Genomic DNA, 72,089 nt, shown 5'->3' with positions numbered 1-72,089 from the left:
ATATAGACTGGATGATAATGAGATGTAGTATGTATGTATAAAGAAGAAAGAAAAAAAAACCACGGTTAGGTGGTATACAATTATGGACGGACTGCCGAGTGCCGACACAGAGGTAGCTACAGCCGTGGACTACCGTACTGTGTCTGCTGCTAATATAGACTGGTTGATAATGAGATGTAGTATGTATGTATAAAGAAGAAAGAAAAAAAAACCACGGGTAGGTGGTATACAATTATGGATGGACTGCCGAGTGCCGACACAGAGGTAGCTACAGCCGTGGACTACCGTACTGTGTCTGCTGCTAATATAGACTGGTTGATAAAGAGATGTAGTATGTATGTATAAAGAAGAAAGAAAAAAAAACCACGGGTAGGTGGTATACAATTATGGATGGACTGCCGAGTGCCGACACAGAGGTAGCTACAGCCGTGGACTACCGTACTGTGTCTGCTGCTAATATAGACTGGTTGATAAAGAGATGTAGTATGTATGTATAAAGAAGAAAGAAAAAAAAAACCACGGGTAGGTGGTATACAATTATGGACGGACTGCCGAGTGCCGACACAGAGGTAGCTACAGCCGTGGACTACCGTACTGTACTGTGTCTGCTGCTAATATAGACTGGATGATAATGAGATGTAGTATGTATGTATAAAGAAGAAAGAAAAAAAAACCACGGGTAGGTGGTATACAATTATGGACGGACTGCCGAGTGCCGACACAGAGGTAGCTACAGCCGTGGACTACCGTACTGTGTCTGCTGCTAATATAGACTGGTTGATAATGAGATGTAGTATGTATGTATAAAGAAGAAAGAAAAAAAAACCACGGGTAGGTGGTATACAATTATGGATGGACTGCCGAGTGCCGACACAGAGGTAGCTACAGCCGTGGACTACCGTACTGTGTCTGCTGCTAATATAGACTGGTTGATAATGAGATGTAGTATGTATGTATAAAGAAGAAAGAAAAAAAAAACACGGGTAGGTGGTATACAATTATGGATGGACTGCCGAGTGCCGACACAGAGGTAGCTACAGCCATGGACTACCGTACTGTGTCTGCTGCTAATATAGACTGGTTGATAAAGAGATGTAGTATGTATGTATAAAGAAGAAAGAAAAAAAAACCACGGGTAGGTGGTATACAATTATGGACGGACTGCCGAGTGCCGACACAGAGGTAGCTACAGCCGTGGACTACCGTACTGTGTCTGCTGCTAATATAGACTGGTTGATAAAGAGATGTAGTATGTATGTATAAAGAAGAAAGAAAAAAAAACACGGGTAGGTGGTATACAATTATGGATGGACTGCCGAGTGCCGACACAGAGGTAGCTACAGCCGTGGACTACCGTACTGTGTCTGCTGCTAATATAGACTGGTTGATAAAGAGATGTAGTATGTATGTATAAAGAAGAAAGAAAAAAAAACCACGGGTAGGTGGTATACAATTATGGATGGACTGCCGAGTGCCGACACAGAGGTAGCTACAGCCGTGGACTACCGTACTGTACTGTGTCTGCTGCTAATATAGACTGGATGATAATGAGATGTAGTATGTATAAAGAAGAAAGAAAAAAAAACCACGGGTAGGTGGTATACAATTATGGATGGACTGCCGAGTGCCGACACAGAGGTAGCTACAGCCGTGGACTACCGTACTGTGTCTGCTGCTAATATAGACTGGTTGATAATGAGATGTAGTATGTATAAAGAAGAAAGAAAAAAAAACCACGGGTAGGTGGTATACAATTATGGACGGACTGCCGAGTGCCGACACAGAGGTAGCTACAGCCGTGGACTACCGTACTGTACTGTGTCTGCTGCTAATATAGACTGGATGATAATGAGATGTAGTATGTATAATGAAGAAAGAAAAAAAAAACCACGGGTAGGTGGTATACAATTATGGATGGACTGCCGAGTGCCGACACAGAGGTAGCTACAGCCGTGAACTACCGTACTGTGTCTGCTGCGACTGGATGATAAATAATGATATAAAAAATATATATATATCACTACTGCTGCCGGACAGGTATATATTATATAATGACGGACCTGCTGGACACTGTCTGTCAGCAGAATGAGTTTTTTATTTTATAGAATAAAAAAACACCACACAAGTCACACGACGTGTGTTTAACTTTTACAGGCAGACATTCACAATACAATATAGTATACTATATACTGGTGGTCAGGTCACTGGTCAGTCACACTGGCAGTGGCACTCCTGCAGAAAAAAAGTGTGCACTGTTTAATTTTAATATGTACTCCTGGCTCCTGCTATAACCTAACTGCTCCCCAGTCTCCCCCACAATTAAGCTGTGTGAGCACAGTCAGATATTATACATAGATGATGCAGCAGCACACTGGGCTGAGCACAGATATGGTATGTGACTGAGTCACTGTGTATCGTTTTTTCAGGCAGAGAACGGATTATATTAAATAATATAAAACTGCACTGGTGGTCACTGGTCAGTCACTAGTATAACTAACTAATACTATCAGCAAAATTCTGCACTCTGTCTGAGTACTCCTCCTAAGCTCCAGTAAATGAAGTGTCACTGTCTCACTCTGTCACTAGTATAACTAACTAATACTATCAGCAAAATTCTGCACTCTCTGTCTGAGTACTCCTCCTAAGCTCCAGTAAATGAAGTGTCACTGTCTCACTCTCACTCTCCTATCTATTTCTTCTCTAAACGGAGAGGACGCCAGCCACGTCCTCTCACTATCAATCTCAATGCACGTGTAAAATGGCGGCGACGCGCGGCTCCTTATATAGAATCCGAGTCTCGCGATAGAATCCGAGCCTCGCGAGAATCCGACAGCGTCATGATGACGTTCGGGCGCGCTCGGGTTAACCGAGCAAGGCGGGAAGATCCGAGTCGCTCGGATCCGTGTAAAAAAAGCTGAAGTTCGGGCGGGTTCGGATTCCGAGGAACCGAACCCGCTCATCACTAGTGGCGATATACGCTGTTGCTATATATCCACTGCTGCAGTATAACAATTATAACAACCTGTTGGGCTGCAACAGACCAGTGGTAGTGTCCTGTGTCATCAGTAATTCCAGTGACAATATACGCTGCTGCTATATATATCCATGTCAGGCTCCGGAGCCTTACCTCCGGCGGGTGCTCCCGCGGGTTACCATCCCGCTGGTTGGCGCGGCTGTGGCGGCAAGGAGCTGCTGGCGGCGGGTCCTTCTGGATGGATGTGCGGCTGCCAAGGGCCGGGAGCCGAGGGTCTTGAGAGCTGGGCACTGCAGCGGGGATCGCTGCGGTAAGGTCCTCTAGTGGTGACACAGTATAGTGTGTCAGAGACAGAAGCTGGCTAAAGCTGTGTGCTAACAGCTAAGTATGTCTCCTGTGCTGGGGGCAGCCATGTTGGAGACCAGAGTATTACCAATGAAGTTCCCAATCTGTGTCCAGCCAATCCTGCATGTTCTCCCCTTACAAAAGGGGGCTGGCTCAGAGGGAGAGTGCCAGTGCTTCATGTTACCTCCTTGTGAAAGGTTCTCCAGCTCTGTGCTCCCAGGTTACTTCTGGTTCCCTGGTCCTGGTTGCTCTTATCCATAGGTTACCTAAAAGCTGTTGCAGTCCTGCTGTCTAAGTCCATTGCCACTCGGGGAAGCGCTCACAGGGTCCCAGGTTGTAGAGGAGCTCCAAGTGCTAACGGCGGTCCCCGCAGACGTCTTTATTTTTTCAAAGTCCAAGTTCTTCAGCCTCATCTTTCAATCACAAACCACAGTCTTCATTTCTTCAAAGTCCAAGTTCTTCAGCCTCGTCTTTTAATCATAAAACATAGTCTTCAGTTCTTCTTTACCGGAGTTCTTCAGCTTCACTCTTCAAGTCATTTAACCATAGACTCTAATTCTTCCAGTTTCTTCAATTGCTCCAATATTGGTGTACACCCTGATTATTCATTAAAACTACAGTTATCTTCCTACGAAGTCCTCCTTTACTTTACGCCCTCCGGCCAATGTTAACACTTAGTTTGGCTTCCACCCCATGAGGAGGAATTACATTCAGCCACCTCGTTTACTCTCCTCACAGATAGCTGTCCCTTCAGCCAAAACTCGGTTGTCGGAACCCCAATTTACGCAGAGCGTGACAATCCACTGCTGCAGTATAACAATTATAACAACCTGTTGGGCTGCATCAGACCAGTGATAGTGTCCTGTGTCATCAGTAATTCAAGTCATTCCTGTGACGCATATTGTCTCATATAACTCCAGAAAAATAATGGAGAACAAAAATTTTGAAGAGAAAATAGGGAAAGATCAAGAAGAACCACTTCTTCCTAGTGCTGAAGCTGCTTTCACTAGCCATGACATAGACAATGAAATGCCATCAACGTCATCTGCCAAGGCCGATGCCCAATGTGATAGTAGAGGGCGTGTAAAATCCAAAAAGCCAAAGTTCAGTAAAAAGACCCCCAAAATTTTTTTAAATTGTCTGAGGAGAAACGTAAACTTGCCAATATGCCATTTACGACACGGAGTGGCAAGGAACGGCTGAGGCCCTGGCCTATGTTCATGGCTAGTGGTTCAGCTTCACATGACGATGGAATCCCTCATCCTCCCGCTAGAAAAAATTAAAAGAGTTAAGCTGGAAAGAGCACAGAAAAGATCTGTGTGCTCTGAGATGGTATCACAAATCCCCAAGGAGAGTCCAAGTGTGTCGGCGGTTGCGATGCCTGACCTTCCCAACACTGGATGGGAAGAGGTGGCTCCTTCCACCATTTGCTCGCCCCCTGCAAGTGCTGGAAGGAGCATCCACATTCCAGTTCCTTATGTTGAAATTTAAGATGTCACTGTTGAAGTACACCAGGATGAGGATATGGGTGTTGCTGGCGCTGAGGAGGAAGTTGACGACGAGGATTATGATGGTGATGTGGTTTGTTTAAGTCACGCACCGGGGGAGATACCTGTTGTCCTTGGGATGAAGAAGCCCATTGTGATGCCTGGGCAAACTACCAAAAAAGCCACCTCTTCAGTGTGGAATTATTTCTCCACAAATCCGGACAACAGGTGTCAAGCCATCTGTTGTCTCTGTCAATCCGTAATAAGTAGGGGTAAGGATGTTAACCACCTAGGAACATCCTCCCTTATACGTCACCTGCTGCGCATTCATCAGAAGTCAGTGTCAAGTTCAGAAACTTTGGGTAAGAGCGTAAGCAGTCCACTGACACCTAAATCCCTTCTTCCTCCTGTACCCAAGCTCCTGCAAGCCACACCACCAACTCCCTCAACGTCAACTTCCTCCTCAGTCAGGAACATCCGTAGTCCTGCAGGCCATGTCGCTGTCAAGACTGAGAAGTCCTCTTCTAGCCAGGATTCCTCCGATGGATCCTTGAGTGGAACGCCTACTGCTGCTGTTGCTGCTGGCGCTGCTGTTGTTGCTGCTGGGAGTCGATCGTCATCCCAGAGGGGAAGTCGGAAGACCACTTGTACTACTTCCAGTAAGCAATTGACTGTTCAACTGTCCTTTGTGAGGAAGATGAAATATGACTGCAGTCATCTTTTTGCAAAGCGGATAACTGAGGTCTTGAAAGCTATGTTGGTGTTAGAGGTGCATCCGGTATCCACCATTAGTTCAGAGTCACTTAAAGATTTGATGGAGATAGTGTGTCCCGGTATCAAATACCATCTAGGTTCCACTTCTCTGGGCAGGTGATACCGAGAATGTACACAGACGTCAGAAAAAGAGTCACCAGTGTCCTAAAAAATGCGGTTGTATCCAGTGTCCACTTAACCACGGACATGTGGACAAGTTGAACAGGGCAGACTCAGGACTATATGACTGTAACAGCACACTGGGTAGATGTATGGCCTCCCGCAGCGGCACCAGTAGCAGCATCTTGCAAACGCCAATTCGTTCCTAGGCAGGCTATGCTATGTATCACCGCTTTCCATAAGAGGCACACAGCTGACAACCTCTTACGGAAACTGAGGAACATCATCGCAGAATGGCTTACCCCAATTGGACTCTCCTGGGAATTTGTGATATTGGACAACGCCACCAATATTGTGCGTGCATTACATCTGTGCAAACTTCAGCATGTCCCATGTTTTGCACATACAATTAATTTGGTGGTGCAGGTTTTTTTTTTAAATGACAGGGGTGTGCAGGAGATGCTGTTGGTGGCCTGAAAAATTTTGGGCCACTTTCGGCATTCTGCCATTGCGTGCCGGAGACTGCAGAGCCAGCAAACACTCCTGAACCTGCCCTGCCATCAACTCAAGCAAGAGGTGGTAACAAGGTGGAATTCAACACTCTATATGATTCAGAGGATGGAGGAGCAGCAAAAGGCCATTCAAGCTTATATATCCACCTATGATATAGACAAAGGAGGGGTAATACACCTGACTCAGGCACAGTGGAGAATGATTTTCGTCTTGTGCAAGGTTCTTCAACCCTTCGAACTTGCCACACGTGAAATCAGTTCAGACACTGCCAGCTTGAGTCAGGTCATTCCCCTCATCAGGCTTTTGCAGAAGCAGCTAGATAAATTGAAGGAGGAGTTAAGACGGAGCGATTCCGCAAAGTATGTGGGACTTGTGGATGGAGCCCTTCATTCGCTTTACCAGGATTCAAGGGTGGTCAATCTGTCGAAATCAGAGCACTACATTTTGGCCACCGTGCTCAATCCTAGGTTTAAAGCCTACGTTGTATCTCTCTTTCCAGCAGACACAAGTGTGCAGAGGTGCAAAAACCTGCTGGTTAGTAAATTGTCAACTCAAGCGAAACATGACCTGTCAACAGCTCCTTCAATTTCTCCCGCCACTGGAGCTGCAAGGAAAAGGATAAGATTTCCTAGTCCACCTGCTGGCGATGATGCAGGGCAGTCAGGAGCGAAAGCTGACATCTGGTCCGGACTGAAGGACCTGCCAACGAATACTGACATGTCTACTGTCACTGCATATGATTCTGTCACCATTGAAAGAATGATGGAGGATTATATGAGTGACAGCATCCAAGTAGGCATGTCAGACAGTCCGTACATATACTGGCAGGAAAAAGAGGCAATTTGGAGGCCCTTGTACAAATTGTCTTTATTTTACCTAAATTGCCCCCCCCTTCCCCCCTCCAGTGTGTACTCTTAAAGAGTGTTTAGTGCAGCCGGTAACCTTGTCAGCGATCGGCGTAGGAGGTTACTTCCACTAAATGTGGAGAAGATGATGTTCATCAAAATGAATTATAAATTATTCTGGGAAGACCTTTACCAGCAATTGCCTCCAGAAAGTACACAGGGACCTGTGATGGTGGATTCCAGTGGGGACGAATTAATACTCAGTGAGGAGAATGTACACGGTGAAAGGGGTGAGGAATCGGAAGATGATGATGAGGTGGACATCTTGCCTCTGTAGAGTCAGTTTGTGCAAGGAGAGATTGATTGCTTCTTTTTTTGGTGGGGGCCCAAACAAACCAGTCACTTCAGCCACAGTCGTGTGGCAGACCCTGTCGCTGAAATGATTGGTTTGTTAAAGTGTGACTGTCCTGTTTATACAACATAAGGGTGGGTGGGAGAGCCCAAGGACATTTCCATCTTGCACCTCTTTTTTTCTTCTTTGCATTATGTGCTGTTTGGGGACTATTTTTTTTAAGTGCCATCCTGTCTGCCACTGCAGTTCCACTCCTAGATGGGCCAGGTGTTTGTGCCGTACACTTTTGTCGCTTAGCTTGGCCATCCAGCTACCTAATTGCACCTCTTTTTTTTCTTTGCATCATGAGCTGTTTGGGGACTAGTTTTTGAATAGTGCCATCTTGTCTGTCACTGCAGTGCCACTCCTAGATGTGCCAGGTGTTTGTGCCGCCACTTGTGTCGCTTAGCTTAGTCATACAGCCACCTCGGTGCAACTTGTAGGCCTTGTCAAAGTCAGAAAAATATCTCTATACACACTGCCATATTTGCACCTCACACTGGTCCGCGCTGCGCATGCGTGCGCTCTCCCGTGAAGGCGCATACCCGCTGTTGCGTGCACCCGTTGGTGCATGGTATGCGTATTTACGGTAAAGTTTGTGTAGTCGTAGCGTGCGACTCAATCGTTACATATTTTCACAAATAATGTATTTTATAGATCATGGTCCCTTTGATAGATTCTGAAAGTTTGGTTAATATAGAATGTTTATGAACAGAGGAATCCCTCTTTGTTTGATACGAAGGGTCAGATAGGAGTAATACAGTGGTGTTTAGTATCCATCGGAAGAATATTTAATTAGAGATATTCCGGTGTTGGTTTGAAGCAGATCAATCGCTCGTGCGAATAGTTATGGACATAAGAAGTTTATGAACATTTACTTTATTTGCACTTTATTACCCATGCGGCGGGAAACCCAGTTTCCCTCCCACCTGAGCAGTTGGAAATAGTCACAGCCCACCTGTATGAATCAACCTATGACCTTTTGTTATAATGCGAAGCCGAATTCCTGTGTCCAATGAACAATGAGATTGTAGGGACCATTGAATTGTATTGTGTATGGGGCATAAATAGCAGGCCGACCATATCCAACTTCACTCTCTTCAACGGTTCTCATTGCTGATAATCGGGAGCTGGATATCGAGGCGCATGCGATCGTTCCCCTTGTGCGTAAGTTCTCTCCGTAATCATATTGTCTTACTGTGAGCCATTTCTCTCTCTCCCTCTCTTCTCTTTCTCTCGTATTTTTCCTTGATTAGATTTAATTGTATTGTATTTCCCTGTGTAGTTATCTGGTTAGTTGGTTTATGTTATATTGTAGTGTATGCTTTGTACTGTGATTCTTTTTGCAAGTATAATAGTCATAATACATATAATAGGTTTCGGACCCTAAGCCCAGGTATCTGTGTATTCTTTATAGTGTTAAGTATTCCCTGAGCATCGGTGACGCTCAAGCAGCTTTGTAGTTAATCAGGTTACACAAGGTTGCACTTACACTTTGTCTCTACATTAAGGTTTGCTGTGTATTTCATTACTAAAGGTATAGATATAAAGGTTTAACGTTGTGAGCGTCTGCATCGCTGGTGATCTCCTCGTGGTCCCGAGCGCCGCTACGCTATAGCGAATCATTACGATAAGTCAACAGCCAATAGTCTGCCTGCCTGCGATCACTTGGCCGTGAGTGAACGTGACGCCTGAGCGTCTCGATCACGGCTAAGCGATCGATACGCAACTTGCGTACCCTTACGGTACTTCTTACGTAGATAGCGTACAGTGTTCTTTGACCTCATAAAGGGTTATATACACGATAAATATTCAGCTTTATCAATTGGCGGCTCGTCCTGTCCTTCACATATCTGCACTAGGTAGATCAGCAGACATTATCCCTCAGCAAAGGGCGGGAGGTTGTCTCGTAGTGCTGACGGGATAAGCGTCTGCTTCGCTTAGATAAAAGAGTGCTGAAGGAATCCGGGAACCGGAGGTAAGAACAAAACGCTAGTGTCTTTTAAAACTGTATTTTTCTGTCTTGCGTACACACGCACGCACACATATATATCTGCATTTCTTTTTCTTTTTCATTTTCGTATATCACTCTCCTGTCTGCCAGTTTTATAGTCGATAGAAGTGCTAAAAAAAGATTTGCCGTTATTTCATAGTTTAAGAGTAAAGGTAATATAGTTAAAAGATAGACAAACACACAGTTTTGCCTGGGAGATAAGGCGAAGTCAGTGTGTTGTGTGGTAGATGACCAGGGATCATCTACATTGATAAAAATATAAATTGTGTTACGGTGGATCTTTGCTTTGCGTACACGTGTCCCTAACAAAAGACTTGTGTACGCAATCCAAAGGCAGACGCACGCAGCGTACATTACGCAACGGAGCGTCCGGTTACGCCCATGTAGCTCAAGTCACGATAAGTTGATTTTTAACGCAACGCGATAAGTAACGCAAAGCGGTAAATAGCGCCACAGGCGATAAATAACGCAAGTCTATTTTTGGAAATCCAAAATTTAAATTAACAGATCCTGCTCCTAATTGGTAACACAGCTGGGCTAAAGAAAAATTTCTGCGCAGAAATAGAAATAGAAGCAAAAGTGTACATGTGATGAGTGAGTGTTTTTGTATTACATAAGTTTATATAACTTAAAGGTTGAACCACAAGAAAAGTCGAGTACTCGTGAGGTACACGCGTGTAAGTGACGTGCACGGTGGCTAGGGAGGCATCCTTGGTTAAACATAATATTTGAGCATTAGAGTATAGCGGACCAGTATAGAACAAGACCAGGAGGTCAGACCAGGAGGTCGTACAGAACAAGACCAGGAGGTCATAGTAGACCAGCAGGTCCAGGTACAGTAAACAGGGAAGTCCGCTATACAGTTCAGAGGCACAACACCAAAAGAAGGGTTGGTGCAAGACCCATATAGGCCGTACAAGCTCTGGCTGAAGGAATTCGCAGTCGTAAGTTTCGATTCCATTGGTCTTTCCGTACACAAGCTTAGTTGTTTGTGTACTGAACGACTGGACCGCACGTAATTGTGTACAGTAGTTAGTAATCTGACCTAGTACCATTAGAGTAAAGGGGTCACAAACGCTATTTGTACATTCTGACGTGATTTGTGTAATTTTTTATTTTTCAAGAAGGGAAGTTCGCTGGTCACTCAGGAACTATCTGACAAACCTCACCTTTACTGGAAAGAGTAAGTGTTCTGCGGATAACCCTCGCATGTTCCAGTAAACAACGGTTTTTATAGGTGCCCTGGGTCGAGTGCGCCAGCACCATATCGGTGTGATCAGGTCGCATTGGTCGGCGTGGGCGAGTGAGTGGGGTACTCGGTAAACCGCCACCGTCAGCCTATTGTGAACAATCTGGTTTTCTGTAAGGGTTCGCTGAAGACCTTGATATAGAGATCAGAGGTAGAGCAAGCAACGCCTGCAGAGTTATGGGGGCCAGTTGTTCAGGTAGGGGGCGATCAACCTCGGTTCGGGTTGATTCAGTGGTCCGACCAATTGGGTCGGCCAGGTATATCATGTGTGAGAAATATGGAAGTCACACAGAGGTTTTATGTGATGAATGGGAGAGAATGACGGTACAAGACCGGGAGAAATTCCCAAGAATAGGTAGCTTCAGCCCAGAGGTGTTACAAAATTTAAGGAGGAGGATATGTCTCATAAAATCAACAAAGAGACGAGTTCAGCATTATGATTATTTACAGTTGTGGCAACAGGAAGGTGAGATACAGAGAGGTTTGGCTCAGGCGGCGGGATCTGGCTCTAACAGAAAACTGATTGCCACGGCCCCGCCGCCACCATATATATCAGGAGAGAAGTTGATTACGGAGAAAGACGCACTAAGGTGTAACACAAAATCACTTAGTAACTGTGTAAATGTTAATGATAATGTTAACCCATTAACCCATGCAAGTATTAACCCGTGCAAGTTGTACCCTGTTTTGAACTTTCCTCAGGAGTGTGATCAAGAGGACGAAGCGACAACGATTTCAGCGCTCTCTCTAGCAGCCACCATAGCAGAGACCACAGTAGGCACAGCAACACCCACGAGATTAGTAAAGGCCCCTAGCGGAGGGATAGGTGAGGTCGTATCAACTGGTAAGTACGGCACCATGCATTATGCTGAGACTATTTCACCACAAGCTGTAGAATCTACACAGAATGAGGTTGTTAGAATTACTCCTGTTAGGGTAATAGCAGTTCCCAATGGGAAAACAGATGTATCAGGAGCCACTCCCATAAGGAACATTGCCATGTACAGCCCATTTTCCCGAATGGAATTAAGGACCATAGTGTCTGAATTCCCTGACCCTAGAAAAGATTTAGTTGCCAGCCAAAAATACATCACAGACTTAGGAAACACTTTAGAGCCCAATAATAAAGATTGGCAGATATTGCTAAAAGCTTGTTTACCCTCCAATGTCGACTCAGCTCAATTTTTAGCTGATTGTGGACTAGATCTGGATGTACCTCTATTGATCACGACCGAAACATCACCAGACACAGGGAGTCGCAGAGTGATAAGCTAATGTCAGTAAGTATACAGGCTCTGACCACAAAGCAGCCTGCGTATGTACCATCCAACCCTGTGGGTAAGTCAACTATGATAACATGTTATTCTTGTCAAAGACAGGGACACTATGCACGAGACTGTAGAGCGAAAAATTTGCAAAGATCATACCAACCCCCTAGACAACGACACGACACACGACATTGGGAGCAAGGTCTGCAGAAACGGAGTTATGAGCCACATACAGGGGAAACAAAAAGATATCCCCCAAACAGAGACTGGCATGCCTCTGGTAGTTCCCAACTATCTCCATCACAAATAGTTGCTGCCAGCGGGATTCAGGGAGGTCACCATACCCAATAGGGGTGTGGCCATACCTGTAATCTGCAGCCAGTAAAATTGATTGCCAACCTTGAAAGTGAACCCGAGGTCGCAATTAATGTAGCTGGTAAAACTTTGAACTTTCTTGTAGACACAGGGGCGGCCAAGTCAGTGATAAATTCGACAGTGGGCATGAGAACCACTGGTAGGACAATTCCAGCCATGGGAGTAACAGGAGTAGTCCAGCACTACCCTGTTAGCAAACCAGCCGAGATTACAATAGGGCCTTTGCATACCAAGCATTCCTTTTTGCTGGCTGCATCGGCACCAACCAATCTCCTGGGAAGAGACTTACTGTGTAAAATGGGGTGCGTCATTTATTGTACTCCTGAAGGTGTATTCTTGGACATACCTGAGAATCACGCTCAGGAAGTGCGAGACATGTTAGACTCCCCATCAAAATTAATGTCACATACCATTATGACAAATAGGAATCCATCCCAAGTAGAAGAGATGAAATCTCAGATACCAGAGTCACTTTGGACAAAAGACGGACAGGACACTGGATTAATGGCAAACGTAGCTCCAGTAGTTGTACAAGTAAAAGATGGTAGGATAGCTCCAAAAATCCCACAGTATCCTCTGAAGCCAGAGGTGGAGTTAGGAGTTTACCCAGTAATAGAGCGCTTGCTACAACAGGGCATTCTGGTAAGAACGTCCAGCACTGCCAATAGTCCCATCTTCCCTGTTAAAAAGAGTGGGGGGAGGGGTTACAGGCTAGTGCAGGATCTAAGGGGGATTAACAAAATAGTTGAGAGTCAGTTCCCCGTAGTGCCAAATCCAGCTGTCATCCTAATGCAAATCCCTCCCACTGCCAAATTTTTCACTGTTATTGACCTCTGCTCCGCTTTCTTTTCGGTACCTCTGCACCCTGACAGCCAATATTTGTTTGCATTCACATACAGAGGAGTCCAATACACGTGGACTCGATTACCCCAAGGTTTCATAGATAGTCCAAGTATATTTTCTCAGGCTTTGCATGATTGTTTACAGTCTTTCCAACCAGACAGTGGATCAGTATTGATACAGTATGTGGACGATTTATTACTGTGTTCAGATTCACTGGAAGCATCTCTGAAGGATACGAAACAGCTCCTGTTTCATCTTTCAGACACCGGACACAAGGTGTCCAAAGACAAGTTGCAATTATGCCAAACTAAGGTAAAATATTTGGGACACTGTCTAACACAAGGACTGAGACACCTGACCGCTGATAGAATCCAAGCAATTAGAGACATGACCCTGCCACAAACCCAGCAACAGATCAGAACGTTTTTAGGAATGTGTGGGTATTGCCGTAATTGGATCCCAGGGTTTTCCATTTTAGCGTTACCTTTGCAGGAAATGGTCTCCTCAAACAAACCTGATAGGATTTCGCATACAGACGAGTCCGAAACAGCATTTGAGAGACTCAAACAGTGCCTAACGCAGGCACCAGCACTAGGTATGCCAGACTATGGGAAACCCTTTGAACTATACGGAACAGAAAGTGCTGGTTGCGCGGCAGGCGTACTAACCCAAAAACACGGTGATGCCAGCAGGCCAGTTGCATACTACAGCGCTCAGCTAGATACGGTAGCGCGATCCCTCCCCACATGCTTGCGAAGCGTTGCTGCGATAGCATTGCTAGTGACAAAAAGCGAAGATGTCGTGCTAGGCCACAACCTCACAATCCATACGCCACATGCGGTATCAGCCTTATTGAATTCTGCCCAAACCAGACACGTCTCATCAGCGAGGTTTACAAGATGGGAATTAGCACTAATGGCCCCCGTAAACATCACCATAAGGAGATGCAGTGCATTAAATCCTGCAACATATCTCCCAGGTGTGCCTGGTCAGGCACAAAGGGTGGAAGGTGAGAGTGCTGGGGAAGGAGGATTTAATACAAAGGAAGATACACATGATTGTATGGAATATTTGACCCAAAATTTTACCGCAAGGCCTGACATCAGTGACAACCCACTGGAAGATGCAGAACTCACGTTCTACACGGACGGTAGTTGTCACAGACAGTCAGACTCGGGATACTTGTGTACTGGATACGCAGTCGTAGATGACCAAGACACCATAGAAGCGGAACCGCTAGGCCCACCTCACTCAGCCCAGGTTGCTGAACTGGTCGCCCTAACCAGAGCATGTGAATTGGCTAAGGGTAAGTCAGCCAATATCTACACCGATTCTAGATACGCATTCGGGGTAGTCCATGATTTCGGAGCCCTATGGCGCCTCAGAAATTTAATGACGGCAGCTGGTACACCGGTAGCGCATGCAGCTCACATAAAAAGGCTTCTAACAGCGATACAGGAACCCGACAGAGTGGCTGTTATCAAATGTAAAGCACATACATATAGCCAAGACCCGGTATCACTTGGTAACAGCCGAGCAGACGAAGCTGCTAAGTTAGCAGCTGCTACCCCCATACAGACAGACACCACACAACTGATGGTATTCAATACCATCAACACACAGAAGTTGTGTAAAATGCAAAATTTGTGTTCCACACAGGAAAAGGCAGTCTGGAAGGCAAAGGGATGTGGCCAAGAGTCCTCAGGACTCTGGACGGATGGACATGGTAAACCAGTGGCCCCCAGAGCATATCTTCCATGTCTGGCTGAAGCAGCTCACGGGCTGACTCATCTAGGCAAGGAGGGAATGTGTAAATTGGTAAGAGCATATTGGTGCGCCCCAGGATTCTCCTCTCATGCGAGTAAAAGAGCAATGTCATGCCTTACCTGTCTGAGAAAGAATATTGGAAAGGCAATACCTACAGAACCATCCCATATCCCACCTGCCGGCGGCCCTTTCCAGGTAATACAAATTGACTTCATTCAATTACCCCCTTGTCGGAATTTGAAATATGTACTTGTCTGTATAGATGTTTTCTCGAATTGGGTCGAAGCATTTCCTGCAGCTACAAATACCGCTATGTTTACAGCTAAGAAAATTGTGCAGGAATTTGTATGTAGATATGGTATCCCTAGAATAATCGAAAGTGATAGGGGTACCCATTTTACAGGTGATGTCTTTCAAGGAATGTGTAAGTTGATGGGAATTGATAGCAAGCTGCACACTCCGTACCGTCCACAGGCGAGTGCGAAGGTCGAAAGAGTGAACAGCACTATTAAAAATAAATTGAGTAAAGTGATGGCAGAGACAGGATTGACATGGCCAGAAGCTTTACCCATTGTATTGTACAGTATCAGAACCACTCCCAGGTCCCCTCTTAATCTGTCCCCCTTTGAAATCTTATTTGGTCGACAACCGCATGTCATGATTAACCCTCAGGATGATTTGAAATGTAACAATGAAGTAACTGTAAAGTACTTGATTAACATGAGTAAACAGTTAAGGAATCAAAATGATAATCTAAAGTTGGTGATTCCTGATCTACCTGATAGTAATTGTCATGACATTGAACCTGGGGATTATGTAATGATACAAAATTTTCTACGCTCAGGTTGCCTTATTGACAGATGGGAAGGACCATACCAGGTCTTATTGACTAGCACTACAGCATTGAAGGTTGCTGAGAGAGAGACTTGGGTCCATTCATCCCACTGCAAGAAGGTTGCTGATCCAGAGAAGTCCCGTGATAAGGAACAGACGGTAGAGGTTGTATCACTGGAGTGTCTGTTCCAGGAGGACTGAGGCGGCACCTGAGCCTTGAAGACCGAGAGCTGTTGTCGACCCCCCACTCCCTTTTATTGTTTTTCTCCACTTCCCATCCCCTATCCCTCAAATGTATTTTTCCTCCATCTCATTCTTCTTCGTCTCCTCCTCAAAGATGGACTTGCCCCAAGAGACTGTGATCCGGATTTTCCTGTTGACCATGATGTTGACCAGAGCAGTCTGTTCCGGCGAGAGTACCATGGAGGTCGATAGAGGTTCTGGAATGAGTTCTGATGATAAAGATGGAGGCGTAGTTTTCCAAGATCAACCTAACCAACAAGCAAAGGCGAGTATCAGAAAACGATCCGATAGCATTGACCATAGAAGAAATTGTGACGGATTGTTAGCTGAAGAAAATTGTATCTGTAGGCTCTGTAACAATGTCATTGAAGATGGGTGCATTAAGAAATGCCAATCCAGTTTTAATATCCATATGGACCAGCATCCATTGAGTGATTATCACTCCTTAGTGGGTAACGTGTTAAACAAAACAGATTGTTGGGTATGCTCTCAAGTACCTCAGGGTCATAGCAAATCAGGGCTAGTACCATTTCCTTTAACGATAGGGGAGGTACTTGAGTTAAATGGTGGGAGACCGGTGGACCGGAGGTTTAATATCTCCAGCCCTCCTAGTTTGAAGCTCCACCAATACCACGTGGATAGGTCCCTATTATGTTTTAACATCTCCAATCCCAGAAAGCCGGGAAATTGGGAAGTATCATGGAGTAACCACACCATGACCTTTTCACATAGAGCAGATAGAATGCCTACAGACACAGAGCTTGTACGCCACATAGCCAGTAGAGGAAAATCTTTCCGGTATAGATACACCCTAGGAAATAGGATTACTAGAGTTGGAGAAGTATCACCAGGATACTGTGCACATATCGTACAACCTGATACGTGCATTAAGCAGATGGAAGAATTAGGGCTAGGAGATTTCACCTGGAAGGTGTGTAATATGGTAATGTCTTTCTCCGTCCCATATGTTCTCCCCGATGATGCATATTTCATATGCGGGAGAAAGGCGTACAAGTGGCTTGCCCCAAACTCGGAAGGATTGTGTTATATTGGAAAAGTATTGCCTGAAGTAATGACTGTAACACATGACAAAATGAAAGACATACACCGTGGTGCCCAAGCTCCTTATACTCACACTCATTACGAGCACCTCGTTAAAAGACAACTGTCAGAAAGGTTAGAGCATCCGGCCTCTGATCTGATCCATGAATCCACCGGGATTCAGGTTCTGGTGGCGTTAGATTTCACTCGCACCGCTCGAGGAGTGATGAATTATAGATACATTTCCGCACTCGCCAATTTGTTAGATAATATCACTGAAATGTATGATGACACGTTTAGATACACTGGAAGAGAACTTCAGGCTTATAAAACAGAACTGGTACAGCATAGAATGGTTCTTAATTACCTCACAGCAGTGACAGGCGGATATTGTGTTACATTGGCAACACAGTACGGCGTGAAGTGTTGCACGTATATCACGAATAGCACCGAGGATCCGGTAGAGGTCATAGACCAAAAGATGGACGATATTCTCCAATTAAAGTGGGAATTTAGCCGAAAACACAATCTCACTCTTGCTGCTGTAGGTAATGAGCTGACTGGTTGGGTGTCATGGTTGAACCCGCGAAATTGGTTCTCCGGTTTGGGAGACTGGGCTCAAGGAGTCATAATGGATGTTGGGAAGTTTCTACTATGTATCTTAGGTGTCGTTATATCGATTGGATTGATATTTAGATGCGGGCAGGCTTTAATGAGGTGCAAACAAAGTACCAGAGTGATGAGTTTGAGGAGTGAGGAAACTGTAATTAACCTGGATTTGATTTACGACCCAACGATAGAAACAATGATGTGATGAAAATGCGATTTCTACGGTCCGTTTCTTTCACCTGTTTTTCTGGTTTTTCTCCAAGATAACAAGACCCCCTTGGACGAGGAAGTTGATGAGACGCTATACAGACAACGGATGGACCAAAGAAGGAGTTTTGACCACTTGAGATATGGACATTTGATGAACTTTGCCATGGATCCCCAGTTTCCCTAGAATTCTTAAAATTACGCTAGCCCAACATTTTTTGTAAATCTAATGGCATTGACAAAGCTTATTGCTCACGCCTAATGAGCAAAACAGCGCAAAGAAGACGACTTTCAACTGATACCGAACAAAACTTCAATCGACAGATGTACATTAACCTGACATAGAATACCACCGCATTTACCGTAATTATGTCTTTTCTTCATTTCTACAACCCTCAGGTAATGACACACATAGTATAGGGAATACAGGCACAGATATCAGCAATCACATATTCCCCCATTCATGTATCATCAACTAAAATGTGCTCCCCATTTTGTTCAAAATCCGAAAAGAGCTCGGTAAAGTTTGACAGCCCATCCACAGACCCGTACCACGGGATAAGAAGGAATTCAAATGTATACTTCACAATACCTCGAAGCTTGATTTACAACACGTACGGCACGATGATACATGACCCCCCAAACATGGACTCATACACACATGCTTCTGCTATCACACTAGGTCATACCCTCTTCACACCTACTCCTCTCTCCTCCCTCACCCAACCATGGAAATGAATTAACCCCTGACATATATTTTTCTCCTTTTGAAATGTTTTAGAAGGTGGCAGTTATTATTGACTGCCAAAGGGTGGACTGTCAAAGTCAGAAAAATATCTCTATACACACTGCCATATTTGCACCTCACACTGGTCCGCGCTGCGCATGCGTGCGCTCTCCCGTGAAGGCGCATACCCGCTGTTGCGTGCACCCGTTGGTGCACGGTATGCGTATTTACGGTAAAGTTTGTGTAGTCGTAGCGTGCGACTCAATCGTTACATATTTTCACAAATAATGTATTTTATAGATCATGGTCCCTTTGATAGATTCTGAAAGTTTGGTTAATATAGAATGTTTATGAACAGAGGAATCCCTCTTTGTTTGATACGAAGGGTCAGATAGGAGTAATACAGTGGTGTTTAGTATCCATCGGAAGAATATTTAATTAGAGATATTCCGGTGTTGGTTTGAAGCAGATCAATCGCTCGTGCGAATAGTTATGGACATAAGAAGTTTATGAACATTTACTTTATTTGCACTTTATTACCCATGCGGCGGGAAACCCAGTTTCCCTCCCACCTGAGCAGTTGGAAATAGTCACAGCCCACCTGTATGAATCAACCTATGACCTTTTGTTATAATGCGAAGCCGAATTCCTGTGTCCAATGAACAATGAGATTGTAGGGACCATTGAATTGTATTGTGTATGGGGCATAAATAGCAGGCCGACCATATCCAACTTCACTCTCTTCAACGGTTCTCATTGCTGATAATCGGGAGCTGGATATCGAGGCGCATGCGATCGTTCCCCTTGTGCGTAAGTTCTCTCCGTAATCATATTGTCTTACTGTGAGCCATTTCTCTCTCTCCCTCTCTTCTCTTTCTCTCGTATTTTTCCTTGATTAGATTTAATTGTATTGTATTTCCCTGTGTAGTTATCTGGTTAGTTGGTTTATGTTATATTGTAGTGTATGCTTTGTACTGTGATTCTTTTTGCAAGTATAATAGTCATAATACATATAATAGGTTTCGGACCCTAAGCCCAGGTATCTGTGTATTCTTTATAGTGTTAAGTATTCCCTGAGCATCGGTGACGCTCAAGCAGCTTTGTAGTTAATCAGGTTACACAAGGTTGCACTTACACTTTGTCTCTACATTAAGGTTTGCTGTGTATTTCATTACTAAAGGTATAGATATAAAGGTTTAACGTTGTGAGCGTCTGCATCGCTGGTGATCTCCTCGTGGTCCCGAGCGCCGCTACGCTATAGCGAATCATTACGATAAGTCAACAGCCAATAGTCTGCCTGCCTGCGATCACTTGGCCGTGAGTGAACGTGACGCCTGAGCGTCTCGATCACGGCTAAGCGATCGATACGCAACTTGCGTACCCTTACGGTACTTCTTACGTAGATAGCGTACAGTGTTCTTAGACCTCATAAAGGGTTATATACACGATAAATATTCAGCTTTATCAGCCTAAAAACAATATTGTGAGGTGTGAGGTGTTCAGAATAGACTGGAAATGAGTGGAAATGATTGTTATTGAGGTTAATAATACTGTAGGAGCAAAATTATCCCCAAATTCTGTGATTTTAGCTGTTTTTATGTTTTGTTTTTTTCAAAAATCATCCAGATCCAAAACTAAAACACAAAAGGGTGGTTTTGGCAAAACCAAGCAAAAACCAAAACACGAAAATGGAATTAGAACCAAAACCAAAACACAAAACACGAAAAGTGCCCACCGCACATCTTTAACAAAAATGGAATTATTCTTATGTTCATCAAGGGGATATTTATGTTTAAAAACACACTCTGTGCGATTAGCGCTTGACAGTAATAACACTGTTATCTCTTTTGACTAAAGCCAAATGCAATAAAAATGCTTTAAAAAAGCAATAAAATTTGATAACAATGCAAAAAAAAAAAAACCCAAAAAACAGGAAACAAACTGTTTATCACATTTTTTTTTAAGCCACGTCAACATTGATACATTTGGCAAAAAAAAAAATGTAATACAGAGACACGATAAGAGGAGTTAAAAGTCTGAAAATGATAGGTTTGTTTTTGTCAATAATTAAACATCCCACTCACAGTGTACTACAGATGTGGGGATGTGACTTTAACCAAACAGAAATTAGTTTTAAACACATACAAACTCAAGTATGAAGTACAAGGTGAGAGAAAAAGCCACGGCCACTGGATCATAATACTTCATATACAGATCAAATGCATGTGCAGTTGCACACAGATATACTAATGTTGCACAACAAAGTGATCAGTGCAATCTAGCAAAGTAGTTTTGTCGCTTCTATCAGTTTTATTTATGCAAATAAAGTACACATAGGCATGCGCAAGGGGGGTGCCTGGTGCGCACAGGCACCCCCTATTGTCCGGCACCCCCCGCACACACGCGCACGCCTGTTGCTGCTGCTGCCGATTCCCTTCTCAGTCTGACACTGAACCTGAAGGTAGGAGAGTGCTGTGCACGTCTCTCCTGACCCTCACTGTGTGTCCTCGTCTCCGGCAGTAATTTACAATGTCTCTCGGCTGTCAGCCAATCAGAGCTCGCGGACCGGCTCTTGATTGGCTGCCAGCACGTGAGCTTTGATTGGCTCACAAGCCAGCGCCATATTTCAAATGGCCGCCTGAGACAGCCAGGGACTCAGTGAAGTGAGGCACAAGAGAGACGCGTGCTGCGTTCTCCTCCCCTCAGTGGCAGAGACGGAAATGGCGGCACTGGCAACAGAGGAGGGTGAGCACAAATGGGGAGCATATGTATTTGGCACCACTGGGGGCATTTATGTATCTGGCACCACTGGGGGCATAATGTATTTGGCACCACTGGGGTCATATGTATCTGGCACCACTGCGGGCATTTATGTATCTGGCACCACTGGGGGCATTTATGTATCTGGCACCATTGGGGGCATTTATGTATGTGGCACTGCTGGAGGCATACATATCTGGCACCGCTGGGGGCATTTGTGTATCTGGCACCGCTGTGGGCATATGTATCTGGCACTGCTGGGGGCATTTATGTATTTGGCACCCCTGGGGGCATATGTATCTGACACCGCTGGGGCAATTTGTGTATCTGGCACTGCTGGGGGCATTTGTGTATCTGGCACCTCTGGGGGCATGTGTGTATGTGGCACTGCTGGGGGCAAGTGTGTATCTGGCACCGCTGGGGGCAAGTGTGTATCTGTTATTACTTTACTTTTTCCATCGTGTGCATTATTTTTCTCCAGAAAATCTCCTTAGAGCAGACAAGTGGGCACATACAGTACGTGAAAATAAAACTGCATTGGTCTATGTTTTAGTGCTTTTATACAGTGTGTCACTAGGTCAGATATTGTGCCATGTAAAAAAATATAACTGAGTCTTTATAAATTTTGGAAGCTTATGTGCTGCCATCTAGTGCTCTTATGTTAATATCCCATGTTTGCATCCTTTTGTTACTTAGCCTTATGGTGCCCATACACTTATGAGATAATCGGTGCTATCCTTTGATCACGACCACATCTGTGAGAAAAATCGAAGGATTGTATGCACATTTTAGTACCTTGAGACGCGATGCATGGGCACGCCGGTCGAATATTGTGTCTCAAGATATTATGTGCTGCACATAATATTTCTTGCATCGCAGTGCAATCGCATGTGGTTTTAAACCTACATGAGATATATCGCACTGCGATGTGCGATGGGCACCCGCTGGGAGCAGCAAGAGGCCGCTCCCAATCAGCGGTGACGTGCCCATCACGTGATTACCATGCGATCTATCGCATGATCGCATGGTAATCACTTTGGAAGTTCAGGTGCGATTTCATCGCACCTGAACTGCCGGTGCGATGCCCCGCAATGTCGCATCGCACAAGTGTATGGCCAGCATTAGAGTACTAGAGAGTGATCTGTCTAAAATAATTGGAAGGCAGGGCATCTCCTGGAGATGTGGGGGAACTCATCACCTGTGTGTCACAAAAGGGTGTGTGGCCTCACTAGGAAGGGGCGTGGCCACACAACAGTACCCACAATTCAAAATAACACCTCACAGTAGCACAATCTTATTCACAGTGCCCCACACATTAGCGTCCTTTATGCGTACAATGCCCACAGTAGCAGTGCCGCTTACACACAATGCCCACAGTAGGAGTGCACTTAAACACACAATGCCCACAGTAGCAGTGCCACTTACACACACAATGCCCATAGTAGTGCCTCCCCCCAATTTTATATGTGGTGTACAATATAGCAGGATATGTTGAACAACCTTTGCTCACCTCTCATATGTCTTCCATGTGTCCTTTCTGCTTTCTTGTTTCCTTTGTCTGTAACTCTCCTCGTGTTCATCCTAGGTATCCCTCTTACAGCCTATATACTCTCCTTTGTGTCAGATCACCTGAATCTTTCTCTCCTTTACTTACTCCCTACACCTCTCACTCCCTGCTACCCTTTAAGCCTCTCTATCTCACCCACTGCACCTCTCACTCCCGCTGCCGCACTCCCCCATCTCTCCCCCTGCTCCTCTCATTCCCCTATCTCTCCCCTGTGCCTCACTCTCCCATCTCACCCCCTGCTCTTCTACCTCCCCCATCTCACCCCCTGCACCCATAGGCGTAGGTATCATAGGTGCAGGGAGTGCGTCCAGGGCCCGGCCCTCCACTCCCCCTGCACCTGGATAATATGCTACCTACTAGCCACACACTTACTACAGACCTGTGCCCGGTGGCTTCAATTCTATCAGCAGTGTGCTGCTGCAGGCACATCTACTGTCAGTGTTACGGATGGCTCTGACTTCCTGTTCTCACTGATGCGGGGAGGAGCCATGGCATTGCTTAGTCTGGCTCCTCCCAGCATCAGTGAGCATGGAGAGACACAGAGCCAGACGGCTGGGACATTGACAGCAGATGTGCCTGCAACAGCACACTGCTGATAGAGGAGAAGCCGCGGGTCACAGGAGGTGAGTGCCCGCCCGCACAGTGTCTGGCGGTGGTGCTGGGGTGAATTTGCGGGGATCCTGATGCAGCAGGGCTGTGAGGGGGAAGGAAGGGGGGGGGGGTGAGAAAATTTGCTATGGGGCCCCATATGTCTTAGCTACCTCTGCTTCTATCTCACCCCCTGCACATCTCATTCCCCTAGCTCACCCCCTGCTGCTCTCATTCCCCTATCTCACTCCCTGTGCCCCACTCCCCCATCTCACCCCCTGTGACTCACTCCCCCAACTCACTCTATGTGACTCACTCCCCCATCTCATCCTGTGTCTCGCTCCCTCATCTCACTCCCTGTGCCTCATTCCTTCCTCACACTCCCTGTGCCTCCCTCCCCAATCTCACCCCCTGTGCCTCCCTCCCCAATCTCACCCCCTGTGCCTCGCTCCCCAATCTCACCCCGTTTGCCTCACTCCCCAATCTCACCCCCTGCTCCTGCCATTTCCCTAAGACACACCTTTGTCTCTGCTGGGAGTAGATGGAGGAGGAGTAGGGAGAAAAGGCGGGGTCTCGGCTGCAGTGCAGTTTGAAGTTGTCAGTGGCTGCCAGCCATTCCTGCGGACCGGCTGCCAATCAAGAGAAGATGCCGCAGTTTGAATCTGGCACCGACTGCGTGCCAATCACGGCTCACTGACTGCCAGCCAGTAAATCTTGGCAGCTTCTCATTGGCAGCTGGTCCACCTGCGAACTCGGATTGGGTAGTGGTCACTGCCAGCTTGAAAAAGCACTGAAGACCGGACCCGATGATAGTGGCTGGGCAAAGGTGGAACTGGTTCCGCCTTCAATTAGAGGTGATGCAATTCAGTTATTCCCCGTTCCAGCCCACTTTATCCTCTGTTGGAAGGTGTCAATACACATGAGCTTTCCAGGTATGGATCATTGGTGAATAAACTTAATTTTTACTTATAGCAAAATGTGTCCAAAAGCTGCTAGTAATCAGGGCCTCACTGCCCATCTGTCTTTTCTGGCAAATGCAGAATGACAGGGGTTGGCCAAGCACTCTGCTCCTCTGCCTGGCTAACATAGAAAGGGGCTGGCCTAGCAGCACCGCCTCTATGCACTTTGCCCAGCTGCCCAGCATAAAAAGCCAGCAATCTTACTGAAATTTGTTTGCAATGTGTACCCCATTGTAATATGAATCTAGAATAAGAAAGCTTGATTATTATTAGAGATGTGCGGGGGGCACTTTTTGTGTTTTGTGTTTTGGTTTTGGATCTGGAAAAAAAACACAAAAACAGCTAAAACCACATAATGTGGATCAATTTTGATCCTAAGGTATTATTAACCTAAATAACATTAATTTCCACTAATTTCCAGTCTATTCTGAACACCTCACACCTCATAATATTGGTTTTAGGCCAAAAGGATGCACCGAGGTAGCTGGATGACTTTGCTAAGCGACACAAGTAGGCTGCACAAACACCTGGCCCATCTAGGAGTGGCACTGCAGTGGCAGACAGGATGACACTTTTAAAAACTAAGCCCCAAATAGCACATCGTGCAAAGAAGAAAAAGAGGTGCAATGAGGTAGCTGGATGACTTTGCTAAGCGACACAAGTGTGCGGCAAAAACACCTGGCCCATCTAGGAGTGTCACGCAGTGGCTGAATGTCGAAAGTGACTTGCAGTTTTTCGGGCCACCGACAGCATCTCCTGCACGCCCGTTTTTTTTTTAAATTCTGCACCACCAAATTAATTGTATGTGCAAAACATGGGACATGCTGGAATTTGCCCAGATGTAATACATGCACAATATTGGTGGACTTAGATGGCAGTACCCCGGAACTTATACAGCTGCGCCACGGGACTTATACATCAGTACCCCTGGACTTATACGGCAGTACCCCTGGACTGGACTTATACAGCAGTACCACTGGACTTATACAGCAGTACCACTAGACTTTTACAGCAGTATTACTGCACTTATACGGCAGTACCACTGAACTTATATGGCAGTATCACTGGACTTATATGGCAGTATCACTGGACTGGACTTATACAGCAGTACCACTGGACTGGACTTATATAGCAGTACCATTGGACTTATACGGCTGTATCACTGGACTTATATGGCAGTACCACTGGACTTATACGGCAGCATCACTGGAGTGGACTTATACGGCAGTATCACTGGACTTACACGGTGTTATGACCCACAAGCAGTGGTTCATTCCTGTTTGCATTCTGTTTATTAATTTCATGTATTATAGTTCTGTTTGCATGCCAGGATTTCCATTGCATTTGTTTAGAAGACTCTTGTCTCCGGTGGTGAGTCGGTGTAATTGCAGCCTGTTTCTATGTGTTTAGCCTCACCTGTCTGTTAGTTGATCATTATGTGGTGAGTCTCTGTACTGCAATCTGGTTCTTGTCTGTGTTACGCTCACCTGTAGGTATTTGGCCATTACAGTGTGCCTGGTCTCCAGCCATCCTGATGGGGGCGTGTTCCCTTATTACCCAGCTAGCTCTGCAGTTCTGAGCTGGTGATAGACGTTTGTAAAAGATACCTGTATGTTCCTGGTTGGTTTCATGTCCAATATTGTATCGGTGTCCAGGCCCTGTTTGATTGTGGAATCCTGCATACTCAGTTCTGGCAGAATCTGGAGTTTACTACTGTCCACCTGCATTCCTACCTTCAGTGAGAACCTGTCAGCTTCTGGTGAACTGCTTCCTGCCCTGGAGTGTTCCTGTCCTTGAGTCCTGTAGTTTGCCTATCCTGATCCAGTAATCCTGTGTCTTGGTGTCCACTGGTCTGTAGTTGGAATTCTGCCAGTCCTCCGGTCCAGCGAGCCAGTCTGCAGCTTTGGGGGTTCTTGTCCATCTGCCAGTATTCATACCGGTTTCGTGAGTAGCGGCTCTGCCGCATCCCTCGGCTTAGGCCGCAGCGTCTTGTTATATTTGTTTTGGATTTTCTGCAGAGGGTTCTGCATATGCTGTCCTCGCCTGTACACGACGGTGTTGTGTCGGCGTGTGGACAACATTTTCCCTTGTTGTGGATTTGTCTTAGCGACCCTAACTTTGTATTTCCGTCTTTAGTTAGAGGTTCCCCTTGTCATTGCCCCGTCTCAGTTTACGCCTTGTCTCCAACTAAGATCGGGGGGCATCGGAGTTGGGCAGACTTAATCCGCCCTTCAAACGCGGCTGCCGTGGACCCAAGAAACCATAGTCTTGCAGATGCAGGCTGATCACGAGGGTGGGACAACGGAGTCAGGGCTCTTTAGGGGTTGCTGCCGAGCTCTGTATCTACTGCAGCATTACGTTCCTGTACTCGGAGCTTGTCCACCCTGTTCCCAGAGTGCCGAGTACAGTGAACGTAACATACGGCAGTACCACTGGACTTATATGGCAGTACCACTGGACTTATGGCAGCACAGGACACCATCACTGGACTTATGGTAGCACAGGACACCGCCACTGCACTGGACTTTTACAGCAGCAGCACTGGACTTATGGCAGCACAGGACACCACCACTGAACTTATGGTAGCACAGGACACCACCAGTGGACTGATGCAGCACAACACAGCACCACTGCACTGGACTTACACAGCAGCACTGGACTTATGGCAGCACAGGACACACCAGTGTGACTGGACTGATGCAGCACAAGACACCACCACTGGACTGATGCAGCACAAGCCAGCACTGGAATGACACATAAGAGCAGGTCGCCACACCACTTTCCCGCACAGACAGACACTGAGGAGAGAGACACATCCTCTCGCTACACTATCCAGGACTGGAGTGAAAATGGCGACGACGCGCGTAATCCAAAACCCACGAGAATCCATAAGCGGGATGATGGCGTTTTGTCTCATTCTGGTTTCCAAGTCAGGTGGGAAGTCCCGAGCTTGGCTCGGATCTGGGCTCGGGACATGAAGTTCAGGGGGGTTCGGTTCTCAGAGAACCGAACCCACTCATCTCTAAGTATTATTGAAAATCTGTACACTTTAATTGGTCATAAACTACTGATTTAAGTGTGTAATAATCTAAGAGAATATTTTTTAGTATGATCTAACATTTATCTAATATTATCGATGAGATTTAATTGGTCCAACGTCTGCCTCTGAATCAAGCCCATAGTCCCCTTACAGCCTGTAATCAGGAGTGTGACCATGGATATAGTCTGGCCTCTAAAGTGGTCCAGCAAGATAAAAAGACAGTATAATACCACATTGTAACCAGAATCTGCAGCCTTGTCCCTTCCACATATGGTTCATGTTTACAAAGCCTTGATGTACATTTATTTGTAAGCTAATGGGGTTATCTAGTGACACCAAGGTTGCCAATTTTAGGAGTATCTAAGGCCGGTATCCAATTACCAGCAAAAACTCATAGGAAGCGAAAAACTTACGTTTTTTGCAATTTTACCCAATGTTTTGCCAATATTTTTGGGGGCACAACAAGATTTTTTTTTTTATGAGAACATGTACAATCAATTAAAGGTGCAGGCAAACAATCTGTGTGTCTTAGTGCATATCCCACTGCACCAATGTAACAAAACATGATTAAAAAAGAAGATACATAGATTTAAAGCGCTCCTACAGTATAAAAACAAATTCACCATTACACACCCATAGGTGGCAAAATGTATAAAGTATCGTTTTTTTGGTCTTTCACATATATGCAGCTAGGACCAGATACAACAGACCTTTCTCATACGTCCTAGAGGATGCTGGGGTCCACTTCAGTACCATGGGGTATAGACGGTTCCACAGGAGTCATGGGCACTTTAAGACTTTTTCAGAGTGTGAACTGGCTCCTCCCTCTATGCCCCTCTTCCAGACCTCAGTTTAGAAAATGTGCCCAGGCAGACTGGTCGCACTCTAGTGGAGCTCTACTGAGTTTCACTAAAAGACTTTATGTTAGGTTTTTTATTTTCAGGGAGACTGCTGGCAACAGTCTCACTGCTTTGTGGGACTTAGGGGGAAGAAGTAGGAACCAACTTCCTAAAGAGTTTCATGGCTCTGCTTCTGCTGACAGGACACCATTAGCTCCTGAAGGTTACTGAACACTAGCTGCGGCTATGCGCTCACTCCCACAGCATGCCGTCACCCCCCTAACAGAGCCAGAAGTCAGAAGACTGGTGAGTACTATTAACGGAGGTCTGCAGAGAGGGATCTCCGGTCATCGTGACGGCTTAAGGTACCGCTCAGCGAGTGGGAACGCTGCGCGAACATGCTCTCCATAACACAGTGCACGGCAGGGCGCTGGGTGAGGGTGCCCTGGGCAGCATGAAACCTACTCTCACTGGCAAAAGGTGGCATATGATGCTGTGGCACAGTCCTACACCCCCGCCAGTATAACTACCTAGTTCAATAGCTGAGGAAAAATGCGCCATTGCAGGGGGTGGGGCTTCTTCCTCAGGCAGCCAGCACACTGCTCGGCGCCATTTTCTTCCAGCAGACAGCAGGGGAAGAAATGCAGGGATTTTATCTTTAGGCGCTGAGTTGTGGACTGGCAATTCCTTTCTGTGTCCCTCTGACAGATTTTACTGTGGGTCTGTCCCCTATAAGCTCCAGAGTGTCTGTGGTATGATTGTGCACATGTGTGACATGTCTGAGGCAGGGAGCTCTTCCCATGAGGGAGCCATTTTAGGGGCACAGAGTTGTAAAGTGGTGGTGCTACCATCACACCAAGAGCCTGAATGGGTGAAAGAATTACGTGATAGTGTGAATCATATCAGTAAGAGATTGGATAAGTCTGAGTCTCATAGAGAAAACTGGAGAAAATCTGTCGAAGATGTGATTTTTAATAGTTCTGCCTTTTCATCCACAGGGGACCCCTCTGGGTCACATAAAAGGTCATTTGCACAAATAGTACAAACTGATACTGACACGGACTCTGGATCTATTCCCCTGGAATCACTAGTGTCGACACAGGAATCAAAGTTAGCAAAAAACATTCAATACATGATTGTTGCTATAAAGGAGGTGTTAGAAGTTACGGAGGCCCCTCCTTTACCACAGAAGAAGGCTTACTTTTGTAAAGAAAAGTAAATTAATGTAACTTTTCCTCCATCTCATGAGCTGAACAGTCTCTTTGAGGGAGTATGGACATACTGTATCCTGAAAAGAAATTTCAGGTTCCCAAACGGATATAGGTAGCTTACCCTTTCCCTGCAGAGGACAGGAAAAGGTGGGAGTCACCCCCTGTTTTAGACAGTGCCCTTTCGCGGTTAACAAAAAAGGTGATTCTCCCTGCGCCTGGGATGGCTTCACTAAGGAGCTGGCAGACCGCAAGTTAGAGAATACGTTAAAATGTATTTATGTGGCCAATGGGACACTACTCAGGCCTACCATTGCCTTTGCATGGGTGAGTAGTGCTATTGGAAAGTGGTCAGATAACTTGTCATCAGACATTGACACTATAGATAGAGACGAGATACTCCTAACGTTAGGTCATATCAAAGACGCTGCTGCGTACATGCTAGAAGCCATGAAAGATATTGGTCTCTTGGGATCAAGAGCCGCTACCATGGCAATCTCAGCACGGAGGGCGTTGTGGATTCGCCAATGGAATGCTGACACAGATTCCAAAAGGAATATGGAGGCTCTCCCGTATAAAGGTGAGGCCTTGTTTGGAGATGGGCTGGATGCTTTAGTTTCTGCGGCTACCGCGGGTAAGTCGACATTCTTGCCTAATGCTCCTGCGCCGTCAAAAAAGACACATCACTCTCAGATGCAGTTCTTTCGGCCCATTAAATACAAAAAGGGTAAAGGTTCCCCTTTCTTTGCGGGTAAAGGAAGGGGAAAAGGAAAAAAGGCCACAGCGTCTCCAGAATCACAGGAGCAGAAATCAACCTCTGCTTCTGCCAAATCTTCAGCATGACGCTGGGGCTCCCTTGCGGGAGTCTGCTCAGGTGGGGGCACATCTGAAACTCATCAGTCAGTTCTGGGTTCAATCTGGCCTGGACCCGTGGGTTGTACAAATAGTATCCCACGGGTACAAAGTACAAACTGGAGTTTCAAGACATTCCCCCATGCCAATTTTTCAAATCGACCTTACCAGCTTCTATCCCAGACAGGGAAGTGGTAGCAGCAGCAATACAAAAATTGTGTCAGGATCAAGTCATTGTCCTGGTTCCCTTGTTACAACAAGGAGAAGGGTTTTATTCAAGCCTATTCGTAGTTCCGATGCCGGACGGCTCGGTCAGACCGATTCTAAACCTAAAAACTCTGAATCTCTACCTGCAAAGGTTCAAGTTCAAGATGGAATCTCTGAGGGCAGTGATTTCCAGTCTGGAGGAAGGGGACTTCATGGTGTCAGTGGACATAAAAGATGCCTACTTACATGTTCCCATTTATCCTCCACATCAAGCTTATCAGAGATTCGCAATACAGAATTGTCATTACCAATTTCAGACGTTGCCGTTCGGACTCTCCACGGCACCGAGGGTGTTCACCTAGGTGATGGCGGAAATGATGATCCTCCTTCGACAGCAAGGAGTCGATTTTATTCCTTACCTGGACGATCTTCTGATAAAAGCGAGGTCCAGGGAAAGGTTGGTTCAGAACATTGCACTCTCCCTGACAGTACTTCAACAACACGGTTGGATCATACATTTTCCAAAGTCACAGTTGGAACCGACGACAAGATTGTCCTTTCTGGGGATGATACTGGACACAGAAGTACAGAGAGTATTTCTTCCAGTAGAAATGGCTCTGGAAATCCAGAGAATGGTCAAACAAATTCTGAAACCAACAAGGGTGTCGATTCATCAATGCATTCGGTTGTTGGGAAAGATGGTAGCGGCCTACGAGGCCATACAGTTTGGCCGTTTCCATGCCAGAATATTCCAGTGGGACCACTCCAAAAATGCACCCCCTAATAAAATGTGCTGCGCACGCCTATGCCCCACTGGTACTTCACTAAAAAAGGACCAGAGACTGATCCTGTTGTGCTGCCCCCACCAGGTGGTGCCCCTAGGCGCATGGGGAAATCTGCCACTGGGTCAGTTGTGTTATTACAGTCAAATGTGTGTCTCTGCACATTTCTAGAAAGAAGAGGGGAAGTGCAACTGCAGCTTTCCATACTGTGTGCAATTTTACTGTGTGACACATACTTCAAATTATGTAACTGCACATTTTTTGTAGATTTTAGGACCTGGCTTGGATTTGATACCTACGGTATGCTGAAAGCAGAATTGATTAATACTATCTTCTTAGGTACCTGGCTATAGAGTCACTGTATAATGACACCAGTGCCGTAACTAGACATTTTAGCGCTGTGTGCAGGAAATAGCATCGGCACCCCCCCATATTTAAAATTTGGCCAAACATATAGGGCGTGGCTTCATGGTGAAGGGACGTGGCCACAAAATAATACCAATTCATATTACGCTGCACAGCAGTCTCCATTATTCAAATTATGAGGCACAGTAGCACCACTTACACATTACACCATTAGAGCCCCTTTTACACATTACGCCAGGTAAAGCCAACACCACAGAGAAGTACACTTACTGTAATACATTTTAAACCAGAGTAGAGAACAGTCAGACGCATGGTCTCACACTAAGTTTGATGTTCAACAAATGCTCAAAAGAAATTCATGACTGCTATCTGCAGCTGTACAGTGGGCATTTGGGTCATGATGTATTATATGGTTGGAAGCTAAGCTGCTACTTACATTTTTTCTGCCGAGGAACAGCTCCTGTACTCCAGTCCCTCCTCAGAAACTGCAGGAGACGGAGGGGGTTTAGCATACTGAGTAGAGGAGTCCTGAGGTATCGCGGTCGGTGACAGTAGCAGTTGTCCCCCCCCCCTTGACGTACGTCATGTAAAGGGATAAAGGGAGAGCGTGGGATTGCTGCAGCTGCCTGTCACTCTCTCTTTATGCTGCAATCTGATTGGGCAGAGGCTGCTGCTGCTCCCATCCCGGACAGTGAGAGCTTGGGGCTGAGGGAGCTAGATGGTGGAAGCTCTGCAGCAGAGAGCACAGGGGAGTGGGAGCGGGAGGAGCAGCTGTAAGCGGACCACATGAGGGAATAAAAAAGGACTAAACAAGAGAGCGCAGGCAGACTTAACAGAAGTTAACAATTTATTAAAACAGTGATCACAGAATATGATAATATTAAGATAGTTATGAATTAATTCCGTACTACAACTCCATATATTCCACACATTCCAGTGCACTAATATACTGGTATAATGACGATATGAAGTAATCCTAAAATTTTTAGCAGCTGGTGTTTAAGTGCTGAGAATCTGGATATTATCCATATAACAGTCTCGTATTGATTTGTTCAAAATGAAAGTCACATGTATACAAAGTCAGTGCACTGTGAATTATGGATTAAATATCTGTAAGTTACCTCCAATGGACATAGCACCAGTTCCGTTTGCTTTAGTATATCCTCATATAGGAATTGACGCTTACCGCTTCCTTGATGTGAATCTAGCACTCCCGAGTGCTCGGGTGTCTGCTTGTTCCAGCGATTGTATCCACTGCTCTCTCCTTACTAAGTCGTGTCAGACTCCTGACTGCTCACCGCTCCTACGGATCATCTGACGGTGCTGTAATTAACCGAAGTGCCGTTGATCCAAGGAGATGAGCTGACAGCCACGGTCCCCGTATTGCAGACGGGACCAGTACAGGTGGCTTTTTTCGGGCAGATTTAGACCCGACAGTGGAGTAGGGGTGCTATAGGATCCGACTACCTTTCATCCAACCACTTCCACCTCTCACGCGCTTCACCTGTTCCAGCTCTACTCCACTGTCGGGTAAAAATCTGCCCGAGCAAAGCCTCCTGCACTGGTCCCTTTTGAATCACGGGGACCGTGGCTGCCAGCTCATTTCCACTGTCGGGTCTAAATCTGCCCAAAAAAAGCCACCTGCACTGGTCCCGTCTGCAATACGGGGACCGTGGCTGTCAGCTCATCTCCTTGGATCAACGGCACTTCGGTTAATTACAGCACCGTCAGATGATCCGTAGGAGCGGTGAGCAGTCAGGAGTCTGACACGACTTAGTAAGGAGAGAGCAGTGGATACAATCGCTGGAACAAGCAGACACCCGAGCACTCGGGAGTGCTAGATTCACATCAAGGAAGCGGTAAGCGTCAATTCCTATATGAGGATATACTAAAGCAAACGGAACTGGTGCTATGTCCATTGGAGGTAACTTATAGATATTTAATCCATAATCAACAGTGCACTGACTTTGCATACATGTGACTTTCATTTTGAACAAATCAATACAAGTATGAGACTGTTATATGGATAATATCCAGATTCTCAGCACTTAAACACCAGCTGCTAAAAATTTTAGGATTACTTCATATCGTCATTATACCAGTATATTAGTGCACTGGAATGTGTGGAATATATGGAGTTGTAGTACGGAATTAATTCATAACTATCTTAATATTATCATATTCTGTGATCACTGTTTTAATAAATTGTTAACTTCTGTTAAGTCTGCCTGCGCTCTCTTGTTTAGTCCTTTTTTGTTTCCATTTGTTTAGGGATCGCTAATACCCTATTCCTTTGAGAGCAGCGGGCAGCGTTTCAACATAGGCTCAGGGAGGCGCCCTTCCCCCTTTTTCACATGAGGGAATAGGCGGCCAGTCGGGGTGTCTGTAGATTGTGCGCACACATGGCAAATGCACACACTTAGTTATGGCCCTGGTCATTGTAGAGAGCAGTGAGTAAGGTTGAGTGTAGGGAACAGTGAGGAAGGGTGTATGGAGCAGTGAGAGAGGGAAGCAGAGAGAGTGTGTAGGGAGCAGTGATGGTGAGTGTAGGGAGCAGTGAGGGTGAGTGAGGGAAGCAGAGAGAGTGGGTGTAGGGAGCAGAGAGAGTGGGTGTAGGGAGCAGAGAGAGTGGGTATAGGGAGCAGAGAGAGTGGGCAAGTGAGGGAAGCAGAGAGAGTGGGTGTAGGGAGCAGTGAGAGTGGGTGTAGGGAGCAGTGAGAGTGGGTGTAGGGAGCAGTGAGTGTAAGAGTAGGGAGCAGTGATAATTGGTGGGTGTAGGGAGCAGTGAGGGTGGGTGTAGGAGCAGTGAGAATGGGTGAGTGAGGGAAGCAGAGAGAGTGGGTGTAGGGAGCAGAAAGAGTGGGTGAGTGAGGGAAGCAGTGAGAGTGGGTGTAGGGAGCAGTGAGAGTGGGTGTAGGGAGCAGTGAGGGTGAGAGTAGGGAGCAGTGATAATGGGTGAGTGAGGGGAGCAGAGGGAGTGGGTGTAGGGAGCAGAGAGAGTGGGTGTAGGGAGCAGTGACGGTGGGTGAGTGAGGGGAGCAGAGAGAGTGGGTGTAGGGAGCAGTGAGTGTGGGTGTAGGGAGCAGTGAGAATGGGTGAGTGAGGGGAGCAGAGAGAGTGGGTGTAGGGAACAGTGAGGGAGGGTGAGTGAGGGGAGCAGAGAGAGTGGGTGTAGGGAGCGGTGAGAGTGAGAGTAGGGAGCAGTGATAATGGGTGAGTGAGGGGAACAGAGAGAGTGGGTGTAGGGAGGAGTTTGAATGGGTGAGTGAGGGGAGCAGAGAGAGTGGGTGTAGGGAGCAGAGAGTGGGTGTAGGTAGCAGTAAGGGTGGGTTAGTGAGGGGAGCAGAGAGAGTGGGAGTAGGGAGCAGTGAGGTAAGTGTAGGGAGCAGTGAGGGTGGGTGAGTGAGGGGAGCAGAGAGTGTGTGTACGGAGCAGTGAGAATGGGTGAGTGAGGGGAGCAGAGAGAGTGGGTGTAGGTAGCAGTGAGTGTGGGTGAGTGAGGTGAGCAGAGAGAGTGGGTGTAGGGAGCAGTGAGGGTGGGTGAGTGAGAGGAGCAGAGAGAGTGGGTGTAGGGAGCAGTGAGGGTGAGTGTATGGAGCAGTGAGGGTGGGTGAGTGACGGGAGCAGAGATAGTGGGTGTATGAAGCAGTGAGGGTGAGTGTAGGGAGCAGTGAGAGTGAGTGAGGGGAGCAGAGAGAGTGGGTGTAGGGAGCAGTAAGGGTGAGTGTAGGGAGCAGTGAGGGTGCGTGAGTGAGTAGAGCAGAGAGAGTGTGTGTAGGGAGCAGAGAGAGTGGGTGTAGGGAGCAGTGAGGGTGGATGAGTGAGAGGAGCAGAGAGAGTGGGTGTAGGGAGCAGTGAGGGTGAGTGTAGGGAGCAGTGAGGGTGGATGAATGACGGGAGCAGATATAGTGGGTGTATGAAGCAGTGAGGGTGAGTGTAGGGAGCAGTGAGAGTGAGTGAGGGGAGCAGAGAGAGTGGGTGTAGGGAGCAGTGAGGGTGAGTGTAGGGAGCAGTGAGGGTGCGTGAGTGAGGAGAGCAGAGAGAGTGTGTGTAGGGAGCAGAGAGAGTGGGTGTAGGGAGCAGTGAGGGTGGATGAGTGAGGGGAGCAGAGAGAGTGGGTGTAGGGAGCAGTGAGGGTGGGTGAGTGTGGGGAGCAGAGAGTGGGTGTAGAGAGCAGTGAGAGTGGGTGAGTGAGCGGAGCAGAGAGAGTTGGTGTAGGGAGCAGTGAGGGTGGGTGAGTGAGGGGAGCAGAGAGAGTGAGTGCAGGGAGCAGTGAGGGTGGATGAGTGAGGGGAGCAGAGAGAGTGGGTGTAGTGAGCAGTGAGAATGGGTGAGTGAGGGCAGCAGAGTGAATGGGTGTAGGGAGCAGTGAGGGTGGGTGAGTGAGAGGAGCAGAGAGAGTGGGTGTATGGAGCAGTGAGGGTGAGTGTAGGGAGCAGTGAGGGTGGGTGAGTAAGGGGAGCAGAGATAGTGGGTGTAGGGAGCAGTGATGGTGAATGTAGGAAGCAGTGAGAGAGTGAGTCAGGGGAGCAGAGAGAGTGGGTGTAGGGAGCAGTGATGGTGGGTGTAGGGAGCAGGTAGAATGGGTGAGTGAGGGGAGCAGAGAGTTGATGTAGGGAGCAGTGATGGTAAGTGAGTGAGGGGAGCAGAGAGAGTGGGTGTAGGGAGCAGTGAGGGTGAGTGTAGAGAGCAGTGAGGGTGCGTGAGTGAGGGTAGCAGAGAGTGGGTGTAGGGAGCAGTGAGGGTGGGTGAGTGAGCGGAGCAGTGAGAGTTGGTGTAGGGAGCAGTGAGGGTGAGTGTAGGGAGCAGTGAGGGTGGATGAATGACGGGAGCAGATATAGTGGGTGTATGAAGCAGTGAGGGTGAGTGTAGGGAGCAGTGAGAGTGAGTGAGGGGAGCAGAGAGAGTGGGTGTAGGGAGCAGTGAGGGTGAGTGTAGGGAGCAGTGAGGGTGCGTGAGTGAGGAGAGCAGAGAGAGTGTGTGTAGGGAGCAGAGAGAGTGGGTGTAGGGAGCAGTGAGGGTGGATGAGTGAGGGGAGCAGAGAGAGTGGGTGTAGGGAGCAGTGAGGGTGGGTGAGTGTGGGGAGCAGAGAGTGGGTGTAGAGAGCAGTGAGAGTGGGTGAGTGAGCGGAGCAGAGAGAGTTGGTGTAGGGAGCAGTGAGGGTGGGTGAGTGAGGGGAGCAGAGAGAGTGAGTGCAGGGAGCAGTGAGGGTGGATGAGTGAGGGGAGCAGAGAGAGTGGGTGTAGTGAGCAGTGAGAATGGGTGAGTGAGGGCAGCAGAGTGAATGGGTGTAGGGAGCAGTGAGGGTGGGTGAGTGAGAGGAGCAGAGAGAGTGGGTGTATGGAGCAGTGAGGGTGAGTGTAGGGAGCAGTGAGGGTGGGTGAGTAAGGGGAGCAGAGATAGTGGGTGTAGGGAGCAGTGATGGTGAATGTAGGAAGCAGTGAGAGAGTGAGTCAGGGGAGCAGAGAGAGTGGGTGTAGGGAGCAGTGATGGTGGGTGTAGGGAGCAGGTAGAATGGGTGAGTGAGGGGAGCAGAGAGTTGATGTAGGGAGCAGTGATGGTAAGTGAGTGAGGGGAGCAGAGAGAGTGGGTGTAGGGAGCAGTGAGGGTGAGTGTAGAGAGCAGTGAGGGTGCGTGAGTGAGGGTAGCAGAGAGTGGGTGTAGGGAGCAGTGAGGGTGGGTGAGTGAGCGGAGCAGTGAGAGTTGGTGTAGGGAGCAGTGAGGGTGAGTGTAGAGAGCAGTGATGGTGCGTGAGTGAGGGTAGCAGAGAGTGGGTGTAGGGAGCAGTGAGGGTGGGTGAGTGAGGGGAGCAGAGAGAGTGGGTGTAAGGAGCAGTGAGGGTGGGTGAGTGAGGGGAGCAGAGAGAGTGGGTGTAAGGAGCAGTGAGGGTGGGTGAGTGAGGGGAGCAGAGAGAGTGGGTGTAAGGAGCAGTGAGGGTGGGTGAGTGAGGGGAGCAGAGAGAGTGGGTGTAAGGAGCAGTGAGGGTGGGTGAGTGAGGGGAGCAGAGAGAGTGGGTGTAAGGAGCAGTGAGGGTGGGTGAGTGAGGGAAGCAGAGAAAGTGGGTGTAGGGAGCAGTGAGGGTGGGTGAGTGAGCGGAGCAGTGACAGTGGGTGAAGGGAGCAGTGAAGGTGGGTGAGTGAGGGGAGCAGAGAGAGTGGGTGTAGGGAGCAGTGAGGGTGAGTGAGTGAGGGGAGCAGTGAGGGTTGTTGAGTGAGGGGAGCAGAGAGTGGGTGTAGTCAGAGCTGGATTATAGGAGGGGCGACATGGGTGGTCGTCCTGGGGCCCCCACACATTAGGTGCTCCCAGTGTCGGACTGGGGCATGTAGGGCCCACCGGGGGAATGCAGTGGTAGGGGCCCATGTTTAGGGGTGTGGCCAGTCCACAGAGGAGGTGTGGCCTGCTATCTCATTGGTCTGACTAACCATTAGAGAGTGCAACGTCTGGGCCCCTTCATAAATATATACAGTAAATTCAGATGCTTCATGCATGACAATGTACCAGATTAATAACAGAAATGCACTGTAGAAAATACACCATAGTCCAGTATAAGGTAACATATGTATGATTTATAATTCAAGTGCACAGTCTATAACTTGATTCTTAGAGCAGGAGGTGGGCCCCCAGGCAGTGGGGCCCACCGGTGGTTTCCCCTGTACCCCTGTGGGCCAGTCCAAGCCTGGGTGCTCCCACACACAGTCCTTTGCTACTATTTCCTCCTCAGTGGCTCAGTTGATCCTTAACAACAGTGGCCGAGGAGCTACTTACTACTAGAGTGTCAGTCTCACTGGATACTGACGGCAAATCACGTGAGACACTGTACTAGAGTCTGCTGCTGCAGTGCTGAAGGGAATGAGCCGGCACTGTGTCAATGTGCTCCACCAGTTCCACGCTCTTCTAAGTAACACTTCGGTGGGGGGTGCATGCTCTACCGGTTCCAAGGCACTTCCAGCTTCATGGGTGCGGTAAAGTTCCAGGGGAAGGAGGACGCGAGGGGTTTATCTGTGTGTGTGTGTGTGTGTGTGTGTGTGTGTGTGTGTGTGTGTGCTATATGGGCTCCCTGCTCTCCCAGGTAACACTACATTGGAGAAGGGGGGTGGTCTTAACATACACAGGGGGGAAGGGAGGTGCCATCAATTTACTTAGTGGGAGCCCCCACAACTAAGTTGCCCCTGGTCCCCCACAAGCCTTAATCCAGCCCTGGGTGTAGGGATCAGTGAGGGTGAGAGTAGGGAGCAGTGAAGGTGGGTTAGTGAGGGGAGCAGAGAGAGTGGGTGTAGGGATCAGTGAGGGTGAGAGTAGGGAGCAGTGAGGGTGCATGAGTGAGGGGAGCAGAGAATGGGTGTAGGGAGCAGTGAGGGTGGGTGAGTGAGCGGAGCAGTGAGAGTGGGTGTAGGGAGCAGTGAGGGTGGGTGAGTGAGGGGAGCAGAGAGAGTGGGTGTAAGGAGCAGTGAGGGTGGGTGAGTGATGGAAGCAGAGAAAGTGGGTGTAGGGAGCAGTGAGGGTGGGTGAGTGAGCGAAGCAGTGACAGTGGGTGAAGGGAGCAGTGAAAGTGGGTGAGTGAGGGGAGCAGAGAGAGTGAGTGTAGGGAGCAGTGAGGGTGGGTGAGTGAGGGGAGCAGAGAGAGTGGGTGTAGGGAGCAGTGAGGGTGAGTGAGTGAGGGGAACAGTGAGGGTGGGTGAGTGAGGGGAGCAGAGAGAGTGGGTGTAGGGATCAGTGAGGGTGAGAGTAGGGAGCAGTGAGGGTGGGTGAGTGAGGGTGAGAGAGTGGGTGTAGGGATCAGTGAGGGTGAGAGTAGGGAGCAGTGAGGGTGGGTGAGTGAGGGTAAGAGAGAGAGTGGGTGTAGGGATCAGTGAGGGTGAGAATAGGGAGCAGTGAGGGTGGGTGAGTGAGGGTAAGAGAGAGAGAGTGGGTGTAGTGATCATTGAGGGTGAGAGTAGGGAGTAGTGAGGGGAGCAGAGAGTTGATGTAGGGAACAGTGAGGGACATCAGTGTGGACTGTGGAGGTGCTGAGCAAAGTGTGTGTTCCCACTGCCAGTTGTAACCTCCCCCCGCTCTGTGACTCCAGACCCCACGCTGCCATCTGCTCCTGCGCTGGACTCTTCCTCTGGCAGGCTCCTAGTCATGTGTGCGCCACTGCCAAGTGCAAGGCAGAGCTCCGGAGTCTCACAGCGCAGTCAGCCCTGGGACCATCCGTCGCACATCAGTTCTCTCAGGGGCTCAGTCAGGAAGGCGGGATGCAGCGTACCGGCATTTGTGGCCACTCCCAACGCCGAGATGCGCTGTTGCGGTGCGCTGGTGGCTGCTCCTCTTCTCCGTTCTCCCGCTGCCACTCCCAGAATGCCATGCGCATTCTGGCTTGAAACGCTGGGTGGGAGCACAACTTAGTTGCCCCTGGGTGACAGCGATGCGCCTACATGGTAAATGCTATTATCGTGTCAGTGCTTGCCCGCTTGTTGTGTGTGCTAGCGGATGCGCCCTCAGTGAAGACGCTCTGTTTGCAACGCACCGCTAGCACACATCTAGTTACGGCCCTGAATGACACTATAGCTAGCATGCAGGGGTGTAGGAAGGGCGGTTCCGGAAGAGTAAAGGCTCCAGGCGCCAAAAGTGTCAGAGGGTGTCAGCGGGTCCCGGAGCTGCTGGGAGGGTGAGTAGCAGAGCAACGGGTGACGGGTCCCGGATCTGCTGGCAGTGTGATACACACAGACTCTACCTCTCCCCAGGCTATATGGCGTACTGTGTATAAGGGACTACCTGGCGTAATGTATTTAAGGGGTCCTACTGAGGTGTAATGTGTGTAAGGGGCTCTTCCATGGCATAGGGCAGGTTGCCACTGCAGGGAAGGTGATGGAGCTGGGTCTGAGGAAGGTGAGGGCTGAGGATGGTGATGGGGCTGAAGTTGGTGGTGTGGGCTGAAGCTGAGTAAGGTGAGGGGGCTGTGGATGAGATAGGTGAGTGGGCTGGGAGCTGAGGGAGGTGATGGGGAAAGAAGATCAGGCTGGGAGCTGAGGATGGTAATGTATCTGTGGGCTGAGTAAAGGGATTGGGGGGCTCTGGCTTAGGATGTGTTTGTGTATATATTTTTTTTGGGGGGTCATGATCTGAGCTTGCTCCGGGTGCCATGGCTTCCTGCTACGCCTCGCGTAGCATGTACAGTATCTAGTCCTTCAAAAGATGACTGCATTAATTCAGTCAAAAATGAAAGATCATACAAGGAGCAGGAAGCATCAAGTGTGCATTATACATGTGATGCTTCCCGTCACTCATCACCAGCATAGCAGCCTTTGGTAATGCTGTCCTTTGCCATTAGAGGACTTTGGGTTTAAGAACAGGTAGACAGCGCATGTGCGAGCTGTCATGGACACTGCGAGAGATCAGATTGGATCCCTCTCCAGGAACATTGAGAGAAGAAGTCCATAAGCTTCTATTAGGCAAAGTTTTGCTTTCTGGAGCTTTGTGCATTTGGCAAACTTTCTGAGGTTTGACCTTATTTTAGTGTTGCTGCATCCTGCCCAGTAAGTTAAATTCTTTGAGAGTGGTATGGGTGCTATATATTTATTATGTGGTCTATTTACTAAGCCTTGGAGAGAGATAATTTGCAGAGAGATAAAGTACCAGTCAATGAGCTCCTGTCATGTTACATTGAAAAATAACAGGAGCTGGTTGGCAGTGAAAAGATTGGAGAAGTGAGCCGGTGGAGAAGTTGCCCATGCCAACCAATTAGCTTTCAAGTAACATTTATCAAATGCTTTCTATAAAATTATACATAGCAGCTGATTGGTTGCCATGAACAACTTCTCCAATGGCTTACTTTTCCATATTTTTTTTTACTGCTTCATGAATATACTCCATTGCACTCTCTCTGCACTTTATCTCTCTCCAGGCCTAGTAAATAGACCTCTATGTGATTTACAACTGCATTATTACGCTTTGTTGTATAAATAATTATTACTGTCCATAAAATATTCCCATGGATTGAATTACACCATAGGTAACTTTTACTTTCTAGATCTATAGTTTAAGGAAGAAGAAATATTGAGTTCCTCTTTGCAGAGTGTGGAAAAAATGTTCTATATTTGTGTGCAGGTTTCACTTCTGCACCAAGTTTAAGATAATTGTGCTGCCACAAATGCAAATAATTATATACTAGTGCTAAGGTCTACTTTGTTCAAAAGGGTGGCACTTGATATATCAGCTGTCGGGATTCCGGCACTCAGCATACTGGCGATGGAATCCTGACCGCCGGTAGACCAACAAATAATCTCCCTCTGGGGTCCTCAGAAGACCCTCCTTGGTATACTAAGGGTTAAAAGTAGAAACAGGCAGATTTTATTGGGATGGTTCCCAAAACTAGAAAGTATTGTAGGTGTGGTCCCTATATAGGTGCATTGCATATGTATTGTGCCGCCACATTTTTGCAGTTTTGTGAACATTTCTGACTTTTCATAGAAGAAGTATCTTGACAATGTTGTTGGCGGGATGTATCAAGCAATGCATTTTGGAAGCAATATATCCCGCCACTGATCGCATGCAAAGTGGCGGTTAGAAATCCTGCATGCACATAGAATTGCTAATAAAATAACAAAAGACATCTCTTACGAAAAGAGTGGTCCTCTGCTGGGGTGCATCTAGGGGACCGAGCGCCACTTTCAAAGTAAGTGGCTGGCGCCCTCCCCACCACCACCACCATCACCACACACACAAACATATTTGAAATAAGGAAGGCATGTCAAAAAAGGCATGTGGCCTTGTGGGGAAGGGGCGTAGCCACACAATGGTACTTCCAATTCAAATTATGCCACACAGTATCACGTTACACTGCATAGTAGTGTCCATTACTCACATTACACCGCACAGTAGTGTCTCTTATTCACGTTACACCACACAGTAGTACCCTTATAGAAAACACTGTCTATACAAGCAGGGCTGGTTCTAGACCTTGTGGCGCCCAGGGTGAAAGTTTCCTTTGGCGCACCCCCACCCTGACAGGCAAGACAGGGTTAGTGTGCAGCAAAAAATAGGGCCGTGGCTTCATAGAAAAGGGGCATGTTCATAGAATAGTACCGATTCACATTACATCGCACAGCAGTGTCCGTCAGTCACATTACACCACACCACACAGCAGTGTCCATCAGTCACATTACACCACCAGATGTACTCCCTAGTAGCGCCGCTTACACACAGAAATTTAAAAAAACTATAACAAAAAACTAAAAAAAATAGGATTTTAATTGCCTACTGGTAAATCCTTTTCTCGTAGTCTGTAGAGGATACTGGGGTTCCATTTAGTACCATGGGGTATAGACGGGTCCACTAAAAGCCATGGGCACTTTAAGAATTTGATATTGTGGGCAGGCTCCTCCCCCTATGCCCCTCCTACCAGACTCAGTCTAGGAAACTGTGCCCGAGGAGACAGACATACTTTGAGAGATGGATAGATAAGGATAGTGGTGAGATTCCGAACCAGCACACACAAACAAGAGGAAAGCCATGCATTGCTAACCATACTTGAAACAGGAACAGCAACAGCTGAACCAAACAATAATACTTAACCAAGTAACAGTGCAGAAAGAACGAAGCACTGGGCGGGCACGCAGTATCCTCTACGGCAGGGGTGGGCAATTAATTTCTGTAGGGGGCCAAATGAAAAATCTGAACTGTGTTGGAGGGCCGAACCAATGATAACTTGAACTTAAGTTATGAATTGTGGTGTAGGTCAAAGAGGAAAATATGCAAAAGAGTCTAAAAGTAATAAACAGTTTACTTTAAAACAAAAACAAGCATTATTTACATCACTGTTTCATTTTATTTTTAACTTGTTAATCTTCACAAATACTAAAGAGGTGTTTGCGGTATGTTAAAGATAAGCAACTGATCAACTTTAGACAAAATGCAATAAATGCTTTTGATGTTATCAGTTCACTTGTTCAGTGAGAAAAATCCAGTCTGTCTTGGGCTTGAACAAGTGCACTGAAATCTGGCTGAATGTCTGAGGTGGCTATGCGAAGGATAGCTGAGAGGTGATTATCAGTGATAGAGGATCTGTGTCTGGATTTGTTGAACTTCATCACTGAGAATATCTGTTCACATGTGTAGGTAGATCCAAAGAGGACTAGAATCCTCAGAGCATGTCTCCTCATGTGTGGAAAGTTCTCCTCTTTGAGTGAAGAGTAAAACTCAAGCAGTGGGACTGACCTAAAGTGCGCTGCCAGAAGTGTGTCAGACTGCAAGTCAATGAGTTCCAGATGAACATCACTGGGTGCATTATCCAAACTGCAGGTGAAGGGAGAAGAAACCATGTTCATTTCACTCTCAAGTGTTTTGAAGTCTTGAAATCGCCTTGAAAACTCACCATGTAGTGCTTCTAACATGGATGTGTACCTGTGGAGGTGATCAGCTGATGGTGTGGCTTCCTTTAGTGTTGGCATGTGAGTGAGAATATTGTCCCCCATTTGGCTTGAGAGAAGCTGCAACTTTCTCATGAAAGCCTTCACTGAGCTGTACATTTGATGCACAAAAAGGACCTTGCATTGCAGTTTGACATTCAGTTCATTCATCTGAGCAGTCACATCTACAGCAAAACCAAGGTCTACCAGCCAGTCTGCATCTGAAAGCTAAGGGATGTCATTTCCCTTCTTCATACAGAACTCCAAGATCTCCTCTCTCAGGTCCCAGAAAACTTTCAGCACTTTTTCCAGGCTGAGCCACCTGGCAGATGTGTGGTAGCTGATGTCACGATGTTCAGTCTCAATTTCATCCAAAAGTGCAACAAACTGTCTTTGATTCAGTGCTCTTGCTCTCATGAAGTTAACTGTTTTAGTTACAACATCAACCACATGGTTCATTTTTAATACTGACTTACACAACACTTCCTGATGTATAATACAATGCAAAAATGCTAATTTCTGCTCAGGGTTCATGTCTGTCACTTTATCCTGCATTCTCTTCAAAAATCCAACATTTTTCCCCGTCAGATTTGGACAACCATCTGTTGTCACGCCTACAAGTTTCTCCCATTTCAGTCCCAACTTGTCCAAACATGCATTTACCTCCATTAATAAATCACTCCCTGTTGTTGTCCCTTTCATTGACTGCATGGCTGCCAGCTCCTCCGTTATTTTGAAGTCTGCAGTAATCCCCCGTAAGAAGATGAGTAGCTGGGCAGTGTCATGTACATCGCAGCTCTCATCCAGAGCCAGGGTAAAACAGTCAAATTTAACAGCTCGGTTCTTCAGCTGAAACTCCAGATTTCCCACGATGTCCTCAACCCTTCTCGTTACAGTGCGCCGGGAGAGGGGGATGTTCTCAAATGCGCCCTTTTTCTCTAGGCATATAAGCGCAGCAGAGTCCACCAAACACTCCTTAATAAACTCTCCGTCAGAAAACGGTTTACTTTTTCTAGCTATTTTATGAGATATGACATAACTTGTCTTGGCAGCTGTATCTCTGGATGCGCTAAGTTTTGTAAAAAGCGTTCGTTGAGTTTGCAGTAGAGATGAGCGGGTTCGGTTTCTCTGAAACCGAACCCGCACGAACTTCATGTTTTTTTCACGGGTCCGAGCAGACTCGGATCCTCCCGCCTTGCTCGGTTAACCCGAGCGCGCCCGAACGTCATCATGACGCTGTCGGATTCTCGCGAGACTCGGATTCTATATAAGGAGCCGCGCGTCGCCGCCATTTTCACACGTGCATTGAGATTGATAGGGAGAGGACGTGGCTGGCGTCCTCTCCATTAGAAATTAGATTAGAAGAGAGAGAGAGATTGTGCAGAGTCAGACAGAGTTTACCACAGTGACCAGTGCAGTTGTTGTTAGTTAACTTTTATTTATTTTAATATATCCGTTCTCTGCTATATCCGTTCTCTGCCTGAAAAAAAACGATACACAGCAGCAGCCAGTCACACAGTGTGACTCAGTCTGTGTGCACTCAGCTCAGCCCAGTGTGCTGCACATCAATGTATAAAAGGCAAAGCTTATAATAATTGTGGGGGAGACTGGGGAGCACTGCAGGTTGTTATAGCAGGAGCCCCCAGGAGTACATAATATTATATTAATTTAAAATTAAACAGTGCACACTTTTGCTGCAGGAGTGCCACTGCCAGTGTGACTAGTGGTGACCAGTGCCTGACCACCAGTATAGTAGTATATTGTTGTATGTATTGTATACTATCTCTTTATCAACCAGTCTATATTAGCAGCAGACACAGTACAGTGCGGTAGTTCACGGCTGTGGCTACCTCTGTGTCGGCAGTCGGAACTCGGCAGGCAGTCCGTCCATCCATAATTGTATTACAATATATACCACCTAACCGTGGTATTTTTTTTTCTTTCTTTATACCGTCGTCATAGTGTCATACTAGTTGTTACGAGTATACTACTATCTCTTTATCAACCAGTGTACAGTGCGGTAGTTCACGGCTGTGGCTACCTCTGTGTCGGCAGTCGGCAGGCAGTCCGTCCATCCATAATTGTATTATTATTATAATATATACCACCTAACCGTGGTTTTTTTTTCATTCTTTATACCGTCATAGTGTCATACTAGTTGTTACGAGTATACTACTATCTCTTTATCAACCAGTGTACAGTGCGGTAGTTCACGGCTGTGGCTACCTCTGTGTCGGCAGTCGGCAGGCAGTCCGTCCATCCATAATTGTATTATTATTATAATATATACCACCTAACCGTGGTTTTTTTTTCATTCTTTATACCGTCGTCATAGTGTCATACTAGTTGTTACGAGTATACTACTATCTCTTTATCAACCAGTGTACAGTGCGGTAGTTCACGGCTGTGGCTACCTCTGTGTCGGCAGTCGGCAGGCAGTCCGTCCATCCATAATTGTATTATTATTATAATATATACCACCTAACCGTGGTTTTTTTTTCATTCTTTATACCGTCGTCATAGTGTCATACTAGTTGTTACGAGTATACTACTATCTCTTTATCAACCAGTGTACAGTGCGGTAGTTCACGGCTGTGGCTACCTCTGTGTCGGCAGTCGGCAGGCAGTCCGTCCATCCATAATTGTATTATTATTATAATATATACCACCTAACCGTGGTTTTTTTTTCATTCTTTATACCGTCGTCATAGTGTCATACTAGTTGTTACGAGTATACTACTATCTCTTTATCAACCAGTGTACAGTGCGGTAGTTCACGGCTGTGGCTACCTCTGTGTCGGCAGTCGGCAGGCAGTCCGTCCATCCATAATTGTATTATTATTATAATATATACCACCTAACCGTGGTTTTTTTTTCATTCTTTATACCGTCGTCATAGTGTCATACTAGTTGTTACGAGTATACTACTATCTCTTTATCAACCAGTGTACAGTGCGGTAGTTCACGGCTGTGGCTACCTCTGTGTCGGCAGTCGGCAGGCAGTCCGTCCATCCATAATTGTATTATTATTATAATATATACCACCTAACCGTGGTTTTTTTTTCATTCTTTATACCGTCGTCATAGTGTCATACTAGTTGTTACGAGTATACTACTATCTCTTTATCAACCAGTGTACAGTGCGGTAGTTCACGGCTGTGGCTACCTCTGTGTCGGCAGTCGGCAGGCAGTCCGTCCATCCATAATTGTATTATTATTATAATATATACCACCTAACCGTGGTTTTTTTTTCATTCTTTATACCGTCGTCATAGTGTCATACTAGTTGTTACGAGTATACTACTATCTCTTTATCAACCAGTGTACAGTGCGGTAGTTCACGGCTGTGGCTACCTCTGTGTCGGCAGTCGGCAGGTATCCAATACTAGTATCCAATCCATCCATCTCCATTGTTTACCTGAGGTGCCTTTTAGTTCTGCCTATAAAATATGGAGAACAAAAAAGTTGAGGTTCCAAAACTAGGGAAAGATCAAGATCCACTTCCACCTCGTGCTGAAGCTGCTGCCACTAGTCATGGCCGAGACGATGAAATGCCAGCAACGTCGTCTGCCAAGGCCGATGCCCAATGTCATAGTACAGAGCATGTCAAATCCAAAACACCAAATATCAGAAAAAAAAGGACTCCAAAACCTAAAATAAAATTGTCGGAGGAGAAGCGTAAACTTGCCAATATGCCATTTACCACACGGAGTGGCAAGGAACGGCTGAGGCCCTGGCCTATGTTCATGGCTAGTGGTTCAGCTTCACATGAGGATGGAAGCACTCAGCCTCTCGCTAGAAAACTGAAAAGACTCAAGCTGGCAAAAGCACCGCAAAGAACTGTGCGTTCTTCGAAATCCCAAATCCACAAGGAGAGTCCAATTGTGTCGGTTGCGATGCCTGACCTTCCCAACACTGGAGGTGAAGAGCATGCGCCTTCCACCATTTGCACGCCCCCTGCAAGTGCTGGAAGGAGCACCCGCAGTCCAGTTCCTGATAGTCAGATTGAAGATGTCAGTGTTGAAGTACACCAGGATGAGGAGGATATGGGTGTTGCTGGCGCTGGGGAGGAAATTGACCAGGAGGATTCTGATGGTGAGGTGGTTTGTTTAAGTCAGGCACCCGGGGAGACACCTGTTGTCCGTGGGAGGAATATGGCCGTTGACATGCCAGGTGAAAATACCAAAAAAATCAGCTCTTCGGTGTGGAGGTATTTCACCAGAAATGCGGACAACAGGTGTCAAGCCGTGTGTTCCCTTTGTCAAGCTGTAATAAGTAGGGGTAAGGACGTTAACCACCTCGGAACATCCTCCCTTATACGTCACCTGCAGCGCATTCATAATAAGTCAGTGACAAGTTCAAAAACTTTGGGTGACAGCGGAAGCAGTCCACTGACCAGTAAATCCCTTCCTCTTGTAACCAAGCTCACGCAAACCACCCCACCAACTCCCTCAGTGTCAATTTCCTCCTTCCCCAGGAATGCCAATAGTCCTGCAGGCCATGTCACTGGCAAGTCTGACGAGTCCTCTCCTGCCTGGGATTCCTCCGATGCATCCTTGCGTGTAACGCCTACTGCTGCTGGCGCTGCTGTTGTTGCCGCTGGGAGTCGATGGTCATCCCAGAGGGGAAGTCGTAAGCCCACTTGTACTACTTCCAGTAAGCAATTGACTGTTCAACAGTCCTTTGCGAGGAAGATGAAATATCACAGCAGTCATCCTACTGCAAAGCGGATAACTGAGGCCTTGGCATCCTGGGTGGTGAGAAACGTGGTTCCGGTATCCATCATTACTGCAGAGCCAACTAGAGACTTGTTGGAGGTACTGTGTCCCCGGTACCAAATACCATCTAGGTTCCATTTCTCTAGGCAGGCGATACCGAAAATGTACACAGACCTCAGAAAAAGAGTCACCAGTGTCCTAAAAAATGCAGCTGTACCCAATGTCCACTTAACCACGGACATGTGGACAAGTGGAGCAGGGCAGGGTCAGGACTATATGACTGTGACAGCCCACTGGGTAGATGTATGGACTCCCGCCGCAAGAACAGCAGCGGCGGCACCAGTAGCAGCATCTCGCAAACGCCAACTCTTTCCTAGGCAGGCTACGCTTTGTATCACCGCTTTCCAGAATACGCACACAGCTGAAAACCTCTTACGGCAACTGAGGAAGATCATCGCGGAATGGCTTACCCCAATTGGACTCTCCTGTGGATTTTTGGCATCGGACAACGCCAGCAATATTGTGTGTGCATTAAATCTGGGCCAATTCCAGCACGTCCCATGTTTTGCACATACCTTGAATTTGGTGGTGCAGAATTTTTTAAAAAACGACAGGGGCGTGCAAGAGATGCTGTCGGTGGCCAGAAGAATTGCGGGACACTTTCGGCGTACAGGCACCACGTACAGAAAACTGGAGCACCACCAAAAACTACTGAACCTGCCCTGCCATCATCTGAAGCAAGAAGTGGTAACGAGGTGGAATTCAACCCTCTATATGCTTCAGAGGTTGGAGGAGCAGCAAAAGGCCATTCAAGCCTATACAATTGAGCACGATATAGTAGGTGGAATGCACCTGTCTCAAGTGCAGTGGAGAATGATTTCAACGTTGTGCAAGGTTCTGATGCCCTTTGAACTTGCCACACGTGAAGTCAGTTCAGACACTGCCAGCCTGAGTCAGGTCATTCCCCTCATCAGGCTTTTGCAGAAGAAGCTGGAGGCATTGAAGAAGGAGCTAACACGGAGCGATTCCGCTAGGCATGTGGGACTTGTGGATGCAGCCCTTAATTCGCTTAACAAGGATTCACGGGTGGTCAATCTGTTGAAATCAGAGCACTACATTTTGGCCACCGTGCTCGATCCTAGATTTAAAGCCTACCTTGGATCTCTCTTTCCGGCAGACACAGGTCTGCTGGGGTTGAAAGACCTGCTGGTGACAAAATTGTCAAGTCAAGCGGAACGCGACCTGTCAACATCTCCTCCTTCACATTCTCCCGCAACTGGGGGTGCGAGGAAAAGGCTCAGAATTCCGAGCCCACCCGCTGGCGGTGATGCAGGGCAGTCTGGAGCGACTGCTGATGCTGACATCTGGTCCGGACTGAAGGACCTGACAACGATTACGGACATGTCGTCTACTGTCACTGCATATGATTCTCTCAACATTGATAGAATGGTGGAGGATTATATGAGTGACCGCATCCAAGTAGGCACGTCACACAGTCCGTACTTATACTGGCAGGAAAAAGAGGCAATTTGGAGGCCCTTGCACAAACTGGCTTTATTCTACCTAAGTTGCCCTCCCACAAGTGTGTACTCCGAAAGAGTGTTTAGTGCCGCCGCTCACCTTGTCAGCAATCGGCGTACGAGGTTACATCCAGAAAATGTGGAGAAGATGATGTTCATTAAAATGAATTATAATCAATTCCTCCGCGGAGACATTGACCAGCAGCAATTGCCTCCACAAAGTACACAGGGAGCTGAGATGGTGGATTCCAGTGGGGACGAATTGATAATCTGTGAGGAGGGGGATGTACACGGTGATATATCGGAGGGTGAAGATGAGGTGGACATCTTGCCTCTGTAGAGCCAGTTTGTGCAAGGAGAGATTAATTGCTTCTTTTTTGGGGGGGGTCCAAACCAACCCGTCATATCAGTCACAGTCGTGTGGCAGACCCTGTCACTGAAATGATGGGTTGGTTAAAGTGTGCATGTCCTGTTTTGTTTATACAACATAAGGGTGGGTGGGAGGGCCCAAGGATAATTCCATCTTGCACCTCTTTTTTCTTTTCTTTTTCTTTGCATCATGTGCTGATTGGGGAGGGTTTTTTGGAAGGGACATCCTGCGTGACACTGCAGTGTCACTCCTAGATGGGCCCGGTGTTTGTGTCGGCCACTAGGGTCGCTAATCTTACTCACACAGCTACCTCATTGCGCCTCTTTTTTTCTTTGCGTCATGTGCTGTTTGGGGATGGTTTTTTGGAAGGGACATCCTGCGTGACACTGCAGTGCCACTCCTAGATGTGCCCGGTGTTTGTGTCGGCCACTAGGGTCGCTAATCTTACTCACACAGTCAGCTACCTCATTGCGCCTCTTTTTTTCTTTGCGTCATGTGCTGTTTGGGGAGGGTTTTTTGGAAGGGCCATCCTGCGTGACACTGCAGTGCCACTCCTAGATGGGCCCGGTGTTTGTGTCGGCCACTAGGGTCGCTTATCTTTCTCACACAGTCAGCTACCTCATTGCGCCTCTTTTTTTCTTTGCGTCATGTGCTGTTTGGGGAGGGTTTTTTGGAAGGGACATCCTGCGTGACACTGCAGTGCCACTCCTAGATGGGCCCGGTGTTTGTGTCGGCCACTAGGGTCGCTAATCTTACTCACACAGCTACCTCATTGCGCCTCTTTTTTTCTTTGCGTCATGTGCTGTTTGGGGAGGGTTTTTTGGAAGGGACATCCTGCGTGACACTGCAGTGCCACTCCTAGATGGGCCCGGTGTTTGTGTCGGCCACTAGGGTCGCTTATCTTACTCACACAGCGACCTCGGTGCAAATTTTAGGACTAAAAATAATATTGTGAGGTGTGATGTGTTCAGAGTAGGCTGAAAATGAGTGTAAATTATGTTTTTTGAGGTTAATAATACTTTGGGATCAAAATTACCCCCAAATTCTATGATTTAAGCTGTTTTTTAGGGTTTTTTGAAAAAAACACCCGAATCCAAAACACACCCGAATCCGACAAAAATAATTCGGTGAGGTTTTGCCAAAACGCGTTCGAACCCAAAACACGGCCGCGGAACCGAACCCAAAACCAAAACACAAAACCCGAAAAATTTCAGGCGCTCATCTCTAGTTTGCAGCTTGGCTAGTAAAGCCCCCGACTCCTTTACGCGCTCTTGGTCAGATAAGTTCTTATATTTATCTTCGTATTTGGTCACGTAGTGGCGATTCAGATTGTAATCTTTAAACACAGTGACTTGTGTACCACAAACTAAGCACAGGGCTTTACCCTTGATTTCTGTAAATAAATATTTAGCAGTCCATGCCTTGTTGAAAACGCGGCATTCGGAATCAACTTTTCTATTTTTAATGTGAGCCCACATTTTTGAGGGGTCAGTATTTAATAAATAATAGGCGGTATCACTCACGTTTAGGCAGTGTAGGAGCTGAGTATGTGACAGCTGCGGGACGTCCAGGGCGGGGTCCGCTGTGCGGCTGGAACTGGGTGGTAGCGTCTGCTATATCTCCGCTTCCCGTCTGGGGTGCCCTCAGATCTTGGCGGAGCACAATACCCCAGTGGTGCTCACGTCCTGGGCACAATACCCCTGATCCTCAGGCTGGCTTGATCTGCTCACGGGAGCGGAGGACGTGACAGCTGCGGGACGTCAAGGGCGGCGTCCGCTGGGCGGCTGGAACTGGGTGGTAGTGTCTGCTATATCTTTGCTTTCCATCTGGGGTACCCTCAGATCTTGGCGGAGCACAATACCCCAGTGGCGCTCACGTCCTGGGCACAATATCCCTGATCCTCAGACTGGCTTGTTCTACTCACGTCCGACCTGGGCGGATCACAATATCCCAGTGGCCAGTGGCTTGATCTGCTCACTTCCTGGGCGGAGCACATTAGCTCACGTCCTGGGCGGCGCACAGTATGTCCTGGGTGGCGCACAATACCCCACACATGCATAATAGCTCACGTCCTGGGCGGCGCACAATACGTCCTGGGCGGCGCACAATACCCCACACATGCATTAATGCTTAATCTACAGTATGGTGCAGGGAGGTGCGGGCCGGACAGGGATTGACAAAGGGCCGTATGTGGCCCGCGGGCCGTACTTTGTCCAGGTCTGCTCTACGGACTACGAGAAAAGGATTTACCGGCAGGTAATTAAAATCCTATTTTCTCTTATGTCCTAGAGCATAGGTCTGCAAACTCGGTCCTCATTACCCCACACAGTGCATGTTTTGCAGGTAACCCAGCAGGTGCACAGGTGTATTAAATACTCACAGATACATTTTAAAAGGTCCGCAGGTGGACTTAATTATTTCACTTGTGATTCTGTGAGGAGACCTGCAAAACATGTACTGTGTGGGGTAATGAGGACCAAGTTTGCAGACCTATGTCCTAGAGGATACTGGGGTTCCATTTAGAACCATGGGAAAGTACCAAAGCTCCCAAAATGGGTGGGAGAGTGCTGATGTTCCTGCAGAACTGATTGACCAAACTGAAGGTCCTCAGAGGCCAAAGTATCGAACTTGTAAAATTTAGCAAACGTGTTCGAACCTGACCAAGTACCTGCTCGGCAGAGCTGTAAAGCCAAGACACCCTGAGCAGCAACCCAAGAAGAACCCACCGACCTAGTCGAGTGGGCCTGAACAGTTTTCGGAATCGGCAAGCCTGCCGTGGAATAAGCCTGATACAGCAGGACACCCAATCTTATTGGAATCATAGAGAACGAACAGCGAGTCAGATTTCATGTGACGAGCTGTCCTCTTTACATACACCTTCAAAGCCCTTACAACATCCAAAAACTTTGGCGTAGCAGAGGTGTCCGTAACAGCCGTAACCACAATAGTTTGGTTGATGTGAAACGCGGACACCACCTTAGGAAGGAATTACTGATGAGTTCTGAGTTCAGCTCTGTCCTCATGGAAAATTAAATAGGGACTTTTATGAGACAATGCCCCCAACTGCAACACACATCTTGCTGAATCCAAGGACAACAGTGTGACTGTCTTCCACATAAGATACTTAACCTTTACCTCCTGTAACAGTTAAAACCAGTCCGATTGGAGGAACTGCAGCATCAAATTGAGATCCCAAGGTGCCGTAGGAGGCACAAAGGGAGGTGGGATGTGTAGAACTCCTTTCAAGAATGTCTGGACCTCGGGAAGAGAAGCCAATTGTTTCTGAAAGAAAATAGACAAGGCTGAAATCTAGACTTTTATTGAGCCCAGAGCTAGGCCCACATCCACACCCGACTGCAGAAAAAGCAGGAAACGTCCCACATGAAATTCCACCGCAGAATATTTTCTGCTCTCACACCAAGAGATGTAATTCTTCCAAATACGGTGGTAATGTTTAGACGTTACCCCCTTCCTGGCCTGAATCATAGTCAGGATGACTTTGTCAGGGATGCCTCTCCCGGCAAGAATCAGCCGTTCTACTTCCATACTGTTAAACGTAGCCGTGGTAAGTGTTGAAAGACGAATGGGCCCAGTTGCAGAAGATCTTCGCGAAGAGGTAGAGGCCACGGATCTTCGAGGAGCATGTCCAGGAGGTTCGCGTACCAGGCCCTTTTTGGCCAGTCCGGAGCAATGAGAATTGCTTGAACCTTTTCCCTTTTTATTCTTTTCAGAATTCTTGGGATCAGAGGAAATAGAGGAAACACGTACACCATCTGATATACCCATGGAGTCATCAGAGTGTCCACTGTCACTGTCTGTGGGTCTCTCGACCTGGAACAATACCACTTGAGATTTTTGTTGAGACGAGAGGCCATCACGTTGATCTGTGGATATCCCCATCGACTTGTCAAGCACATAAACACCTCCTGGTGAAGGCCCCACTCCCCTGGGTGCAGCTCGTGTCTGCTGAGGAAGTTTACTCCTGGAATGAAGACCGCCGAGAACAAAGCAGCGTGTTTTTCTGCCCAGAGGAGAATTCTTGACACCTCTGACATTTCTGCTCTGGTTTTCGTTCTGCCCTGTCGGTTTATGTATGCCGTTATGTATGCCGTTATGTATGCCGTATCACATTGTCCGACTGGACCTGAATGGCCCGATCCTGAAGAAGATATGAGGCATGCAGAAGGGCATTGTATAAAGCCCTGAGTTCCAGAATGTTGATTGGAAGGACGACTTCCTGACTTGTCCACCTTCCTTGAAACTGCACCCCCAGGGTGACTGCTCCCCAACCTCTGAGGCTTGTGTCCAGGGTTAGAAGAATCCAATTTTGAATCCTGAACCATCAGCCCTCGATCAGGTGAGAAGTCTGTAGCCATCACAGACCTTCAGCGACAGATGGATCCTCTGGTGCATGTGAAGATGTGATTCAGACCATTTGTCCAACAGATCAAGCTGGAAGTGCATGAAACCTTCCATACTGAAGAGCCTCGTAAGAGGCCACCATTTTTCCCAGAAGGTGAATGCATAGGTGCACCAATATCTGGGTTGGTTTCAGGACATCCCAAACCATCGACTGGATTACCAATGCCTTTTCCAATGGAAGAAAAACTTTCTGCGACTGTGTGTCCAGAATCATTCCCAGAAATGGGAGCCTCCGAGTTGGCTCTAAGTGAGATTTTGGAAGCCGTGATCCAGGAGTAGTTGAATTGTGAGGCAAATGCTCTTCAACAACCTCTCCCTGGACGGAGCCTTTATCAGAAGATCATCCAGGTACGGAATTATGTTCACTCCCTGCTTGCGAAGGAGAAACATCATCTCTGCCATCACCTTGGTGAACACCCTCGGTGCCGTGGAGAGACCAAAAGGTAGGGCCTGGAACTTCTAGTGACAGTCCTGCAGTGCAAACCATAGATAAGCCTGGTGATCGGAATGTGAAGGTACGTAGCCTTGATATCCACAGACACTAGGAATTCCCCCTCCTCCAGACCTAAGATCACCGCTCTCAGAGACTCCATCTTGAACTTGAACACTCGTAAGAACGGGTTCAATGATTTTAGATTCAGAATCGGCCTTACCGAACTGTCCGGTTTCGGCACTACAAACAAATTGGAACAATACCCCTTGTTTTGAAGACACGGTGGAACTGGAACAATGACCTGTGTTTAAACCAGTTTTTGAATGGCATCCTGTAAGGTTATACTTGCCTCCTGTGAAACTGGTAAGCCTGATTTGAAGAATCTGTGAGGTGGGAGTTCCTGAAACTCCAGTCTGTACCCCTGGGAAATAAGATCTATGACCCAGGGATCCTGGCATGATGTTGTCCAGATGTCACTGAATTTTTTTAGTTGGGCTCCCACCTGCCAGTCTTCTAGGCCTCGCGGTCCACCGTCATGCTGAAGACTTTGCTGAAGCAGAGCTGGAGATCTGATCTTGAGAACTGGCAGTTGCTGGTTTGTGTGGTTTACCTTTAGCGCCTCTGGTGGCTGTAGAGGATCCTTTGGCTTTGCCCTTAAACTTGGCAGTCCAAAAGGACTGTAGAGTAGGTCCTAGGTAGGTCTACCTAGTCGGTGGAGCTGCAGAAGGAAAATATGTAAACCTACCCGCAGCAGCTTTGGAGATCCATTTGTCTAGTTCGTCTCCAAATAAGGCCTCTCCTGTGAAGGGTAGGCCTTCCATGCCTTTCCTGGAGTCCACATCTGCAATCCACTGGCGTAATCATGAGCCCCTGTGTGCTGACACTGCCATAGCCGTGGTAGCACGCAGGGGCTCATGTTTTACTCCTGCAGCATATACAGGACTCGGCGAACTTTACCCACTTGCACCGTAAAGTTCGCCGTGTCCTGTATATGTTGCAGGAGTAAAACAATCTCCCCCCAAGATAAGGAATCCAACCCCTCAATTAGGTTACCTGACCATCTAGCAATGGCTTTAGTAATCCACGCACATGCTATAGTGGGTCTCTGGGCTACCGCAGCAGCCATGTACAAGGATTTGAGTGTAGTCTCAATCTTGCGATCAGCCATGTCTTTCAGGGAGGCTGCACCAGGGACAGGCAACACAATTTTTTGTGACAGCCTGGATACTGATTCTTCCACTATCAGTGGATTTTTCCAAGGAAAAGATGAGATTAACCTTTTAGGGATCTGAAATTTCTTATCAGGATTAACCCACGGTTCTTCAAACAGGGTATTCAATTCCTTTGAAACAGGAAAAGTGACTGAGGATTTCTTTTTTACATTAAAATAAGATTCCTCACACTTCTCAGAACGTCTCTGATAGCTTCTATAAGAGCCTCTATTCCCTGTGACAGAGTAGCGTCGGGAGGGGGAGCTGGAGACAGGTTACCATGGAGAATATGTCAGGCAGGTAGTGTCGAGAAAAGCAGTTAACGTGGCGGGAGAGGTTAGTACATCCCGCCCATACTGTCACACAAACAAAAAAAAAGATATACAGTACAGTCACACATGCAGTATATACAAATACAGTTACACACATATATTCATTCACATACATACATACATAGTTACACACTTATTGACATACACTAATACACAAATGAATACAGCAGATACTTATACACATACATACAAACTACATGCATACATATATAGTCACACACATACATAAATTCAGTCACAGACACACATATAGGGATTCCTCCCCCCTCCCCTCATTACAAACAGGGTACGTTACTGCATTTAATTTAGTAGCATTGTACTCTCGCTCTGCTCTCTCCCTCTCCTCCATTCCTCCATGCTGCTGGGCTGCCTGGCAGTGACTGCCGTGTAGCTCCGCCCACCTGCTTCTACTCCATCCACTTCCTTATCTCAACGCAGGGCAGTGCAGTCCTGTGCCAACCCTCCACCCCACTACCCCCCCTAATCTGTCTGAGATTGTACCTGGTGACTGTCTGTCACTGTTGGTGCCAATCGGTGTCCAGCGGCAAAGCTCCTCACTAGTGATCAATCAAACTCAAAATAAACTACAGCTCCCAGCAGCCCTTGCTGTCTGGAGCTACAGGCAACAAGGGCTACTGGGAGCTGTAGTTTATGTTGAATCTGATTACATGAGAGTTGCGGGGTGCTGCTGCCGGACACTGGTACCGGCACTAACAGACAGTCACAAAGTCTGACGCTGACAGTACTTCTTGATTCTGGTCATGGATGGCACTGCTGGGTGGCGCCCCCTCCTTGCCGGCGCCCATGGTGAGTCCCATCCTGGCCAATGGGTAGATACGCCCCTGTTCTTTTGTAATAAGAGGACTTATGTATGGGAAGATTGTGGTCCTTAAGGGCAGAGAGGGAAGCCTAAAAAAATGTTGGCAAATATGCCCCAAATATACTTTCTCCGAGCTACTATCAAAAATGTTGGGACCTCTCCTGTCCCCCTTGATGGCTAATACATAGAGTATGGGTTTCCAAGGGCAACCTATATAAAGGCTAGTGTACTGCTGGAGCCTAGAGGGTAAATTTACTAATTGTCAGTTTTGGTTTTATTTCAAAGCCAACGGAAACCAAAAGCGTGTTTGTGTTTGCTATCTGGTTGTTTGGTTGTTTTGTTATCCGAACAAAAATAGACCGGGGGTATATTTACTAAGATTCCGATTTAATTTGAGTTTGTATTTTTCTTCTAAATGTGATCATGGGAATCTACTAGGTGGGGCTATTCGTATTGTTTTTCCCGGCTGAGTTCACAAATATGAATGAATAGACCATCGGTCAAACACGGCTGTTATTTGATACAACTTGGTAATTTACTAAGAATTTGTATTCTCAATCACTGCCGACAATGGGGGTCATTCCGAGTTGTTCGCTCGCTAGCAGATTTTAGCAGCATTGCACACGCTAGGCCGCTTCCCTCTGGGAGTGTATCTTAGCTTAGCAGAATTGCGAATGAAAGATTAGCAGAATTGCAAATAGAAAATTCTTAGCAGTTTCTGTGTAGCTCGAGACTTACTCCTACACTGCGATCAGCTCAGCCCGTTTTGTTCCTGGTGTGACGTCACAAACATGCCCTGCATTCGGCCAGCCACTCCCCCGTTTTTCCAGACACTCCCGCGTTTTATCCTGGTACGCCTGCGTTTTTCCGCACACTCCCAGAAAACGGTCAGTTTCCGCCCAGAAACACCCACTTTCTGTCAATCACACTACGATCACTTCAACAATGAAAATTCTTTGTTCGGACGTGAGTAAATCTACTAAGTTTTGTGGTAAAATACTTAGTGCATGCGCACTGCTTACCATGCACATGCGCATTTTCGCCTTAATCGCTCCGTTGCGAAAATCAGCAATGAGTGAACAACTCGGAATGACCCCCAATAGCCAAACACTGCCGGGAAAGCATACAATTCGTTAAAAAAAAAAGAAGCTTTCAAATAGACCTGCTTTTTGCTGGCATGTTCGGATAGTCATGCATGGATCAGTGCGATCCGTGCATGCTTCTCTGTGGAAAGAGGTCTGAAATAGTAAAAAAAAAAAAATGATTTCCCCGAATGCCGGGACCCCCCGTGACTCCTGCCACTGGAGATCCCAGCAGCCAATCCGGGAACTCACGTCATGGTGCTCTCCTGATTGGCTGTGCACTACTAGCCTGTCAATCAGGCGGAGCGCAGAGGCTAGAATGGAGCTTAACGCAGCTCCATTCTGGCCTATGATGGGAACTTTGCGGTCTGCGGTTAACCGCAAAGTTAATTGGGGTCACTCTTGTGGTTCTCCGAGTACCAGCAAGCGGGGGAGGCTTGCTGGGACTTGTAGTTCTACAGCAAAAGACAGTATTCTTTTTTTTACACACAAAAAGGCTATCAGCCTCCATCCACTGCCCAGGGATGAGGGGGACAGCCTCAGGCTTCACCCCTGGCCCTTGGGTGCCTGGAGGGGGGTACCCCTTGATTTAAGGGGTCCCCACTCCTCCAGGGTACCCCGGCCAGTGGTGACTAGTTGCGGGGGTAAAGCCAAGGCTACAGGGACCAGTATAAAAGTGTCCTCCGGCTGTGGCATTATCTCTCTGGCTAGTGGAGCCCAATGCTGGTTTTAAAAATACGGGGGACCCCTACATATTTTGTCCCCCATATTTTTGGAACCAGGGCCATCCCAAGAGCCCGGTGCTGGTTGTCTAAATACGGGGGGACCCCAGACAATTTCCCCCCCGGTATTTAAACAACCAGGGCTGGCTCAAAGAGCCCGAGCCTGGTTATGCATACGAGGGGGGAACCCACGCATTTTTTTTAACACTTTTAACTGTTTTAACTCTTTTCATACTGTACACAATGAAGCCCTGCACGGATCTCACTGATCCGGCCGGGCTTCACTGTGTTATGTCCGGCAGTGTTTTACTAATCACTCCCGTAAAACACTGCCCGACAATAAGAATAGCATCGTCATCGGAAAATACGAAAAACGAAAACTCAGCAGTTTGCTAACTTACCGAAAATGATTTAAAAAAGTTGCAGAAAAATACGACCAATAAAATTTGAGTCCAAACTCCCACCAATTCGGCAGAAACACAAATCTTTGTAAATAAACCCCCTGGTGTAAACTTAGTGGTTTTATATAGTGGTACGCATACCACATTCCATTTCTACATCACAAATACCTTATAAAAAAGGCGCAAAGCACATTCTGAATACTGAATATTGGTGGTCATTCCGAGTTGATCGCTAGCTGCATTCGTTCGCTGTGCAGCGATGAGGCAAAAAAAGGCACTTCTGCGCATGCGTTTGCAGTGCAATGCGCACACGCGACGTACTATTACAATGAATGATGTAGTTTCACACAGGGTCTAGCGAAGCTTTTCAGTCGCACTGCTGGCCGTAGAGTGATTGACATGAAGTGAGTGTTTCTGGGTGTCAACTGACCGTTTTCAGGGAGTGTTCGAAAAAACCCAGGTGTGCCAGGAAAAATGCAGGTATGGCTGGGCGAACGCAGGGCGTGTTTGTGACGTCAAAACAAGAACTGAACAGTCTGAAGTGATCGAAAGCGCTGAGTAGATATTGAGCTACTCTAAAACTGCACAAAAAAACTTTGCCGCTGCTTTGCGATCCTTTCATTCGCACTTCTGCTAAGCTAACATACACTCCCAGTGGGAGGCGGCATAGCGTTTGCACGGCTGCTAAAAACTGCTAGCGAGCGAACAACTACGAATGACCACCATTGTCTTGTCATTTTTTGTGTAGTCTTATTTTAATTTATAGTATGTTTAATTCTTTGTCTGCCGTCATTTATTTTCTCTTGTTAGTGTTTATTTGTGTGTACCTGTGGTGTGCTTGTGAGGAGTGTAGTGTTAGTGTTAGAGATGTGCGCCGGGCACTTTTTGGGTTTTGGGTTTTGTTTTTGGATCTGGATCACTTTTCATGTTTGGGATCTCGATTGGTTTTGCCAAAACCACCCTTTTGGGTTTTGGTTTTGCTTTTTGATCTGGATTTTTGTTGGAAAAAAAAAACAACCCAAAAAAACAGATAAAATCACAGAATTCTTTTATTTTTTTGTTCCTACAGTATTATTAACCTCAATAACATTCATTTCCACTCATTATTAATCAATGTTGACAGCCTCACTGCTCACAATATTGTTCCCCAACATGGGCCAAAGCCAGGCTGGCTAAACTAGGCAACAGCGCAGGTGCACAAACACATGGCAGTAATTTACAAATAAGTACTGTATTAGCAATATTCAATCAAACCAACTCACAAGTATCTGAATTAGGCCCCATGTTATAAACAGCATAGCTATACATGGTCTGTTGAAGCTTCTTTCTGCTTTTCATTTTTATACTATTATTATATTTTATACATTTTCTATACATATGAATCAAAGGTAAAACTACCATATAGTGGGGCAGATGTATTAACCTGGAGAAGGCATAAGGAAGTGATAAACCAGTGATATGTGCAAGGTGATAAAGGCACCAGCCAATCAGATCCTGTTCATTTACATATTGGAGCTGATTGGCTGGTGCCTTTATCACCTTGCACATATCACTGGTTTATCACTTCCTTATGCCTTCTCCAGGTTAATACATCTGCCCCAATATGTGGTGCAGCTACTACATGGCCCAGGCCTGGAGGAGCCCACCTCTTTTCATAAGGCCTTATTTTTGCACCCACCTTTATCAAGTCAAGCAGTTTGGTCCCCCATCCTGCCTATCTGTTACTTGTAATATTGGGGCATTCTCTTGCTATGGTGCAAAACAGCTGTGATCAGAGAGAAAACAGAACAATGTAATTGCGAGTACCTTGTCAAAGTCAGAAAAATATCACTCCACACGTTGCCATATTTGCACCTCATTCGTGTCCCCGCTGCGCATGCGTACGCTCTCCCGTGCGTGTGCATACTCGCTGTTGCGTACACCTGCAGGCGCACGGTATGCGCATTTACGGTAGAGTTTATGCGCGTCTAGCGGGCGACTCAATCGTTACATATTTTTACCATATAATGTATTTTGTAGATTATGGTCCCTTTGATAGAATCTGAAAGTTTAGTTAATGTAGCATGTTCATAGACAAAGAGATCCCTCTTTGTTTGATACGAAGGGTCAGACAGGGGTTACGCAGTGGTGTTTAGTATCCATCGGAAGAGTATTTAATTAGCAATATTCCGGTGTTGGTTTGAAGCGGATAAATCGCTCGTGCGAATAGTTATGGACATAAGAAGTTTATGGACTTTTACTATTATTTGCACTCTATTACCCATGCGGCGGAAAACCTAGTTTCCCACCCACCTGAGCAGTTGGAAATAGTCACAGCCCACCTGTATGAATCAACCTATGACCTTTTGCTATAATGCGAAGACGAATTCCTGTGTCCAATGAACAATAAGAATATAGGGACCATTGTACTGTATTGTGTGCAGTGTATATAAGGGTCACCGTCCCCAGACCGGCCAGTAATCTCTCTTCAACAGTTATCGCTGATAATTGGAGGACTGGATTCCGGTTGCGCCTGCGAGTGTTCCCCGTATGGTATGTTTCTCTGTTGCCACTTTGTTACTCGTATATTGTTAGCCATTCACACTTAGTCTATGTATTTGTAATGCGATCGTTCTCTATTGTGTATATTACTGCCTAGATACTCTGTTAGAATTATATGTTAGTTTGTAGCGTATGACTTGTGAACTGTTTCTCTTTTCAAAATAACTTAATACTCTTGTTAGTAAAAGGTGTTGGATCCTTAGCACGGTAATTGTGTGTTTATTATTGTCACAACTGAGGGCCTGAGCTGACGGGAGGCAGCCTCAGTTGTAGGGGCTGAGATGTAACGGAACCTGGGAGGTTGTATCAGACCCCTAGACATGTAAGTAACATGTAGAATAACTGCCCGAAGGCGTGACCACGACAACCAGGATAAAAGTCAATGATGTTTATTATGACAAACTCCGTAACACAGCAGCAGTAAAGGAAACATAAAAGTCAACAGAGGATAAATACAATTCCTGGGTACTACAGGGTGGCAAGGGCCACAGGCACTGGTAGAGTGAGACAGTTCTTATAATCTTCTAGTTGGAAAGTCCTTACCAGACCTGACTGTAGCAATGGAGAGAACCCAGGATCGTACCAGCTGGTGTTCCAGGAAAGGCTGGGTTGCTGAAGATAAAACGGCTGCTGTGGATACTGGCTGGAACCAGACTGTTGTTGGTACGGAGTGGATACTGGCTGGAACCAGTTAAATAATAAACGAACTTGAGAGCGATGAAATAATAATGAAGTTTGGAGTTTGAGAGCGGTGAAATAATAATACCGGTGGAGAGTGGTAAACTGCAGAAAGGACACCGGCCCTTTAAGAAAAGCTGTACACTGCTGGAAGCTGGGCTGGAAGCAGGTGATTGATGAAGTTTGGAGTTTGAGAGCGGTGAAATAATAATACCGGTGGAGAGTGGTAAACTGCAGAAAGGACACCGGCCCTTTAAGAGAAGCTGTACACTGCTGGAAGCTGGGCTGGAAGCAGGTGATTGTTGTAACTGGAAACAGGTGAGTCCAGAATGGATCGGAGAGTCAGGCTAACCGCAGATGGAATGCTGGTGCGGGTCTCTATAGCAGAAGTCTGGAGACAGGAGCTGGAACCTGGAAGACAACCACAGGAGAGAGACAAACTGGAACTAGGTTAGACAACCAAAGCACTGACGCCTTCCTTGCTCAGGCACAGCTTACTTATACCTGCAGCAAGGAAGGGGTTGGCTAGGCAATTATGCAAATCAACAATACAGACAGCAGATTGGTGGAAATGCTCAGATGACAAAATCCAAGATGGCTGCGCCCATGCAGACACTTGGAGGGAAGTTTGGTTTGTAATCCATGTGAGAATTGAAACAGTAATGGCGACGCCGGCCACAGGAGACAGGAGACGCCAGACTGACAAGCGCACATTTAACCACGCGGGCACAGCGGAGGCCGCGGCTGATGAAATCACCACTCTGACATTCTGCATGTGGAAACTCAGAAACAGCGGGATCCGGTCCTGGAACGCTGAGCCAGCCTTAGGAGGCATCTGAAGGGTAAGTAATGGCATCCAGATACCCGGATCGTGACAGCACCCCCCCCTTTAGGAGTGGCCCCAGGACACTTCTTAGGCTTTAAAGGAAACTTTGCGTGGAAATTTCGGACCAAGGCAGGAGCATGGACGTCTGAGGCATTGGTCCAAGAGCGTTCTTCAGGACCATAGCCCTTCCAGTCAATGAGGTATTGTAACTGACCGTAACGGAAACGTGAGTCCAAAATCTTGGCCACCTCGTACTCGACTCCCCGTTGAGTCTGAACTTTGGGAGCTGGAGGAAGTGCGGAATGAAACCGATTCAGGATCAGCGGTTTCAACAAAGAAACATGAAATGTCCTGGGTATTTTCAAGAAGGATGGTAACTGTAACCTGTAGGCAACAGGATTGATGACTTGTTCAATCTTGAAGGGTCCGATGTAGCGAGGTGCAAATTTCATGCTGGGAACTCTCAACCTCAAATTCTTCGTGGACAGCCACACACGATCACCCACCTTGAGAGCAGGAACCGCTCTACGCTTTCTATCGGCAAACTTCTTATACCTGAATGAGGCTTTAAGCAGGGCTGCGCGGACGTTCCTCCAGTTATTTGAAAACTGACGCAAGGTGACATCCACTGCTGGAACAGAAGTTGCGGGAAGCGGTTGGAATTCTGGGACTTTAGGGTGGAATCCATAATTAATGAAGAATGGTGTAGAAGAAGATGAGGAATGGTATTGATTGTTGTGGCTGAACTCGGCCCAAGGAAGGAGTTGAACCCAGTCATCTTGAGAGGAAGACACATATATACGGAGGAAGGCCTCCAAGTCCTGATTCACCCTCTCGGTTTGACCATTGGTCTGAGGATGGTAAGCCGTGGAAAACTTTAACTTGACTTGGAGGGCTTGACACAAACTTCGCCAAAATTTGGCTACAAATTGTACTCCACGATCCGAGATGATCTCTTCAGGAAGACCGTGAAGTCGGAAGATCTCTTGTATAAACACTTGAGCCAACTTGGAAGCTGACGGAAGACCGGTGAGAGGGATGAAATGTGCCATCTTGGTGAACCGGTCAACTACCACCCAGATGGTATTAAACTTGTTGCAGATAGGTAGATCGGAAACAAAGTCCATCGACAAATGGGTCCAAGGTCGACGGGGAACAGATAATGGAACCAGTTGCCCCGCAGGCGACTGGCGGGAGACTTTGTGTTGGGCACACTTTGGGCAGGAGGCAATAAATTCCATAACGTCCTTCTTCAGAGTTGGCCACCAGTAGGACCTAGAAATAAATTCAAGGGTTTTCTGAATGCCTGTATGTCCAGCAAAACGGGAAGCATGGGCCCAATGCATGAGCTTCTTCCTTAGAACTGGCTTAACAAAACTTTTCCCTGGTGGAGGCGTAGAGTCCATCCCTACCGTGTGTTATGATTCCCGTACTCCAGACCAGAGGAGATCTTTATGGCAGAGGTCTGAGTACTGGAAGGATATGCTGGTACCGGAGCAGGAAAGCCTAGTAACCCCTGGCGCCCTAACTCCGTTGTCTCGCCCGTGTTATCAGAAATCCCCTGCGAGACTATGGTTGCTTGAGCCCATGGCAGCCGCGTTCGAAGGGCGGATTATGTCTGCCCAACCCCGATGCCCCCTCAGGTCTTAATGGGAGACAAAGGGAAATCCGAGACAGGGTGATAACAAGGGGCCCTCTGACTAAGCAACCAGGCCAGGGGTTACAAGCTATCTAACTTAAACCAAAAGTATGTGCGGACAAACCGCCAGGGAAAAGGACAACCAAAGATCCACTGATCCGTTACTCCTATCCAGCACCGCTGGATACCAGAGTGGATTTGTGGGAGCGGAATCCTCCGCAAAAGCTCCAGAACACAATAAACTAAATAATAAATAGTAAGCGGTCAAGCCGCAACACACGGCTACGCCGCGACTCACGAACACCACAGGATGTTAAAGGTGCTCGGTCGGACTCCAGGAATAGATGACAAATTCCGAGTACTGGATCACTGAGGACAGGAACAACCGGGTTGAGCAGGACTGGAAACTCTCTGTAACTGACACAGCAAACAGGAAGCTATCACCGGCGTCTGTGAGAAGTCCTGAGAGTGCTTAAATTTGGGAGCCCTCCAATCATGATCCAGACAGGGTAATCACATAATGATGCCGTGCAGCTGCATGCTGCACGGCCAGAATACACAAGCACTGATTAATTAAGACCCAGCAACGGGGAACGCGGTCTGACCGTGGCGTCCCCGTTGCTAGGGTCTGAGCGGCTCCGTGCGCCCGGCGTCTAGCGTTGCTAGGGAGCCGGCGGCTGTCTGCCTGCGGCGTCCCTAGTTGCTAGGCGCCGGGCCGCACTGACGGGCGGACCCTCGGCGCCTAACAGTACCCCCCCCCTTGAGGAGGGGTCAAGGAACCCCTAAGGCCAGGTTTCTGAGGAAATTCTCGAAAAAATGCCCTTTTGAGCCTCGGGGCATGGAGATCCTCATCCAGGACCCAAGACCTTTCTTCTGGACCATAACCTCTCCAATGTACCAAAAAATAAAGCCGACCCCGGGACAACTTGGAATCGAGAACCTTCTCCACTAAGAACTCCTGCTGACCCTGTACATCTATTGGTGATTTCCCCTGAGAGATCTTGCGAGGAAATCTACTGGACAAAACATATGGTTTTAACAAGGAGCAATGGAAGGTATTTCCGATCCGTAAAGTTTTTGGTAAACGTAACCGGAAAGCCACTGGATTGACTTTTTTGATAATATGAAATGGTCCAATAAATTTAGGACCCAATCTGGCTGAGGTTTGTCGAAGTTTAATGTTGCGAGTCGACAACCATACCCTATCTCCAACTTTAAAAGTGCACGGCCGCCGGAGCCTGTCAGAAAATTTTTTCTCCCGAAATGCCGCTTTTCTGAGAGCCAGGTGCACTTTTCTCCAAATGAGTTTGAGATGAGAGGTCAAGGTCAGTGAGGAGACAGAAGAATGTTGAAAAAAAGAATTAGCTCTGGGGTGAAAACCAAAAACTGTAAAAAATGGAGATACATTGGTGGAGGAATGACAGGCATTGTTGTAAGCAAACTCTGCAAACGGAAGAAACTCAGACCAGTCATTTTGGAGTTTGGCCGAGTACAAACGCAAATATTGTTTTAATGATTGATTAACTCGCTCAGTCTGCCCGTTGGATTGGGGATGGTAGCCAGACTTAAAGATAATTTCATCTTTAATGAGGCACAAAAAGACTTCCAAAATTGTGCAATGAATTGTGGACCCCGATCAGAAACAATATCAGTGGGTAACCCATGGAGTCTGAAAACATGGCGGAGGAACAAGACTGCCAATCCCTGGGCAGATGGCAATCGGGGAAGAGCAATGAAATGGGCCATTTTGCTAAAACGGTCCACTACCACCCATATGACTCTGCATACGGCTGACAGAGGGAGGTCCACCACAAAATCCATGGAAATATGAGACCATGGCCTAAGAGGAACATTCAAGGGCATAAGTTGACCGATAGGCAAGGAACGGGGAACCTTATGCTGTGCACAGACCTGACAAGAAAAAACAAACTCCTTAATGTCTTTGGAAAGACCAGGCCACCATACCGAGCGGGAAACTAATTCAAAAGTTTTAGCGATCCCCGGATGCCCGGCAACCTTGCTATCATGAAACTCCGTCAAAACCATTGCTCTCAAAAACTCGGGGACAAAAAGACGACCAGCAGGAGTATTTCCAGGAGCTTGATGTTGAAGCTGCTTTAACTGGGTAAATAAATCTTGTGTGAGACCTGCCCGAATGACTGAAGACGGAAGTATGGGAGTAACAGGACTGTTGTCTTGAACTGGAAGAAAACTGCGTGACAGGGCATCTGCCTTGGTATTCTTGGAACCTGGCCTGAAGGTGATAATGAACTTGAAACGAGTAAAAAATAAAGCCCAACGAGCTTGCCGGGCATTCAGCCGTTTAGCTGATTCAATGTATTGAAGATTTTTGTGATCAGTCAAAACTGAAATGGTATGAGTGGCTCCTTCAAGCCAATGCCTCCACTCCTCAAAAGCCCATTTAATAGCCAGTAATTCCCGGTTACCAACATCGTAGTTGGATTCAGCAGATGAGAATTTCCTGGACATGAAGGCACAAGGATGTAATTCCAGGGAATCCGGATCCTTCTGAGATAGGATAGCCCCTACTCCAACCTCCGAGGCATCAACCTCAACAATGAAAGGCAATTCTGGGTTGGGATGTCTGAGGACCGGGGCTGAGACAAAGGCTTGTTTCAAGGCCTGAAAAGATAACTCCGCTTCACGTGACCAGTTGGTAGGATCTGCTCCCTTTTTAGTCAGTGCCACAATGGGAGCAACTAGGTCAGAGAAAGAGTGAATAAATCTTCTATAGTAATTCGCAAACCCTAAAAAGCGCTGAATTGCTTTTAAATTGGTGGGTTGCGCCCAACTAAGGATGGCTTGGAGCTTCTTTGGTTCCATACAGAATCCCCGAGGGGAAATAATGTACCCTAAAAAGGATACCTCCGTGACATGAAATTCACACTTCTCCAGCTTGGCATATAGGTGATTTTCATGTAATTTTTTTAGAACCTGACGCACCTGAGTAACATGTTGTTCAATAGAGTCAGAATATATCAAAATATCGTCTAAGTAGACTACAACGAATCTTCCAAGAAATTCACGGAGCACATCGTTAATGAGATCCTGGAAAACTGCCGGAGCGTTGGACAGGCCGAATGGCATAACCAGATACTCATAGTGGCCTGATTGAGTACTGAATGCCGTTTTCCACTCATCCCCTGACTTGATTCTGATGAGGTTATATGCTCCTCTCAGGTCAATCTTAGAAAAAATCACAGCCGAACGTAGCTGATCAAAGAGGACAGAAATCAGCGGCAAAGGGTAAGTATTCTTTACTGAGATTTTATTCAAGGCTCTAAAGTCAATGCAAGGTCTGAGTGATCCATCCTTCTTCTCCACGAAGAAGAAGCCTGCACTTAAAGGGGATTTAGATGGCCTGATAAATCCTTTCCCTAGGCTTTCTTTAACATACTCATTCATGGCCACAGTTTCAGGTCCGGACAATGCATATAACCTTCCCTTAGGCAAAGTGGCACCAGGAATTAACTCGATAGCACAATCATAAGGCCTATGGGGAGGCAGAATATCCGCATTGCCCTTGGAAAATACATCAACAAAATCCTGGTATTCCACAGGAATGGGTGCGGGAATGACAGCAGCTATTCTGATGGGAAGCGTAATACATTCCTTATTACAGATGGTACCCCATTGTAAGATCTCCCCCGACTGCCAATCAATGATGGGATTATGAAAGGCCAGCCAAGGGTGACCCAGAACCACAGGAACTGCTGGGCAATGGGTAAGGAAAAACTCAATCTTTTCAGAATGCAGAGCTCCTACCGAAAGTAGAACAGGAGGTATACAGAGAGAAATAACCCCATTGGACAAGGGACTCCCATCTAAACCATGCATGGTGATACACCTACCCAAGGCTAACTGAGGAATACCTAAGGCCTTAGCCCATGTTAAATCCATAAAGTTCCCTGCAGCTCCACTGTCCACAAAAGCCGAGATCGAGGAACAGAGGCTGCCAAAGGAAACTTTAGCTGGAACCAACAGTGAATTATTTGAGGAGATAAGCTGCAGACCAAAGTGAACCCCCTCACAACTCACTTGGTCGAGGCGTTTCCCGACTTGTTCGGACAACTACGGGCAAAATGTCCCTTACCCCCACAGTATAAACAAAGACCAGAATTTTGCCTTCTGGTTCTTTCTTCAGGAGACAGTTTGGAGAGGCCTATCTTCATGGGCTCCTCTATGTCCACAGGAATGGAAAAAACACAAGGAGAAGACCCGACAGATGCTCCTTTTTCAGCCCTCCGCTCTCTGAGACGACGATCAATCTTAATAGAGAGCTCCATGAGTTTATCGAGAGTCTCAGGAGCGGGATACTGAAGGAGACTGTCTTTTATAGACTCGGATAAGCCGAGGCGAAACTGACTGCGCAGGGCTGGATCATTCCATCCACAGTCGTTCGACCAACGGCGAAACTCCGTACAATAAATCTCTGCGGGATTCCTACCCTGTCTGAGAGCACGCAACTGACTCTCGGCGGATGCCTCTCTATCAGGGTCGTCATACAATAGCCCTAAAGACCCCAGAAAGGCGTCTACAGACAATAAAGCCGGATCGTCTGTCTTTAAGCCAAAAGCCCAGGTCTGAGGATCCCCCTGTAGCAAAGAAATAATAATTCCTACCCGCTGAGATTCCATACCTGAGGAGACTGGTCTTAAACGAAAATACAGTTTACAAGACTCTTTAAAATTAAAAAACTGCTTTCTATCCCCAGAAAAACGGTCAGGCAGATGCATTTTTGGTTCAGGAATGACCCTCGGGGAAGTCCGTAACAGATCTTCCTGTGACCTCACCCGAAGGGACAGATCTTGAACCATCTGAGTAAGCTTTTGAATCTGGCTAACTAAAAGCTGGCCAGGATTTGGCCCAACACCGGAGGGATTCATGAGGCTGACAAATCTCCCAACAGAATAAGGGAAAAAAATTAACTCCTGTTTAATTTTTAAATTTTAGTTGGGCCGGTGATAATGTTATGATTCCCGTACTCCAGACCAGAGGAGATCTTTATGGCAGAGGTCTGAGTACTGGAAGGATATGCTGGTACGGGAGCAGGAAAGCCTAGTAATCCCTGGTGCCCTAACTCCGTTGTCTCGCCCGTGTTATCAGAAATCCCCTGCGAGACTATGGTTGCTTGAGCCCATGGCAGCCGCGTTCGAAGGGCGGATTATGTCTGCCCAACCCCGATGCCCCCTCAGGTCTTAATGGGAGACAAAGGGAAATCCGAGACAGGGTGATAACAAGGGGCCCTCTGACTAAGCAACCAGGCCAGGGGTTACAAGCTATCTAACTTAAACCAAAAGTATGTGCGGACAAACCGCCAGGGAAAAGGACAACCAAAGATCCACTGATCCGTTACTCCTATCCAGCACCGCTGGATACCAGAGTGGATTTGTGGGAGCAGAATCCTCCGCAAAAGCTCCAGAACACAATAAACTAAATAATAAATAGTAAGCGGTCAAGCCGCAACACACGGCTACGCCGCGACTCACGAACACCACAGGATGTTAAAGGTGCTCGGTCGGACTCCAGGAATAGATGAAAAATTCCGAGTACTGGATCACTGAGGACAGGAACAACCGGGTTGAGCAGGACTGGAAACTCTCTGTAACTGACACAGCAAACAGGAAGCTATCACCGGCGTCTGTGAGAAGTCCTGAGAGTGCTTAAATTTGGGAGCCCTCCAATCATGATCCAGACAGGGTAATCACATAATGATGCCATGCAGCTGCATGCTGCACGGCCAGAATACACAAGCACTGATTAATTAAGACCCAGCAACGGGGAACGCGGTCTGACCGTGGCGTCCCCGTTGCTAGGGTCTGAGCGGCTCCGTGCGCCCGTCGTCTAGCGTTGCTAGGGAGCCGGCGGCTGTCTGCCTGCGGCGTCCCTAGTTGCTAGGCGCCGGGCCGCACTGACGGGCGGACCCTCGGCGCCTAACACCGTGGAGAATGCCAACGGATTAATAATAGGATGCTTGTCTGCAGACTCGGACTCATTTTCTTGCTCCCATGAGCGGGAAAGGGCATCGGCCTTACGATTCTGAGAACCCGGACAGAACTGGAGTTTAAAGTCAAACCTAGAGAAGAAAAGTGCCCATCTGGCCTGACGAGGATTCAGACATTGTGCGCCTTTGAGATATAAAAGATTTTTGTGGTCGGTAAGAATGGTGATTGAGTGGGAAGCTCCCTCCAACA

The 72,089-nt window shown here is 47.1% G+C and overlaps 1 pseudogene; it reads right to left on the bottom strand.

Moving 5' to 3' along the window:
• Positions 1–43,628: 43,628 nt before the first annotated feature.
• LOC135010411 (general transcription factor II-I repeat domain-containing protein 2B-like) lies at positions 43,629–45,314 on the bottom strand (annotated as a pseudogene).
• Between the last annotated feature and the right edge of the window lie 26,775 nt (positions 45,315–72,089).

Source organism: Pseudophryne corroboree, chromosome 2 (genome assembly GCF_028390025.1).
Source record: "Pseudophryne corroboree isolate aPseCor3 chromosome 2, aPseCor3.hap2, whole genome shotgun sequence".
Lineage (NCBI taxonomy): Eukaryota > Metazoa > Chordata > Amphibia > Anura > Myobatrachidae > Pseudophryne > Pseudophryne corroboree.
Note: the sequence above shows the minus strand (reverse complement) of the source record. Positions and strands in the feature narration are given on the sequence as shown.